Genomic DNA, 65030 nt, shown 5'->3' with positions numbered 1-65030 from the left:
CTGTGTGTTGTTTGCCTTTGAAATTCCTCCCACTGCTTCAGGGACAGAAAGGGTCACTGTCCATACGATAAGGATCCTATTAAATTACAACAGCATGAGCTGGAAAGGATCTGTGGAATTTTAAGTATAAAGGTAGCAAAAKCACTTTGAGCTTGTTGGTGGCTTTAACTCACAAAATCTCCTGGCTTCGCAACTTTAGGATGATTATATGCAAGTGGGCCACATCATGCTTCCCTTAATGCCATGATGCAGGCTATACTTCCAGCTATACCATATATATATATATATATATATACACACACACACACCCCCTATACTATTGACTCCTAAATTACTTCCATCTAAATCTTGTGTGATTTACCCTTAGAAGCTGCCCCATTTTATTTGCTGAATCTAAGTTCCCTACAAACTGAAACCCAGAGACTTGAGCTGCCACTGCTCCTGTGGCAGGAGGGTTACGAACGCTGCTCCATTAAGAGGCCAGTCCGCAGGGCCCGGGATGTCGCCGAGCGCCGGGATGGACCAGGAGCTCAGGACGAGGGAGCTCATCCCGCCTGCCGGGTGCCCCAGAGCTGCACRGACAAGGGCAAAACGGGAATGACACATCCTGCGTGGGGTCACGGGCCGAGCTGGATGCCCGGCACACACACCCGGGGAGTTTCATGACCCCGAGCTGCTGGGAAAGGCTGTTCCTTTAGCAAACATGGACACGGGGCCTGATTAGACAACGATAATTAAGTTTAGATGCATGATACGCCGCTCCTGCACACACAGCCCTGCACCAGCGCYTTCTTCTCCATCCCTCTTCCTTCCCTCTGGATAGAGAGAGCGCTAAGGGCTTGGGAAGTGCAAGGCCCAAGGGAAGAYGTTAAGTTCCTCGCTTCACCAACAGCGATGGCAGGATCCCAAAAGCAGACGCCTGTAACCAATACCGGGGATTCCTTTGTCACCAGATTTACTGGGCTCTCATCCTTCTATTGTAGCTAGTCACTAAACAGCACAAAATGAAATATGGAGACAAAGCAAAGATCCTAAACTAGTGTATTTTCTTGTGGAGAAATTACCATATGGATGGGAGTACCACTATCACAATAGAGTGGTTTCATCTCTAATTTTAGTGGAGCCAAATTCAGAAAAAAAMCAAAATCCTCAACTTGCTATTCTGAAAGGTGCAACTGCTCTATTTAAATGTACAAACGCTTTCTGGAAAGGTGCAGTAAAACACAAATTACACAGCTTTTTGCATAGTGCTTTCTTGATCAGGGAATAAAGTGTTTCACTTTTTAGTTTTTCATGAATAGGTGTCTAATGGTTGCAATTCGTAGAGAGGAAACACAAGAAAAGCATAATAAAATCATTTCCTGAAGTTAAAGCATTTTTCCATATAAACAGCACCACACAAACCCAAGCGATTCTCCTTGTGTTTCAGCAGATTACGTATCTTACATATTTCCTCCCTATTTCCTTGCAAACACMGTTCTGTCCCAGTATCAAGCCCTGCATCCGTACCGCTCATCCTCACCTTCCCCAGCACCCAAGGTTTGGGATTAGACGGCAGCGGCGGCTCTTTCCCGAGTGCTCCGCACGATGCAGGACAAACCTGAACGGGCTGCTCTTCTTTTGTCCCTTCAAGACTCAATGAAAAACTGAATGCTGCTTAAAGCCCTACAAAAGCAATGACTTTGATAGTGAACCCCTGTGCAACACGAAGACGCTGTAAAAAGCCCTTTGCTCCACAGCCACATAAATACTTAATCCAATCCAAGAAGCCCCATACCAGTTTCAGGGCCTTTATGTTTCACTAACCACTTCGGAGTGACTCAGGCTTCTCTGCACAGCTATTTTACCTCTGGGGAGCAAAATTTTCCGTCATTTGCCCACATTAATCACCAACAATCAAGAGCAAAGTTGGAGCTGTTCTCCAATACACATTCTGAAGTCATCTTTCCCAAGAACATTTTTAGAGAAAACAGGAACAACATCTTGCCAAAAAACCTGCATTTTGAAGACAGTTAAAAGATGTTTTTGAGAACCTAGCTTAATAAAGAGTCAGATTTGTCAGTCTTCTGCTTAAAAGTAGTTAATTAAATTCTTGGTTGGGACTGTAATAAGGTAAAATTTACTAGCTGTTCTCTCCCTCATGCCATAAAGGTGGGCAGTTTCTTTCCATCACATAATGAAGAGTGGTTATTTTGCATTGATGAATATCTTACTCTATCAGAAATTGTCAAGTTATTTTTTCTGGGGACACCAAAACAGTTCTAAGGCTCTCTAGAAATATTATGTGGGATGTGATATAATATCTAAAAAACCCTTTGTGGCCTCAGGTTGGTAAATGAGCAGTGGCCAGAACRGGGCACCAGAAGACAAAACAGAAGCCAAACAGGCCAATCCCGACCACAGCTCTTGGGCTCTTGACCTGCTCTCCCCAAGGCCAGACCGCACAGAAAGGCCTCCAAGATTCCTGCTCCTCTCTCCACCTCAAAAGCTRCTGAAGACACGATCAAAATCGCAGCTCAGGAGCAAGGAGCCCAAGCTCGTTCCACTGCAAAGATCCAGCCTGGGAAGCACGACGCCACTGGGGGACTCTATGGAATGAACATGAYGAACAGGAAATGGACATTTGCATGTTGAGGCTTTGTATTTTTCCTCTAAGAAGTTATTTGGAAGGGGAAGCTAACACCAGCATAAGCTTACCCACTCAGCAATAAATGCTGCAAGGCAGGAATAGCTCAGCTTTTATTAAAACAGTGTGCAAATGCACAAGAGTGACATCCATCTCAAAATATAAACTGCAGAGCAAAATAGCACATACAGATACCAGATCATGCTGCAAGAGCCCACAGTGATGTACAGGAAAGCTATTTTCTCCAACAGAAGAAAAAAATCATTAAATTAATTAGACAAACACATAGGTGACTATTTAAGACTCTTGAAKGGGAGGAAAATAATTCAAAATTGTGTAGGGAAATCCAACAGCTACTTTGAAGACTTCTAAAAACATGCCTGTGGTATAAAATAATCATCTGCCTTTTTATATTGAGAAGGTCATTGCACAGATCAGTCTACTACTCCAAATGTCAGCTGCTCGTCAGACAGCTCTTTTTCCAGATAAAATTCATAAAGCAGTTGAAAAATGCCAAAATTGGAAAGCAAAAATAAAGACTTTGGATAGCATCACTAATAAATTATACTGGGTCAGTTTAATAAGCACCAAATTAGGAACAGGCAACAGCTGCAACAGAAATAAAGAGAACTTGTGAGCAGTAAAATCAACCTTTTCATAACTCAGTACCTGAAGATTGTTGCCTTTGGATGGTACTTATTCAATACCTAAACATGAGATCAGGCTTTGGATTTTCTGAGGAGCCTGAAGCAGGCAAAGCTTTGCCGTTGCTAAGTTCCCAAGGCAATTTGGTGCTGCATTCCTTGTAAAACCCGTGATCATATTTGACAACTGCAGCCTCTCTTACCGCATGAGCTAAGGCGCAGCTATTAGCGGCACTGGCTCAGGAGCTGCGCTCCCTTCAAGACAGAAAGCTAAAATTTTCCCCTTGAGCTGGGAGCTTAGGCTGGCAACCAAGCTGAGTTTTGATCCGCGCCTGCAAGTTATCCCAGTGCCTCAGAGCTGCAATCCTGGGCACTCTTTGGGACTATCCCAGCGATGCTCTCAGCTGCAACAGGCTCCCTGGGCAGCGTCCTCTCCAGGAGGATTCCTTCAACCTGGGCAGGAAGGGAAAGGGATCGGAGGAAATGGGCTGAAGTGTTTCAAGAAAATGCTGTGCCTAGAGAGTATTATTCTCAGCCCATGCATGTTCAGGATATTTCAGATTTTAAGGCATTTGGACTTTAAGCAAGTATGTTGTGTAAAAATTACAAAAGAAAACTATAAATTGACTGGTTTCAAAAGTACTTTATAAGCCTTTCTGTTTCCCACTTCTTGCATAAAAAACTGATAAATTTGTTCTGCAAATAACCACCTCTCTTCCATTCAGAGACCACATTTCATGGTGCAAAGAATGAATWTTTGGGTATTTTTGTGTATTTATTGCAGCAAAAGAAACATGCCACCATTATGAATCATTTCAAAATAATATTAAAAACCCATATTACAGTTATAACCTAATAGAGTCAAATCAAAGTCTTGCATAATCAACAAAACGGAGAGAGACCAGAAAGGATGAATGAGCAAAAAACTCCAGGGCAAAGAACCTTGTGAAAGGCAAACCTYGCCGTGTGTGAAAGGCAAGCCTTGCCATGAAATCTCTCTCCGTTTTCTGAGAAAACTGTCGCCRCTTCACAAAGACACTTGTCACAGATCACAAATATTCACTGTGAATACTCCCACTCTGTTAGTCTCACTTAAATACTACGGAATCCACGCAACTTCTATCCGGGGGAATATGGATGAAAGTGACAGCTTCATTAGAAGTAATGAATGGAGAGAAAAGTGAATAAAATAATGAATGATACCAAGAAAAAGTAAATTAAGTATTTTACGGCGGATCAGGAACCAGGAAAGGAAGGATGAAACTACAAGGAAGAACATCTTATAAAAGGATGGACTTTCCATATAGCATAAAGTTAGAGTGAAGAACTAAATCGTAGGCTGAAGTTAAGGCCACAGTGTCAAAAATAAATAAGTAAAAATCAGCAGAGGGCAAGGCATTCTGCTGAAACAAGTATTTCTAGGACGTATTAGCAACATCCAGAAATCTACGACTTAGGCGAGGCTTATGAGAGCTTATAAAATAATAATTTTTAATTATAACTGGTTATGAATAGATCTCCCTAGACGGTTTCAAAATTGCCTTCTCCAACGTTTTTAACACGGCATCATTCCAGTTTACAGCAGTTAATGCTAGCTCGGCTGCACTGAAACGGGGATCACAAACACAGTAATTGCTTACAGCGACTGTCGGATCGGTGCTGGGCGCCCCGAAAGCTGAGCCAGGATTCAGGGAGCCGGCAGTGCAGGTCCGTGGTGGCGGGTTCTGGGCCATGGGGGTGGCAGGACACGGTACCCGTCCTCAGCCGCCCCTCGGCGGGACCCACCGGGACCGGCCACACTTTGCAGGGGGCATCTGCTAGACACGTCAGCTAGAACTGCTTAGCTATCATTTATAGTTACAGCTCGTGGGACACGCTCATGTCAACTGTTAGTAATATTCTCCCAATTYGACCACTTGATTTTTCTCTACTCTTGCAAACAAAACGGGCTATTTTTCCTAAAACAGTTCCAGACGGTTATAGGACAAACTCTGCAGGTTTCACAGTAACTTGCTTGACCCGGAGGTTACCCAATGCCTCATCAGGGCTTTCCTTACTAAAATGACTCTCTTCCTCCCTCACCAATGGAATCTCATCTCATTTTCCATTTTGTTTCCAATTTCCAATATTCCTGCTATAATTGGCACAGTGAATCTGAAAGCTGGAGAGGAACTGTGACATTAGCAAAAGTTCTGCTAAGACTTAATTCGCTCTCACAAATAATTGCTGTGGGAAGATCAGAATCCCTCTACTGCAAATTAATAATTCTTTGCGCTACGATGCAAACTATGATTTTACATTGATACAGATAGTTTTTTCCACCACCCAACTCGCCAAAAGAGAGTACAAGACCCTCTTACAGGGACTGATCACTAAAATGACAACATACACAGGAGCCCTGAGCATTCACACAGCCCTCTCCCCAGTCTGACAGTCATTTTGGATGTTCTCCTTCAGTTTAATTCCTGCTTAACTGAGCCACCTGTCTATAGTTGTGGTCACTTTGCAACTATTTACAAAGCAAGAGTTGCACAAAGAGGCTACTTTAAAGACTGCAGAGTACACCAGTCATTCAACATGTGAAAATAACTTGAAACCTATAAGAGATCCACACGGTCAGCAGGTTGGACCTGGCCACTGCAGTGCACACACAGACACACACACAAAAGAGTGTAAAAGGAAAAGCCAGCACAGACCTAACACTCCGGAGGAACCACTTATTTCTGGAGCAGAGGCACCTCTTCACATCGTATCCCTGGTTTCTAGAGAGTGAGTTTGTGTGACACACAGCAAAGTTTTTCTAAAATAGACTAAAATAAGCTGCACTCAAAATAATTATAGAAGTGTGGATTTGCCTCTTCCTTTCAAGTCTTAGCAAAGAAATTGAATTTCTTACCAGGAAACTGATGTGGCAGCAGATACAGAGACTCCTTGGACCATTTGCATGAACTGGTCCAAGAAAAAAAATAAAATAAAATAAACAATAAAAACTCAGTGGTGTCTTCATTCCATGGAAAAAAGCTTGGAATTATCCTCACAGGCACTGTGATAATCATTGTACCAAATGTGTAAATGAATTGGGGTGAGAATGACCCTGCAGAACTGCACTACCCTTAGTGGTGGCTTCTCACCCTCAAAACTGTTTTCAGAGGAGGAAGAGTGGCCACTCACTGGCACATCAACCTGTGGACAGGCTGAAGAAAGCACAGTCACTTGCCTACAAACAGGAGGCTCCTCAGTGGAGTTAGACCCTGGTCGACCTGCTGCACCAGGTTAAAAGCAGCTCCTCGGGTCGCCTCAGGGGTGAATGTCCCAACAGGGAGGTTCTGCAGATGCTGCTGCACTTCTTCCCTCTGTAGCAGCTAGGAATCCCTCCACACTGCTCCAAGTACTGATAAAGGAGCTGAATTTTTTAGCTGCTAGGAGGCTGAAAAATAGATTTTTCATCTGAAGCCACATAGAATGAGAGGTAAACGTGCCACAAAACACTCATCAACTGTCTCATAGACCACATTGTTTAGATGAGAATCAAAGRAAACAAACAAAAAAGTTATTGAGATTACATTAAAAAAAAACTAGCAAAAGAGATAAGAAATGCTAGTGTGGATTAACACTCTTCTGATAAASAGGAGAAGTTTAAGGCAAGAGAGGAATTTCAATTCAAAGAATAGGGTTCAAAGGCATTTTTTACATTCAGACAAAACAATGGAGATACAGAGAGTCCAAGCCACATCCTAAATAGTTTCAGATAATTATAATGCTGTAACTTCTGCTTATCTGTGTTAGGATGATTTTAATRCACAGTTACCAGGGACTGGTGCTATCTCAATTTTAGCATTGTTCATTGCACGTATGATCAAGCATTCTCTTAATTTCCAAAACAGATGCCCAAATGCCCCAGCTTTCCTTATGTCCAAGAGCAGCTAATGAAGACACRGCTGATGGCTTATGAATGCTGTGCCTGAATTCAAGAGCAACATTTTATAACATGGATTTTCTCAAACTGAGATGATGGACGTTTACACTTACAGCAAAACCTGACTGTGCACACTCAAACAATCCAAATAGTAAAGTATTTTTATTTTTTCCCACTGTGATCAAGTTTAACTTGGACAGTTTTTTCCTCACTGCTGCYTTCATCCCTACTGGTGACACCCTCCTATTAAATATACTAAAAAACAGAGAAGTTTCACAGCATCTGTTCCCTTCTTTCACCTTCAGCAAAAGTGTCTCTCACTTTAACATGGCATGAAATTATGTCWCTTCAAAGTAAATTATACTCAGCAACACCAAGGACAGATGTAGTATTTGTTAGGGTCATCAGTTCAGATTATCAATTCATATTTACCAACATATCCTTTATAAAGAGGATTCCACATAATAAGTTATGAAGAAATAGATGAATAACCTTGGCAATAATTCAATTCTCCTTACTCTTTATGATGGGTTGGTATTGGCTTATGAYCAGGAAGATGCTCACAGCATGCAAAAAATGCTAAAATTAAACCTTGCCTYCCTCTTAATGCATTCACAGAGGCTGATCAAATTGCATAAACCAGGTAACACATGAGATTTAAGTTCCAGAAGACAGACGAAAGCCATGGGAAAAGCAGAGGAATTTTCATCTCCATCGAGCAGGGAGAGCTGTGCCAAAAACTCCTTGGAAAAGTTTCACTACTGATTGAGGTGCAGCATTTTGGGTTGTTYAGCTGGGTTAACTTCATCTCTCACTAAGCACCCAAGAGATCCCGCAAGGAAAGTACTGAAGAAAAAAAGTGATTAACTCTTGTCACAACGAATCAGCAAACGTGCCTTTCATAAAGAGGCATAATTTGGCATTTTGTCTGCGTAAACAGAACATCTGTGTTCTCAAGTTTCTGTCAAGTATGATTGGCTATCGTAGCTAGAAATTGCTGTGTTTCTATCAACATAAGTACACCTTGTCCTATTATTTATTTTACATAGAAAAGCGTGAAGTACCTAATAGTCTGATATTTTAGAAGGACAAAACAAAAAGAAGCTCAGCCACTAGCCAAACGTAGAACAATCTATCAGTGAGGAGAAAAGGAGAAAACATTTCTGCTTTCTTGTTCAGTCTTCAGTAATAGAAATTATATAGTCAATCTCCATTTGAAAAAAAATAAAATTTATTATAACAAGCCAGCAGGATCCACAAATCTCATTAAGTTATGTATTACTTATCTGTATATAGTACCAGACAATATTACCATGCTGATTAAWGTGACTAGAATCAGATCTGATCAGATTCTATAAATACATAATTGAAATAATTTCATCAGTATCTAAGTAATTGTTAGAGTGGAATTACCCCTAACCAAAAAGGCCAACACTAAGTGGAAAGAAACTCAAGTCTGATGCTGTCAGATGTCTCTCTCTAAGCAACTTGAGCCCACAATGTGTAATACTCCATTTCTCCCCCAAGATTTCTTTTCTTCCAGTTGTACAAAAACAGTGGTCAAAAACATCAATTCTGTAATCAGCTACARCCCTCAGATGGAAATTACATATGGGCTGTTTTGAGGTGTAGAGGCAGTGAAGGACACTGTCACAGAGGCACGAGCAGTGAGTGTGTTCAGCACCACATCTAYAGAGGTTTTCATCCGCTTGCAAGAGTCCAGCCTATTCACCTGTGAAGAGACAAGCATGGTCCCACCTGCATTAACTTATTGACAACCAATTCAAAAGAGAACTCAGAGAAAACAGAGCAGGAATTGCTCATTCACAGGCCTGCGAGCAAGGTTTGATTGGTTATATAAGGCATGTTATTCCTTGGGGCCTGCACACAGTACCGGTCAGAAGCTACTCCGAACAAACTACTTATTCTTCTTTCCTTGGGCTCTCATTCTGTTTGAGGCGCGTTGCTCAAGTGAGCTAGACTTAATGCAGCAGGTACAACGCTAAAACTAAAATAATATAAAACTGCAATTTCTCCAGAGTCCTTATTTCTTCACTAACAAGGCAAGAAGTATTGAAGAAAAAGTAACTTGAAAAAAAGCTCTGATGATCCTCAAGTGAAAGTTCTGGCTTTCACTTTGATAAAGATTGATGTCAATCATAAAAAATTACTCTAATCTAATCATAGCTTGCAAGCATCCTCCTGGTCAGAATTTTCCATAAAGAACTTTCTGTGTAAATTGCCAACAATATGCTTAGCCTTTTAAAATTCTCCTGCTCAAAACTGCACAAACGAAGCATTTAGGAAGAAATTATGGCCCTGCCGGCCTTTCAGTACTTATATAACAGAGGCAAAAGTCTGACGTGCTCCTCTTGACAGTGCTGCTGCACATAACGCAGCTGAACAAAAGGTGCAAAGTGAGTGTCCGAGTAATTTGTTGGAAAGGAGCCATTGTTCGTTCTTATCAGCGCATCAGACAGCATAAACATCTCAAATGACCCTTGGAGGTACATAAATATCCACTATTGAAAAGGATCGGAGTAGTAACTCTTTAGAGCCACAGGTTTAAGAAAAGAAAAAAAAAGAAAAAAAACAAACACTTTCTTAAAAAAAAAACAACAACAGTTTCTTGGCCCCCATGAATCATGCTTAAGGAACAGAGCCAGGTTTCTGCCRTTCTTATTCACACTGTAGCCCACAGTTATTCTCAAATCCCTGATCTTCACAAGAACCTGTAACTGAACACGAGTGGTACAGCACGGAAGAACCAAGATTGTGACGAGAGGCGCTCAAGTATCTCCAAYGCTCCTGCGAAGCTGCAGTTCTCCCGAGCGCGTGAGATCCGAGCGCATCCCGGAACTGCCGCCTCGCGTGCCTGACGGCATCTTTACAGACGCAGTCAATGTGACAATACTTGTGACTAAGGAAGCAGAAGTAAATGTCACCCCTGTAACTCGGCGCAGTTCTGTGAAAGGAACAAAGATTTGATGACAGAATTTTTAAAACTGAGCATTAATCGTTATAAAAATTCATGAAGTTCTTCTTGTCTCATTTCAAATTTCACATTCTTTCCTTCCACATCTACTATGTCCATCAGARTCTCCAAGCGGAGCAGGAGCCTGAAGAACATGACACACATGGGCAAGCTGAGAGAACTGGTCTGGTCCAACYTCGAGGAGATCAGGCTAAGGGGAAGCCCCACTGCCTCCTACCAGCAGTCCTGAAGGACAGAAAGGAAGGAGMCAGACTAATCTCAGAGGGGCAGCACTATAAGCGCTACAATGGCATGGAACACAAGTAGAAAGAAGAGAAATTCCGTTTAGTTAACAGCAAAAAAAGAATAAAATAAAAATTAAAAAATTCAAAGGGCAGTCAATCACTGGCACAGGTTGCTCGGTGGCTGAGAAGCCTCCATTCATAGAGGTGTTCAAGGTTCAAATGGACATGGGCCGGAGCTACCTGGTCTCACTTGACCTGCCCGGAGCACAGGGTGGGATTAAGCCTTTAGAGGCTCCTTCTAACCTAAATTAGTCTGACTCTATGAACATAGAATAATATAAGGTTATACATAAAGTTAATGAAAGGAATTGGATTTTCAAACGTGATTGTTAAGTCCCGTAACAACACATTTCTGGAACTCTTGAGAGCAAAGGAAAGGCATTACTTTATTACCTCACTAGACAGAGGACAAGAAAACTCTGTTTTTAATGTTCAACACAAGCACAAAACTGAAAATCAAATTGTTAAAAAAACTCCTAGCATTTACACTTAACTTGTGGTTGTTCCATACAAAGCAGTACAGAAAGGCTAAGACAAAGACATAGTTTGGCAAACTTAGAAATAAGCACCAAAATACTTTTTGAAACTTYTTAGAGAGTTTAAAGTGTGAAAGATTAGCATTTGCTGAGTTTAATTTGGTTGCAGGTTATAGCATGACTAAATTATTTACTTTGCAATACTAAATACAAGATAAAGGAAAAAAATCAGAAAGTTATTTTTATAGAAATACGCAGCTACTGTCATTTCAGACACTTTGTGAATACCTTCCCCATTACAACTTCTAAACAACTGTGGAACTCTGCAGACCAGGTCTGTCACCTGCAAAAATCACAGGTTTGATGACAATCTGATGCACACACACGTGACAGATTGTACATGTCACGACGCATGTACAATATATGATAAAACAACATGCTCATGAGAGTATCACGTTGTATCATGCTCTCATGAGAGTCAAAAACTTAATACCAGAGAACAAAATGCTGGTTTACCCTTCATTAGGGCACAGCAAACTARTTATAGCAGATGTTAAACATAAGGTGTTTTGCAGGGCTTTCTTTGTCATCAAGCTGCAAGTTAAAAATATAACTTTTTTTCCCCCCTCAGTAATATATTCCCCTACTTAACAAGAGTAAAGCAAAACTTACAGGTAAAGCAATCTTTTAGCAAATTCCAGCTGTGACAGTGTTGCACATGGCTTCTCACATTACTTCTTGGGTTCATTTCCTAGAAGAAACAAACAATGACACAGATTATCACAGTTAYATACTGCTGAAATGCACTTGATATTCACGAAGTGTGGTGGCAATCTAAGGCAGCACTCCCAGAGGTTCAGGATCAGCTCCAACGAGGTTTATCAGTTCTTATGCCAAGCTCTGGTTCCCATTCATCTTTCTGTGGCTTCTGCAATGAACATCTGAACTCGAAAGCACAGAGGAGTCCAACCCAAAGAGCAGGAGGCCAAGCAAAGGCGGCAGGAGGCCCACATGGATGGGCAGGGCACTCCTGACAAACCTCACGTGCAGAAGATTAAAGTGGGGACAACTGACCAGGGAAGATCCAGAAACACTGCTCGAGCATGCAGGTGTGGTTCAGGAGAGCCAAAACCTGTCTGCCCTTCAGGCTGGAAAGGGATGCGAGAAGCACCAAGGAGGGTTTCTGCAAGCAAACAAGCAGCACAAGGAAGACTAATGGCTGTGGTGCTGAACGTAGCAGGAGCCCTGGGGACAGGAGACATGGCCCGAGGTACACTCGGTGCTTCCTTCTCCTCTATGCACACGAGCAAGATCAGTCTCCAGCAGTCCCAGCCCCAAGACCTGAAAGAAAGCCTGGATGAGGGCAGATTTAACYCTCACGGAGGAGGATCAGGTCAGGGAACGTTAAACCGGTGGAACGGCCACGGCCCCTTGGGCGCAGCCTGCCAGGAGGACGCGCCAGCGCCGAGGGAGGTGGCCAAGGCGGCCACAGAGACACTCTCGGTCACCTCCAAAAGGCCACAGCAAGTGCCAGGGTTTGCTGGGACCCACAGCAAACATTCCCATCTTCAAGGAGGAGGATCAAGGRAGCTACAGACCAATAAACAAACAGAACAAGTTTGGGGAGTTATTCAATATGATATTTAATGGATTAACAAGAACAAATACAATTTTCCTCTGTAATAAAAAGATACTCTTTAAAACAAGAAATCATTGCTCTGAGCACTCTCAAAAAAATCTTTAGTTCAACGTGCATGCTAGAAATACAAGTCAGCGTAGAGAACTCAGTTACACTAAATGAAAAACAGAGACACAGTTGTCTGGGCATTCGTGGGTTTCTGAGCACATGATCCAAGGAATTGCTCCACTGTATGGGCAGAAATTAGCCCATGGAATAAGTTTCATAACTCATTCAGACCAGAAGCACAGACATGTTGTAGAATACAAGTTAATGAAATTCTTTAGATTCAATATAACTTTTAGGGGAAAAACAGATTCCTTTTGCAGTTGAAAGCATTTATCTTTGAGTGAACAGATTAAGTTTATACTTTTACAGATTTTTATTTTCTTTACAAGTTCACATTTGAGTTCAACTTGTTGAAACCACGACTACAAACATAATTCAAAGGCTCTATAGAGCTATTTCCCTAGGGAAAAAAAAAGAAAGCAGAAGCCCTTCTCTGTTGTCACAGAGAACAAAGAATATATATTAGAAGTGTATTTCTGTGCATACCCTCCCTTGCATACATACGTGGCATGTATACAGCAGCAGGGATGCATGTTGTGTTGCTAAGAAACTAGACACCTCTAGAGCAAAGCAGCCGTAYGAGGGCATTTCAATCCTTCAGCAGGGAGAACGTGGGCACATCTTTTTGCTAATCAAGGTAAAAAGGTAGTTTACAGGAGTCCTTGGTTAATGGTCAACCAAACACTAAAGCTAATAAAATCATAAAATCTGAAATCAGTAGTTTATACATTATAGGGTGCTTAGACATAGCTTCAAACGGCAGCCAACAGGTAAATATTACAGTATGAGGATGGCACTTTCTGCATGTGATGGAAGATGAAACAGAGAAACCCTGACAGGTTTTTGGACTTGTTAAACTCAAAACTTTAGAAGACACAGTTGCTAATTTGATGGCACGACATCAAATACCATGGAAATACTCCACTGCTTTTAAAGGAAGATAAAAAAATTTGCTGTAGAAATTGTTTTTAAAAAGAAAAAAAAAAAAACCCTACTCAATCTATAGGCATACCCGTTAAAGAAAGGCAAATCAGAGGGCCCTTCCTTGGACTCGGGYCCTGTTTTCACCTCGCGGTCCGAGGTTAAAATAGCCTTGTTTTTGGAGAGATTTACATTTAGATCACTCAAGGCAGGAATAGGAGATGCAGGCTGTAAAAAGACTATGAGCCTGTTGGCAGTCTTTACTTGATTAAACAGCTCAGAACAACGGTGTTAACTGTGGCTAAACAAACGGTGCCCGATAGGAAGCCCTGGACAACGTGGCCACGCTGGCCTGGGCAGCAGAAGCCTGGGAACCAAAAGCCCCCAGCGACTGCCTGCTCCAGCACAACCACAACCGCCCGTAACTGCCCATAACCTCACTGCCCCCAACCGCCCGTAACCGCCCATAACCTCACTGCCCCCAACCGCCCACAACCACCTGTAACCTCACTGCCCCCAACCGCCCGTAACCGCCCATAACCTCACTGCCCCCAACCGCCCGTAACCGCCCGTAACCACCCGTAACCTCACTGCCCACAACCGCCTGTAACCTAACTGCCCCCAACCACCTGTAACCTCCCGCCCGCACTGCACCTGCAGCCCAGCCAGTTCTGCCACCACCCTGTCGAGAACCATCAACATAAATGAGTAATCACAAGTGAATAAATCTTCCTCGATCCACCTGCATGCAGGACAGGCGCTAGCAGTACCAGGAAGCACCCAAACCTTTTGATCTATCTACGTTTCTCTTAGTCCAAACTACCAAAACCAGACAGGGACTCAGAGCTTCACCCAAGAATCCTTGTTGAGAACCCATAGCTCCAATTTTAACAAGTACTAGGCAGGTACAACGGTCATTTCTTAGGCTAGCTTCTTCCAAAAAGCTCTCTCAGAGTAAATGCTAAAATAATAATAATAATAATTTCAGACACCCCAATTCTGGGGCTTTCACTTACAACAGAAAAGTGCTGTGGACACGTGGTGCCCCTTGGGGAAGAATCCTCTCCCCTATCCCGGGACCAAGCAGGGCCACCATCCCGGGGCCTCRTATTCCTGTTTTGGGTTCCCAGCTCAGGAACACTTGGAGCTGCCAGGAGCAGGTTATGTGGACACCTAAACACCAACCAGCTACATCTTCTGGGCCGTTTTTACACCACTGCCCCGGAGCTTATAACTTACAGCTACTTTAAAAACATGTGTGCTTATGGAAGCCCAGCAGCACAGTAAAACCCAAGCAGCTGGATACAGACCTCCATATTCTTTCCCTTCATATCTTTCCCTTCATATTTATTTCCTCCAGGCAGGYAGCAGCACTTTGGCAGTCAGTCACTTACATGACGTTAAAAACAGGCCATTTAGTGCTTTAATTGTATGGACCTAGCTACAGATTTTATTATCCTTTCTCACAGGCAATTTATTTCTTAGATTTTACAAAGGAAACAAAGCTAAATGCCACATTTCAGTCAACACTACATTGGAAGCTGAGAAGTGCATTGCTGCAGGTTTTCCATGCCAAACCACAGCTTGGTTTTCCATAGGAGGACTGGATTCCTGGTTTCAGTGCATCCCAACAAACACATCCGCGATGAGCACAAACAGCCAGTTTTGTCACATGCCACAAACACACAGAGCTGGTAACAGCATCCACTCACTCTTCAGCCAGTTTCTTACAAACATTTCTCAAGTTTGCTATTCCAAAAGTAGTGATTTGAATAAAAATAAAACACAAGGTTTTTAGGGTACTAACACCTTACTTATCCTGACAGCGTCTGAAAGGCTTCAAAACCTTTAAATTACCAGCACCTATTCTGGCCCTGGCTAAGCAGCCAGCGCTGATTCATTTATCCTTTGTCCTTTCAAGCTTTCAGGGGGCTGTGTAGCCATAGTAACTATGTCTTTTCTCTCCGAAATCCATTAGCTGGTTTCAATCTAGGACTCTACACCACCATAAAAATCAAAGCCAAAGATTAAAAAAAAARCATGATAAAAAAGATTCTTGGAGACAAGCATTTCTTTAAAAGCAATTTCTGTAGCTTCATGCATTATATATGTAGCAGCAAAAGAAATCAAAAGGTTAAAAGGACAACAAAAGAGAAATTCAAAATAAATTCAGAAACTTGGCTATCATCAGGACCCAGGAACCTCAAACCAGGCGTCACAACCAAGGCAGTTCTCGCTTGCCCCGGGCCAGCCTGGGCTCCCAGCTGGAGGTGGCACCACCCGCYTCGCTCCCGCTCCGAGAGCGGGGAACGGGTAGGATTGGGAAAGGGAGACGCCGGGATCAGCAGACACCGGGATCTTCCTGGCAGTCGGGCGAGCCGGGCGCCGTGGGGCCTGCGCTCCCCTTGCGCGCCCCACAGACACGGCCCTGCGCCCCACAGGAGCCTCCCCGTCGGAAAGAGGGGGACCCTCCACTCTTATCCYCCAAGACAGCTTCAAAAGGAGGGAGGTGCTTCCGAAAGCAGCTCAGGGAAAGCTGCATCCTGTACTTATCCTGTGGATATACTGAGTGCATCATGACAGTCCTGAGCAATTTCCAAGCTGCGGATGCTGTCCCTTCAGTTAAATAACGGAGCAGGGACAGGGCCACTGACACCACCAACGAAACACTGGTGTTTGGCCTCCCCGCATCCCACTCTGCTCCTGCCCTTTTGAGGGCAAGCAAGAACACGAAATGCCAGGCTCACAGTTATCTAGGATAAAGAAAGACTACACGACTATTTTATTTTTAATAGACTCCAAAAACTGCAGGAGGAAAATCACACTCACATTCAAATGAAGGAAAACAAAACAAAGCAAAAAGCCCACACAGGGAAGTGTGCTTTTTCCTGTAATACCTAACTTTAGAAAATCTGGCTTCATGGAGGTTAAGAGCCAACTTGCACAGACTTTGGAGGGCGAGGATTCCCCTGCGTGTCTGCCTGTCCAAGGTGGCACACAAGAGAAGGTGCCGTTCCCTGCCATGCGTGGAGGATGGAGTGACAGCAGCAGAGGCTGTTTCTGCCACTGCTTTTTTGTTACACAAAGAGAAAGTTCTTCCCTCCACCTACCCTTGGGTGCTATCTTCACAGCAAGAAGCAGAGGGAGCATCACCTTTGCTTTAGGCACAGCAAGAAATGGGGATACCCTTAGTGGTTAAAACACTTGACAGGACATGGCACCCAGCTTCAGGTTTACCCTCAGCATTAAGATATTCACCTATGGGTGCTTTTTATGCCCCTACCAACCAGCTTACCAGGAGAGAGGCCAAAGCTGCTGCTGGTGGCCGTGCAGCTCCCCAGGCAGTCCCCAAAGTGCTTCTGGCCACAGGAGGAGCACGGGGATCCCGTTCCCACCCACATTCCTGCTGCTCCGAGGGTGAACCCCACCAGAAATTAACCCAGCCTGGGGAGCTGCTGAACAAAACCCACCAAACACACCCTCGCGCCTGGGCACAGGAAAGGAGAGGTGTGATGCAACGTGAATAGCGGCCAGCGTTCCCCAAGCAGCTCCGAGCGTCGCTCCCGAAGSTGCTGAGGGTTTGTGCACCCCAGCACAGCCCCGATGCCGGGCACACAGCTCTGATCACAACTTGCCTGGAGGCACAAGAGGAGATTTTCTGCTCCTCCCRGTAACATAAGCCAAATACTGCACAGCATCTCCCTCGAGGGCTCTTTATGGAGCTGCAGCATTTACCTATAATTACGCCTTACCTCCATAAACTTTCTATAAGAAAAAACAAGAAACTATGCCCCCCATTTCTCCAGTTTATCTTCCATCGATAAAAGTAAGAATCCCCCAAAGCTGTAGCCACGTATTTTCACAGTGTTGTTTTTGTACTACTTGAAATTTTTCAGGTTTAAATCTTTTAAATCCTAGGAACATTTTAAAAGCTTTCAGCTACAAGGAAACACAAGGTCAACCTCTAGARCCTAGAGCACCAATTAAAATAAACTTGAAAGACAACTAGAAACGGAAATTTCAATTTTCCTTGACGTTAAACCACAGGAGAGCCCCACACGAATGCAACACTCGGGTAATACCTCCTGCTTGCGGAGGCTCCGAGAGGTGCCCGACACAGCTACAGCTACCGCCGCGCACGGCCCATGCGAGCAGTCCCCAAGGGCTCCCTCCGAGCGCACAAAATCTTGCAGAGTCGAGCAGAAATTTTGCCACCTCATCTCATTAAGAGACTAACGGGTGCCAGGGCACATTCACACCAGTGTCTTTCAGCGAGCAGGGGGTTTATTTGCAGTTTTGCCACAGTGAAGGGAGAGGAAYTGTGACATTACTTCACATTATGTGACTTGTTGAAAATTTTATACTGGTGATTTGCAAGGGCAGTTTTAATGATAATCCAAGTGCTCTTAAATAATGACCRTGACCCAACTGCAAGCAAGTTTCTCTTTCCAAACTCCAGTCTGATCACAGGAAGAAAAATCTTAAGCCATTCTGAAGTTGGAACATAGTAAGCAGAATCCCCACATACTTTCAATACAAACTATCAAATGGACAAAAAATTGAATTAGGAGCACACAATGCATAAACTCAAACTGTTCTCCTGAGTTTGAAAAGTGGGCTAAAAAATAATTGAAAAAAGAAAACAGTTAACAGGAACCCTTAGTGCTGACAACCTAAAAGCCAGGTGCTGCACTCATAACAGGCCACTGAATTCTTAACTGCTGCCCTATTATGAACAAAAGCAGAAATACTGGATATTTACAGGAGCCTTGCTCTTAGAGCATAGAAGAACTGTGCTTGCAGAAACTCCAAATTCTCTCCAAAATCTTTTGTGCAACTAATACAAAGAGTAATGGTTCACATTGCACCTGTCCAAGGAGCCAGACTTCCTGAAAGCAGAAAGAAAAATGTGTTCTCCAAATCAAACCCCGGATCGTCAAACCCAGTTTTCCAGCTAGCCAAAAGAAAACCCTTTGGATGAGAGGATTCAATGTGTGCTGTACAGAATCTGCTRCTGCTTTCATATATGTGAGGGCCATTAAAAAAAAGATTCAGCAATTTAAATAATATTTTTCAGTAAATTCAAAATTCTTCTCTAAAACTGCACCCTATTCTGTTTATAGAAGAAGGCAGTTCACATGCCTTACACGCACTCAGTTCTTTTGACTCTTTCATATTRCTTCATTCACAGCAGAACACACCAAGATAGCAGGAGTCCGTCTAGATTGCATTGATATTGCAGTAATAGGCAAAGAGATCTAGTTTTGAAGATCTATCCATCTACCACATCTCAACATACACAGTTTTAAGGTATAATTTTAGTTGTGAGATATCATTAGCTCAACGGTGTTGAGGGTCACAGCATATGGCTATTTTCACAAATATCTTGCAAAATTCTGTGATTGTTCATATACACACACACAGAGCAACATCCTCCTGTTCCTTAGGTCCTAAAAGCAKGTTCTTAAATGAACAAACTTTAAGATTCCAGGTTGGTTTTAACCGCAGAATAACAATGGCAAGAAGCCAGCTGCGGCAGCCCAGCCCTTGGCAATATATTCCTCAGTCTCTTTTCATAGCGCACTGGGAATTCTTCTCACCTGTATGTGGCCTAAAAGATTTTCCAGATGCTCCTCTGATGACTCTGACAGGGCTCTTTTCAACACAGACCGAGGCAGAGCCACCGGAAGGGCTCTTCCCCTTCCAAGCTTTCCCACCCCAGCCTGGCTCACAAGAGCACATGAGACCAGGGGACGGTTCAGCAGCACGTGGGACACACGTAGGTATCTCCGAGGAGCCTGGGCAGTGAGGAAGGCAGGTTGCACATATCTGTGCTCATTTACCTTTCAGAATAAGTCTCAGTCTTTAGCTGTCGTTTTGAAACACAAATCATGAGATAAACATGCACATCTTTAAGAAGAAATAAGGGGGAAAAGGCTGACAGGAAATCCAGTATTTATAATATTCTCATTGCTTTTTAATAAAATGATTTAATAACAGGATTACTTCGATCTTCATACATGGAATTTCTGAAATACCAGCTGCTTTTCCAGTCCTGGCAAATTTGCCACTGATATCTCCCACAATTAAATGCAAAGCAGCCTGATTCACTACCCAAAACAGATTTTGCATCTSTAAATCAGAAAAACACACACACACCCCACACCTTTCCAGCACTTCTAATTTGGGCTCAAGTGAGCTATGCCCCTAATTTTCTGTTTCACAGCTACAAGAACCCTGCTTTACCCTGCTTTTTTTATTGCAACGGTACGTTGTTCATCAATAACCTCCTCCTACGCTCCATTTTGACGGCTTTGAATAGAATACTCATCTAGCATTTAAATCAATMCCTGATCGAAGAAAACTCAGCTGGGCACAGATCATGAATTTACACATGAGCACTCACAAAGGTACCTATCAAGGGGTATCCAGCAAACTGGCACATGGAAGTACTCAAGGACAAAGTACCTAAGGAAAGTACAATGGGATTCCTCCCAAATCTAAACGCAGCTACAATATAAAGGTTGTCTTAGAGTGGAGAAGATAAAGTTGACTTAGTGACTGAGCTGACCTGCATCTGAAAGGGGAAAGGGGCTCACAGCAGGTTGGCAGTGCTGGGCCTCTCTGACTTCCTATTTCCAGTCCCCAGTTCAGCACAGCACATGCCTCTCAAAATACTGATTTCACAAACCCTCTCCTATTCCCTCTGCATTATTATAGTTTTACATCAGTTAAATAAAATCCTCAAACTATGATTCCCCTAGAAAATGTGCACAATGTAATCATTGTGATACTTACRCACAAGCAAGGTGCATCTTTTCCTAGTAAATACTCAAGATATATCAGCTCTTCAGAGCACTGCTACATTGCAGCACATATACTACATCTCAGAAATTCATTCTTTCTCTTCAGCTTTTCTGAAGTCGACTTCTGAAGATGGAGAGGGATTCAGCAGACCTGAAGCAGGGTGATAAAAGTAGCAAAAAGGGGAAAAATGCAAGTTCTTCAATTAAACTAAGGTTGTCACTTGGTCCTTTACACTGAACAAGCAAGCCTACCAGCACTTTTACTGAATTTACCTGCACTACTGCTTCAAAACGAAATCATTCAATATAGCAGAAGGGCTTTTAAACTCAAGTAGCACACTTAACTTGAAAAAGAGCTGGGAGAACACAGTTTTGAAATAAAGAAACTTGGTTGTAAAGAGTAAAAGAAAAAGGAAAATAAATTAAGATTTGCACGCAACTGTCTTTCCCCAGCCCTCATCTTGCACAGCAGCTTCCCTCCTCTTCATCACAGAAGATATCTGAACTTCCAGAAATCCTCTATCAGCAGCTGTCAGTCAATGTCTTTCACTATGGGATCCTTAAGATGCTGTTAGCCAGGATGTAGCGCTTCAGTGAGGCTGAGTCTATTGGACAGAAATTAGCAGCAGAGAACAGATGCTATTTCAGTACCAGGAAGTAATCTCCAAAAAATTGGATGTTTCTTACGAGRATTTAGCCTCGAGCCATTGCAGAATTGCCCACCTACAGCAGGTTATTTACCTTGTCAACGAGGAGCTGCCACGCGTGACGGAGGATTTGCGGTGCTTGCTTGCAAGCCGCAGCTTTGCAGAGCCCCGCGGGGAGAGGCTGAGCAGGACGGGAGGCCTGGGCTGGAGCCCACGAGAAAGGATCGACCTAGAGGCTGCTCCGAGGACCAGCATTACCATCCACACCGTGCCCATGGGCTAAACGCTGCCTGCCCGCTCCRACCGCTCGATATGGAGCTGAAGCAAAAAGGGGAAAAAATGATCAGCTTGGGCCAGGCCCTTGCTGCGAGGTCAAAGCACCACAGGGAAAAAGGCAGAGCCCTGAGCACGCCAAACCCGTGCGCGGACACAGCACGTGTGGGCATGGAGGCTTTCCCCATCCCATCTCCGGCATCCTACGCTCCTTGCGCTGAGCAAATTGACTCAAAGCCTCAGAGTCGCTACCTTCAATTAGAGGGATCTTCACTGCTCTCAGCAAACAGTTTCAAAGATACATGTATTTTAGGTCAGACTTGTTTCCAGTTTCAAAAGCATCTCTAAATATTCATAGGAATTTCTCTGTTTTATTCAAATCCTATTTATATCATAAAGAAAAGGGACGATAACATGTGGCTATTAGACTGTTTCGGATATGTCAGAAGACACACTACCTCCAAAAAGGATGCTCTGACTCGCCAACAGTCCCCCACAAAGTCATTACTAAAAAAAGAAAAAGGAAACCTGAATATGTAAGCAAGGAAAAGTCCTTTTCCTTTAGATGTTCTAAGGGCCTTTTGGCAGCAAAGCTTACCCTTTAAAATTACTTTCTACTGATCCACACCTAAAAGACCTCAATGTTAATGAATTGAGAACTATGCACAGGAAAGATCCATAGCTGGAGTTCTGGCTTCTTACACTCAAGTCAATGMGAGTTTTGCCTCTTGCTCCCTATTTGACACAACATCAAGGGCAAGGCTTCAGGCCATATCTCTAAAAGCAATCAGTGGCCTAGCTTAAATATAGCAATAAAATGAAAATAACCTCTAAAATAAGCAAACCTAAGTCACAGCTCCATTCCAAAAGCAAAGCAGAACTGCCTGCGAGTGGCGAGAGGCAGCTTATCTGTGCTAAAACAGACCTTTCTGCTTGTCACGGGCTTCAGACTTACCTAGAAATCATCATAATCCTTTCTTACAGGCAGCTAGATTAAAAGGTCAAATTCATAATTGGCCATAAGCATAGCGCAAGACCCAAAAAAAGTCATCTTTATCGGAGACAGAAAGAAATCCAGTGCACCAGCAGCTTGCTCCCTCGGGAGGGGCAAAGCAAGGACAGGCAGATGTTAGTCACTTAAGACACCGGCATAAAAACCAGCATACAACAGACAGGCTGCCCAGGCAGTCCAGAGGCTGGTTTTAACGGCACGTACTTGAACTCCTTTTAGCCGTGAACGGATGCTAAATGAACAACTAACACGCTGGAAAACAGTATAGGAAAATAACCCCCCTCGCCTCTCAAAGCATCAGGTTCTGGGTGCAGTTCAGCTAGAAGCCACAGCCAACCRTTTTGCACACAAAGGGCAGTCTATGAGAAACACAGATTACCTTGTCAATAGGTAACACGGCAAACCTCCAATACAAAGTAGAGACAGAAGATGTTCTTAAAAAATGACAACAGACTCATTTGTCATGACAAAAACAAAACATCTCACCTACAACTTAATAAATGCCTAAAAAATGCACACTAGTCTTGTCGACTATTAATGTTTAATCTTAGTCCCCACAGTCCCACAGCCTCTTGTTGCTCTTACGTGTTTAAAGACTTCGTTTTGTGGTGTTTGTATTTCTTCAGGGCATATTTTTTTCCTATTTATTTGGATTCGTGTTTTAATTATCACAGTACCAAGAGCTCCAATATTGCAATTCTAGCTCCTTTGTGAGGTTAAAAAAAATTAAAGATAGTATCTATAATTGTTTTTTACACTGTCTGGCTGATTAGATTCATAAACATATTGTATGGGAGCCAGACTCYCAGAGGACTGTTCTAATTAAGAAGTCAAATTGCTACACTGATTGCAGCCACTCGTCAGGAACTTTAAAATCAATAGTTCTCAGAGCAATATGAAGTCTCATGTATAGTTTCAGGAAACAATTATGGTTCTGGGTTTTATCAGAGTATTACCCATTTTCATGTCACAGAAAGACTAACTGATTTTTTTTTAATTTTTAATAGCCACTATTGCTTTACTCRTGTATTTGCAGGCACATGCAGTCAGTTACTAGCTACAAACARAAAAATGTTTCATTTCTAAGCTGTGAAATATTCTGAGAGTTTCCTAACATACATTCCTACTTGAAATTTAAGAATGAAAGTGCTGAGGTTATATTTAGGATAATTATTTTAATTAAGAGGACAAATAGGTAGGGGAGCAACCTGCTCTGGGAGCTCATTACCCACCTCATTAACCTGCTGAGGGTAGTGCAAGATAAAGGACTAAGGCAGAAAAAAAGGCCATTTTCTTGCAGGAAACTGAACCTTCATGATCCAAAGTTTCTTTAAAAATCAGTTGTTCATTCCAGTGAACAAAGACTGCATTTAATACTGCATCAGGYTTTATCATGAACTATGGGCTCAAAGAGCAGAAACAAGCAGTCTTAACTAGAAGCCTGTCATTCCCCTCTTGATTTTCACAGTCACTTAGAAATACAGATTTTCAGTTACTCACCTGCCTTAAATTCTAGGTTTGTACAAAGCCCATAACCCAGGGAAGACCACAGCTGTTTTCCAAACGAAAAACCTTCCTGTAGAGAGTTGAATTTCAAAAGACATTAAGTTTTGCCTCTTTGCAATCCTTGGCCTTCCAGAGATACCCTGGCACCTGCAATCAATCTAATCGCTGGCATCCGATTAGCACAAGGATTCAAGTGCCAATTCATCAGTAGCCTCAGTCTCCAGCTCAATTCCTTTCCCCAACCAAGTGCTATGGGGGCCACCAGACTCTGCCTCCAGAGCCATCTCTCTTCTGGAGGAGGACACACAAAAAAACGGAGCTTTTTGCAGGGAAAGGGTCAAGGTTATAAAAATGTTTGTATCCATACATAGTGTTACGCATCTAGTTTGGATACAACACTCTGAATTCTTTATGGCTTTCCTCAAGTTTATATTGATTTCCCCTGTTCTATTAACCTGTGGCCTGCAGCTCTGTGGCCTCGTGTGCGGATCTTAGCACAGGAGCAGGGCGCGAGGCGAGTCGTTTCCCACGAGGGAGCTCCCTTCGCGCCGACCAGCAGCAGCACTGCCCGGCTGCTCTCACACAGCTCTGGCCCCTCAACACACTCAGCTGTTCAAGAGGGGTCAGCCAGGCCCACCGTGAAGACCAAGCTCCCCACACGGTCATGGCCCGGTCAGTGCTAAGGTGTCCACTTGAAGATTTTGAAACCTGCTCCAGTTTTGACTCCATTTTCTTTTCTCAGCGCAYTTAGCTATACACAGCAATTACAACAGGACATATTCTTCTGTTTCCTGGCTCAAAAGGGCAGCGAGATGTTAATTAAATACTCAGAAATCCACTGTCATCTGTTCAATGACAYGTGAAAATTGAGTATAGGCAATTCTGCCCATTCCATACGCGTTCAAAAGCGAAATTAACTTCTAATTAAATGCTATCAAAACATTTTGACATGATGATAGTTCCTTCCAGAGGAAGTCCACTCCTTCCACAAGCAAGCCTTTCCCATTTGACAATCTAACATTTCTTGATGCAAGGGATTTGCACTGGGCAGTAAGAAGCTGACAGATTTGACGTGCTCAAGAATGACTCCAACGGCGCTGAGTGTTTCAGCAGTCACTGGAAGGGCACCCATTTGGCTCCATTTCTCCCTACCTTGGTCACAGCTGGCTACAAGGGGTAATTCTCTGTTCTTAAAGGCCCCAGCTTCACACAGCGGTGACTGCAGCTTCTTCCACTCGCAGGAGACACCACCTGCTCATCAYGCTCGCTACTCACGTGCTGCCAGTACTTCACATTCGCTGACGTAGAGCAAATCACTGAGCCTTGTTTCTTGTTTATTAGTAGATTCCTGTTATAAACAGCATAATAATACAAAGTGCCTACATCACATATTAATTTTATAAAAAATTGGTATTTAGTGTCTGATTGCTAAAGTCTAGCTGATCATTTATATTCATTATACTAATTATCAAGTGACATGGCAGGCGAAATATTTACAACAGTTGAAATGCTCTCCTGCCAACTTATCGTTTTTGAATACAGAAAATTTCCTCTCCTGATGGAAGTGATACTCTGATTTACTTTCAGGAAGAAACAATAATTGGTAAGAAACTTAAGTTTTTAGTTATCATTTCAATCCTAAAAAGGCTGTTTTCCCTTAAATTTTAGAAGGCTCCATAAAAGAATAGCTCTGGGTTACTACAAAGTTTAGTCTTAACAGCTGAAGGGAGTAGAAATACCCCAGTTTCTTTCTCTCTGCCATCGGCACTTTGTCCTTGGCCTTCACTCGTTTCCATTCCCTCTTCTCTCCACGTCTCATCTCTGCTATGTTAGYGGTATTTACAAGTTTCTAAGTCACCTCAGCCTCAGGAGCAGATGTTCACTTCACCTAAAATGCAGACTTAAMGCAGGAAACCAAGTCCTGAGTCAAAGTACATACTAAAAAGAGCCAGTCTCCTGATTTTTTTCCTGTGGAGGTAAATTTGACAGGCCACGCTTCAAAGCATAGCAGAGTGGCAACTAAAGCTCATCGTGTAACATGGCCAGATCCCAGAAAGGTGTCACTGAAATTAAGATCTACCAGCTCAACTCACCAGTTGTCAGCAGTCATCGAAATGTACTCAATTGTGAGAGGAAATCCATTTTTCCCATTAGGTATCTAGTCAAAGTTAGTGATTTGTGCTCTCTGGGGGGTGGGTTTCTGTCCACCCAGGAGAGCAGAGGACACCCTGTCGCCTTCACTCCCTCTTTCCTTTCCAGCCATCAGCCCATGCTCAGCATCAGCCTAGGTCAGGCCCAAACGCTGCTGGGCTTACTTTGGGATTTAGAGCATCCTGCAGACATTTCCACATTGCACATGYCAACGTGACTAATGGCATTGCAGCTCTTCTTTCTGCCCAAAATTATAGCTTTCCACTATAATAACAATGCAACTTCCACAGGGAAGAAGAGCAGCAGCGCTGACACACATCTCCGAAAGGGATAGAGTTAAAAGAGATACTCCTATGGGCACACAGGAGCACACAGGACCATCTGTAGAAGGAGCAGGCACCTCGGAACAGCCTCGTTCCCGGCCGGCAAAGTTCCCTACAGACAGCCTGACTGCTCGCAGAGRAAGGGAAGAAAACACACAGCCACCTTTGCAGAGCTCTTGCAGACTCCTAAAAGTTTTGCTAAATTCCAAGTTAAGCATAATTTTCTGTTAAAACTTTTTTTTTCTTTCCCTTCTGTATTACTGTCATCCAAACACAATTCTAGTCAAAATTCTGGTACTTTCAAGGACAACATGCTGTTTTTTCTGGGCAAACTTTGCCATACATCCCCAAAGTTATGAACATAGGTGCTTATACTCCTTAAACTCTACATACTGTTATTTAATAGGTAATTAAGATTTACTTTAAGTGCATTTGTATTCATATACCAAATAATGCTAAAACTTAGCTTTTTAGCCAGTTAGCACAGCAGAAAAAGTTGAGATAGAAACCGAGAGAGCAATATAGCAGGTAGAAAAGGAAAATAAGATGATTATCACAAGAATGATCCATTTTCCTCATAAGCTCAAATAATCTATATATCAAGAATAGGCTTTTATTGAGGACAGTGTCAGGAATAGAAATGATAGCTTAAAGTTAGGAAGAAATGTCATGGAAAAAATGCTATTGATATTCATTAGCTATAAAAGCAACTGTAAAAAAAGAATAACTGAAACAGTCAAGACATTCAAAATGTAGCATCACAAATAAAGCMTGCAATGTATTTTCATGCCATGCTGAGGTAAGTGGAAGTTATGGCTAGAAATTTCTGATGCTTGTAGTTCRTATCACCATTTTCTGCAAAGGAAAATATTTTAAAGAGAAAAAAAAAATTCTTATTCCACAAAGTAATACATCTAAGTCACTCCTAAATATCCAAAGTTATGAATGACACAAATGCAGGAGCATTTCACAATATTCACATTTTACTGCTCTAGTAAAAAGGGACAGGGGAGGAAGCATTTCAAGTATTCTATAATGCTTGAATTCTGTGACATCCTTTTGAAAATAAAAGGATAATTTTGATTTGCGTGGAAGTAACAGGAAAGGTTTTAAGCAACAACAAAAGCAAGTCAGAGCATACTTTAACATTAGTGATGTCTTGGGTCACACACAACACAGAAAACAAAGGAGGATTGGATACAAAACAGACCAGCATATYATATACTGCTGTGTGAGCTTCCCTGCACACATGTTATATGAAATAGCTTTAAAGCACTGGATCTCCAAGCAGGATAACTAGCAAATAAGGCAGGAGATGACAATTAGCTCGGCAAAGAATCTTTGCCAAGCTAATATTGTTCTTTACATAGGAAGCTCTATTTATATACTTAAAAGTGATATCTTACTTAAATGGTTTCATCATTACAACCAATATTATCACTTTAATTTAAAAGGATAAAATGAAAAGGAAGAAAAAAAACCACACACCTATCCAAAAATTCTCAGTCTTTAGAAAGCATTCTATTGCTTCACAGAAATAAGATACATTGAAAATAAGTACCCAGGAGCAATAAAGAAACAAACAACTTCCTAGATTTTTAAAGAGCTACAATGTAGTACATCTAATTTAGGAAAGAGGTGAAGAAAAAAAAAAGAAGTGATTCTTTATTCCCTCAACAACAATCAAACCCAAGAACTCAAAAGTACAGATGAGCATTAAAACACCCATCAATTATTACTGGCTCCATTATGATCTTCTGAACAGACAATACTTTGAACAAATAGACGCAGGATTAACTGCGGCGTGGATGCCAGCAAATAGCYGAATAAAATGATTCTGGGATTACTGCTAATTTGACTTGGAGTTATAATTGGCTCTCATCATTCACATTCTTCAGGAGATATACATACACACACAGGATATATGTATATAATATATATATACACACACACACACACGCCCATCCCATTCTGGTCTTATGGCCAGACCACACAAATGCCATTACAGTCAAGAGCAACAGTGTGGGTGCCCAAAATGCTCATTTCTTTTCCCCCCCTCCTCACAAAGGCGAGAGTTTCAGTTCAGAAGGAAACCCGCTATGAAGTGGGGTGGAACTGTGGCAGACTCCAGCGCTGTGTAATTATGGCCTTGCTCCTGCGAAGTGCCACGGAGCACAAACGATGACGAGGGGCAGGGAAACCCGACACGTTGCTRTTTCACATAAAAGCCAGAGGATATTAAGTTGAGCAGAGTTTCGCGGGCAGATAGCCCCAGCTGCCAAGTGTCCACATTAAGGTTTCAGGCAAGTGCTGGGCCTCTGAGGGAAGCTTGGCAAGAAGGCAGATTTCAGTGAAGCAGTTCAATCACCCAAAAGTGAGTACTCCCAAAAGTGAGAATGTTATCGAGAGCCCTAACAGCAGGACACCCCCGCCTGCCCCATGCTAAGGGAGACCAGACAGGAAATAAGGGAAGGAAATAAAACTCCATGACAGATACCCACAAAGATCAGGCAAATTCTACCTGAACACACAGAGCAGAGAAAAAACCTTAGTGCTACAGGGACCATTTCATGGGGAGCTGATTAGGGAAATCAATAGAAATACAACCCCAGACTCAGTACCGAGGTGTACAGCACCTTCTTCAAAATCCTGCTGTTGAAATGCCGCTCTAATATTAATGTCATCACATTCAACATCCCAATGGGATGTATGAAAGCCACAAAATCCACTACAGTTCTGTGCAACTTAAAGGAAAAGTGACAGAGAAATGAGGCCCTACAGACATCAGGGAAGTGACTAAAAGACATTGTATCAAATATACAGTGCTAGTGCATATCACTTATTAAGAAAGATGGAATAAAAGTTACAGGTCAGCTGGCATGGATAAGCAACAGGCTGCAGGAGCTTTCAGGAACAAGAAAAGAACAAAAGATTCTATTCATTGGAAAGCTTAGGTCATGATCAAAATAACACACAAAGAATCACTCACCAYGGAAAATAAAAGACATAATATGAGGTATATGACAGGAGAGAGTTTAGGGAGWAACTTCCCTATCAATTAAAACTAAATATTTAATTTTCCTTCAATTCCATTCATATTAAGCAGTCTGACAGAAAAGTCTGTAGCATCAATTGATGACCAGGACACATATTGGAGAAAAAGAAATATATATATATACACACACACACAAAAGACCATAACAGTTTAGTGACATTAAAAAAAAAAAAAAAAAAGTTGTTTACACGACATTTTCTATGGAAGGATGAAAAGAAGTGTGATGAAGCAGCCCTGCTTCTCCCTCTGTGCTCAGCAGCAGTGTCACTGATATCTGCAGTGGATATCCCAGTTCTTGCCTCGTTAGGGAACTTCTCCCACTAACTGGCATCTTGGGAGACATAGGCAACTTCCCAAACATACTGGATTTCTTTGGAAGATAGTACTCATCACATCAACTACTTTCTTGTAGTTAAGTCTTTTGTTCTACTGTGCATTTTAGCTCTGCTTAGAGTTAATTTAGCCCTGGGTAATTACTGCTTTAGTTYTATCTAAATCTTTATGAAAGGTAGTCTCGCTCAATCACAAAAATCAAGCAACACTCAGAGAGCCCAGAAATATTTTGCTTCTAACAAATGCCAAGAAAAAAAAAAAATAGTACAAGTCAGGTGAATTATTGACACGTTAACCCAGTTTGCCTTAAAAATAAATCAACAATAAGGAGAAGAACTAAGAATGCAACTTCAACTACCCTGACGGCTACCAGAATCCATCATCTCAACATTACTTCTTTGCCCCTCTTCATTTTCTACTAGTTTCCTACTCTAAAACAGATACATGTAAGTCTATCTTTAAATATGTTTTTCCTATTTTATCAAATTAGTAAAGAGTTTAAGACATGTATTAGCAACTGGTGATTTTACTCTTCAAAATGAAGTTATCAGCCAAAACTAAAAGCTCGCAGTACCTGCTCTGCTGAAGTATTTAACATGGAAACCAAAAGAGAACAGCTGGCAAAGACACAGGTTCAAAAGACTAATGAAAAAGTATGGAATGTTCTAAAAGTGCTTTCCTGCAGAAATCAAACAACAACAGAAAATCTGTCCAGAGGCCACAGAAAAAAAAAAAAAAAAAAGAGGGTCTTTAAGACAAAAACTAACGTAAAATTGCTTACACTTGTGTTCTCCTTCAAAGACTATTCCTGTTGATAAATAGTGTTTGCACTGAGAACATCCTTGTCTGTCTCCTCTGGTTAGCAGCTTTCTGACAGTTTTATCACATCCCTTTATTCTCGTTGTAAGAAATCTAGTAGAATTTGGCATCTAAAAGACAAAAATTAATGAGCTATCTTACCCCTCCAACCCCACGGGTATGTACACCAAATTAACAGCACCTTGTAATCCATTAAGTTGTCTTGCAATCAATTGGTTTGGTTATGCTTTAATTTTTCCTACAGTTACACTTCTCTAATTTTCATTTTTCAATAAAAATCAAGCTGTTAAAGGCTTTCTAAATAACACCATAAGCACACATTGCTCATGCTCATGCTCACACATTGCTCATTTCATGCAAACAGTTCTCTACTTTTTTATGGTGCCTTTTTCACACCTGGATTTCTTCTCTCCTACCAGGACCAAGCAGTATGTTAGCAAGGATAACATCTAAATAAGCTCAGACACAAGATATGACCATGGAAATCCCATCCTTCCTCTCCAAATCTGCACATKTTATTCATTTAAACTACAAATTTTAAGAAAAACTTCATTGCCTGCACCATGGACTGCTCCTGAACAGCATCCTGACCACTCAAAACCTTGAAATTACAGTACAGAAACTAATAACACACACAAAACTGAAGGCAGGTGCTGCCTCCTGGCATGAATTCTTACTGAAGTTTTGTTGAAAAAAAGAATCTTTGCTGAAAAAAACAAGAAATAAAACCACAAAAGCAACAAAGCAGCCCTTCTCTCCAGTGTTAAGAACACTAGCACTCAAGCCAGGGTAAGTAGCACTGAAGGAAAGGTCACAGAACAGACACCATTCCCCCTCTCTCACAAGGAGGGGACACGTGCAGTATCCTCTGTCCCCTCCTCCCTTCCCACAGAAGTTTCGGAGGATCCTTGCACATCCATTGAATCAACTTCTTGAGGCCAGACTCCATAGAAAAATGCGATTGCCGGGGAGGAGGACTTTGAGGGTGACTTTTCTTAGTAAAAGGCTAGAATTATTTTTAAACCTCGAAAGGGCTGTTTCGTTACCAAACCCTACACTCATCTCCCAAATTAACACACAAAATGTGTTTCCAGGTGCATTCATTTTCTTTTGCTCTAAAGACTGCTGATGTCTAAATGCTCCTTAAATGTCTCATATCTTATATTCACTACATGCTTTGTCTACCATGACTTTCGATCACTTTTACAGAGCTTAAGTAGCACAGATGAGGAACACAATATGGAAAGTGATTGCAACTGCTCTTCCTTCCAGCCTCWTTTTCTCCTATAGATTTTATAGGAYGAACTCTTTCTTGAAGGATTGTTRTTATASTCATTAGTTKGGGRAAATAGRGGCTACCTTCTGTATTTTAGGACATGGACACACTGTGAATAGCCACCCAGGTTTCCTTCCACCCTTTGAACCTCTTGCTCCCTGCACAAACACCGCAGCTTTAGAAAAAGATGGCAACCCAGCACATTTTACAGTAAAAGTTCAGTACAAAAACCCAAGTCCCAGCAATAAAGCAACTAAAYTAGATGAACGAGCCTGGGGCATTAGGCTCTCTCCTCAGGGCCACTGGATCTTCTAGGCTCTGCAGTGCACTGAGGCATCTGGTTAAAAGCACCCAGTTAAAAGTACCTTGGTTGCAGCCAGGAGATGGTTGAGCAAATACCTACCAGCCCCTCGGTCTGGGCAGCCATCAGGAGCCAAGGGACACCGCTCAAACGAGCTCGCGAGTGCTGAGAAATCAGCAGGTGGAGGAAAGCCCYGTACTTGAAGCAAACTCATCACCAAGGAGCTCAGGGTTAGGAGCTTCGCTGAACATGCCTTTCTTTGCCTCCCTCCTGCACTAATCCGCATACTACACAGCATGTTCCCATGGGAGGAAAACTACCTTGCTAGCAGCACAAGCTGAGCGGGGCTTCGCAGCGAGGTGAAAACCTGCCAGTGCTCCCCGGGGAACAGGGGGCAGACACCAGCGGCACGCAGCGGCCTCAGGAATCTSTTCATTCACAGCAAACACCGCCACGTCGCTTCCACTTTCACGCCAGGCTTYAAGAGAAAGAAGGTAAGAGGGACAAGCCCTACACGTACTGGTCATTTGCTTTCTCATAAAGTACGTGAAYGCTTTAAATAGAAATGATTTGATTCGTGTAATAGAACAGCAACAGCATCACTCAGTTCTCACATTGAGTATTTGGGGATAAGAAGGAATAGCGAGAAGAGGTTGTTCATCTAGAGGCTGACAACTCACCTAGAGAATCCTACCCTTCAGCAGGGCATTTCTTTGTAACTGAAGGTAAAGAAACACACAAAATRTTTTACTCCTTAAGATACATTATTGCAGCACCAGAGGCAAAAATGAGGACACAGAATCATAATCAGCTGTCTCTCTTTGCTTAAATTGACTATTAAAACAAATTGGTTGATACACTTGTAGCATCCTGGAAAGGGGAGGGGGSAAAGAAGGAGAGAAAGAAAACCCACACACAGGGCAAGGTGAAAGCAGAAGCTGACAAGATTCACATCTCTTAATAGTATTCAGTAACAAAACCTACCGGCTAATGAAAACCTTCTCAGCCAAGAAGTGAAATAAGACATGANAAAAAAAAAAAAAAAAAAAAAAAAAAAAAAAAAAAAAAAAAAAAAAAAAAAAAAAAAAAAAAAAAAAGTCATTTTAAATTCCAATTACTAGGTGTCTGTCAAACTACGTTTCATCCAATTACCTGCACATACCCCAAGGCTCCATCTTCTCATCGCTTGCTGTGGCACTGGAAGGAACGACACTAGCAAAGCAAAGAAGATGTCCGAGAGGGAAGCGCGTTTGCAGGGGAGAAACACGATTCAGAAAGGAGCTTCTAGCACACAAGCCATGCATCCGGTCAGGAGCATAGAGAAAGTTTCAGCATCTTAGTCAAAGCAAAGTACAAATACTTACTAATTTCCAAACAGCTGAGACTACAAAACACTAGGAAATCATTGCTTCAGTTTCTGAGGTCCTAAAGGTTGGGTTTGGGGTTTCTGGGGTCCTGTGGCTATAGATCAGCCTTGGTAGTTTCCACCAGAGTCCCAGTGCATTGAACAGGGAAATACCCTCAGGCCTGACAGGGGGAGGTCTCCTGGCATGAAGGGCACCACATGAGAATACTGGCATGCCAATCACGGCTTCCAGCATGCACCTGGTCGGGAAACRCATTTCTTCCGCAGGGAGCTCCCACATCAAGGACACGCAACAAACAAGAACTTCCATGGATCAAATCCAATGACACATTGGCRACCTAATTGTCCTGCTCTGGAAGATAGAGATAGGAGAAAGAGGCACCCTCTGAAATGGGTTCAAGGATGAAACGGTGCTGGCAAGCTGAAGTGTTCTACAGATAACAACCTATTTCCTTCAGTTTTCATAGATAAACCTATTTCATTCAGTTTTAAAAAAACAAAGCCCGAGGACAAGATCCTTATTTATAATCACAACTGCTGGACTGCTCAGCACCTGAAAGTTTGAGCACCATTGAGTGGAAGAGGACATTAGAACATGATGCTGATGTGAGGATTGATGACCAAGCCTGAACAAGTTTGGCATCTTGCTTCTGAAATAGCATTTTCAACATAATGAATTAATTTCTAACTGCTCTCTTTTCCCAGATTTTAGRGGCTTAGCTCAGCAGTTGCGAGTTCCTTTCTCTGCCCTAGAATCCTTTGTTGAATAGAGATAACTATTCCATTTTTGAGCTACCCTAAGAACAGGGAAGACAGGAGTCTCTCCCCTCAGCTGATGAACTATCTCAGTGAGACAACTTGCCTAGCTTGCTGGAAAAGCAGGTTCASCTCCATCCCAACCCTGAGACCGAGTTCACATCAATCACATCCTTGCAGGCCGTTTTGATCAGGAGGTTTTTGAGGAAGTGCTAATAAGAACTAAAACAAAACATAAATCAACACCCTCCCACCACAGGTGGGACAAGAGACAAGGCAGCTAGAAATTCCAAGCAGCAGTCAGCAGAGCAGGGTGTTTAAGACCAGGMTCTTGATCTTGTTTCCTGCCACAAACACTACTGTCCAAAGCAGACACTAGCTAGTACTCCTTACAGGCTCCGTAGCTGCAGAAGCAGCAACTTCTGCATTCAAGAAACCATCACAGGAAGTCGCAATTCACAGTTACAATTCACTTTAGAGATAGGAAAACGACTGGCTTTCCAGCCTTGAAGCTCTCTCACACTCTTTCCAATGGGAGCACTACAGCAGCCCGGGGCCACATCCCCAGCCAGGCTGAGGCAACATGGCTGCCGCGGCGAGCAGCAGCGCTCGGMACGAGCGAGGCCTCAGCAGCCTCGAGGCCTGGGCCAGCCTCAGGGTGCCCAACACAGAGCACCCCCGGCCCACTCCGAGGAGCAGCCCCCGGAACAAACCCTGGCACCTCGCGTGGGCACCGAGGCCAACAGGAGCCAAGCGGGCACCCACACGGAGAGCGGAGCAAACCAGGCCCTCAGCCCGCCAAGAGCTACAACCTTGAGCACACTAGTTCCCTCAGAATAGATATTTTTTAATCCATTACACTGAAAGACACTGTTAAAAAGCACTGGTTATTACATCTTCTGATTTGGGCAAAATGCCTTCAGCAGGAGAAAGAAAAATAAAAGAAAAAGCATTGAAGGGGATAAATAATTTGCCTTATAAAGAGGCAGAGGATCTGAGAAAACAATCTGTACGGATTTAATTAATTGGAAAGCCAAGACAAGAAATAAAAAGGATTGGCAAAGAAAATTTTAGTTTCCTTTCACTCAAGTAACAGGCTGGGGGATTAGGTTAATTACCGATGAGGAAAACAGCTCCAACTTCTATGACTCAAAGGCTTCATTCCAGCCCGAAAGCCGGCGCTCCAGCRCATCGCATGGCTTGCCTCTATTGCCGGAAAATTAATTGTGGAGATGTGATTAAGGCTCGTACTCCTGGTGGCCATTTGTTTAACAGCTGGGCTGGAACAGCGTTCAGTGGAGGAGCACAACAGAATGAAGCGTTTTTCAGAGAATAAACATTCTTAAAAGCAGACAGAGATTAGTACTGCCAAGTGAGAGGGAAGCTGAAAACCGTACAGAAACATTTGGGGATGATAAATGGGGAGACATAATACCAACCCCCAAGGAAAAGTATTCCGTGCAACAATATTCTGAAAGTAATAAAAGGCGGATTTTGGAACAATTAGGAAAAAGATTAAACCTGAATTAAAGTTTAAATCTTTCGGATGAAGGAAAATAAAAGTCTTCCTGAGAAGCAATTCAGCAGGCGCCTCCCTTTCCCGCTGTGGAGCGTTTCCTGTTGTGCCACACCATGGAAAGCCTTGATGCCCGTTCTCCCGCTGCCAGTGCCACCAGCCTGCCCACCCCGGGCTCGCRCCCTCGCCAGGCGCCTGCCAGCGCGGTGGCTCTCCCAGGGGCACAGCACATCCCTAAGTGTCTCCCGCGCACTATTCCCTACGCTGAAAATAACTCTTCTAAACAAATTAACAGGTCCATGTACTTGTACCGTGAAGCACTTCCTYGGTGCAAACACAGGACACCTTCCGAAAGCATCAGGCCACGTTAAATGACAAGCATGGGAACTCAGCAACCTGCTTAAAGGATCTCCATTTGACTCCTGATAAATACCCTCCCCAATGTGTGTTTGAATATCGTGTCCCTTGCTTACTTGTCTCACAGTTACAAATACATTTCAAAAATTCTTGATAATACCGCTCACAAAAGCCAGACTACTGCATCTCTCCTTCAGATTCTGGAGGAAAAAATAAAAACAACGCGTATGAGTAATATTATCATTTTAGTGCTCCAAAGCAGTTTAAGGAGCAAGTCAAAACATTAGTCTACAATCTGTTGCATAATAAGTGATAAATTACATGCATTACCATAAATCCATAAGCCCATTGCAATTGTATTTTACAATGGAGTCCAATTTTCTCTAAATTGATACACTGTGCTGACTCAATTGAAATTTAACTCAGGTGACAGATGATTTCTGATACAGGCACACTGGAAGGGAAAGTGTGCCACCCACAAGCAGCCTCCGTGTGCGAAGCATAACAAACAGCTTGTGAATATGAATCAAGCTGCATCCTTCAAAAAAATTAGGGAATGTGATTAGGGATGAGAACGCATTGGCATTGCCAGGCAGGGATTGCCACCTTGCAAAAAATGGCAGCCAGGGATAATTCCATGATGCAGAAACATCAGAAAGATTATCAATAGAAGTCAAACTTTAGGAACTTGGACACAATTTGAACAGCCTGCTGGATCTCCTGAGCACTCTTTCTATGGGAAGAGCTACCTTTGCTACCTGTTCTCCCTTTCTCCCTCCTTCCGAAGCCCATTACACTGTCACAAAGCTCTTTGCAAGTCACCAACCACACCAGCTTTTACCCATTTGAAAGCATAGCTGTCTTAATTAAGGACAACCCACAGGAAGTAATGATTACATGCTGATTGCCTTGGTTTTAGAATTACAAAAATAAAAAAATAAAAATAAAAATAAAAATAAAAATAAAAATAAAAATAAAAATAAAAATAAAAATAAAAATAAAAATAAAAATAAAAATAAAAATAAAAANAAATAAAAATAAAAATAAAAATAAAAATAAAAATAAAAATAAAAATAAAAATAAAAATAAAAATAAAAATAAAAATAAAAATAAAAATAAAAATATACTGTAATCCAACCCCTCTGCCTCACTGCTTGCAGGAGAGCAGCTGGGCACTCTCCTGGCAAGGCTGTGGAGGGAGATGGCTACTCCAGCACTTCCCTGGCTCCAGCCTTTCCTTTGCAGGAAAAAGCAGGAGGGAAGTTTCTCCATGGGAAAACACCTGACTTGGGGGGAAGGTGCAAAGAAGATGCAGCAGTGCCCAGCGAGAGGACAGAGGCAACAGGCACAAACCGAAGTGCAGAAGAGTTCCATATAAGAGTAAGAGAAGAGGGGTTCAGGTTTTCTGTTTGAGTTTTACTGTGAGAACAGTCAAACAGAGTTGGACCAGGTTGTCTGGAGAGGTTATGAAGCCTCTGCCATAGGAGGAGAGGCTCTAAAGCCGTGTGGATAGGAACCAGGGCTACATGCTCTAGGTGCCCCTGTTTGATGGTGCGACGGTCTCCAGAGGTCCCTTCCAACCTTAACCATTCTGTGACTGTTTCATAACATCAGCAAACAGCAAGTTAAAAAAACAAAAACAACAACAACAAAAAAAACCCCACACTAAAAGAATTACTTCATTTCATACATCACATAATTAAATCCCACGGAACTTACTCTCATAGGAGAGCACACAGGTCAAATCGAGAAAGAGTTCAAGAAAAGATTAATCATTCATGAAGGATAAACATTTATTAGGCACRAACATTTGGATCCATGCCCCACAAGCTGCATATCAAGCTGTTGTGAAAATTTTTACTGTGAAACTGAAATCTCACGTTTTAACAATGCTCTGCATGTAGGTCAATCACTGCAGAACATGGTCACCTTCCCTATTTTTAAATACCCAACAAGAGCTATGTTTCTGCWATAAATGGGTGTGTTTGTACAGATATATTTGAATGAATTTGGAATGTCTACATTACAATGAATAACCACATTATATTTTTGAAACAAGGTGGTCTATAACTATTCACAGCTATGAGAGTCTTCATCATCTTTTACACTAAGGCTCCAAAGTGCAAAGGGTTATTTTAGTCCTTTGCTGGAGCCCGTTTCGTGCTGCGCAGCCTGGGAACCGCTCAGAGGCACCAAACACACAGCGAGTGGCCAGAAACTCTCCTCCACCACCCCACTGTGATGCTCTATATGTCACTTCTCCTGGGATGGGATAATAAATGTATAAAATAAATGGGAAATGGAAAATAAACGTATAAATGAATAAAATGGGAAATAAATAAATGTGTATTTGATGAGCCTCTTCAGTTAGTTAGCTCAGAGGTATACTTATWATAATAATAGTAATTGTAATAAATATAAATAAAATAATGAAGGCAATATCATCAAGACATACTCCCTGGCAACAGAAATTTAGTGCTCTAGACCTATGGGCTAAAAATATCAGACATTCCCATTTCACGTATTGGAAAACAAGACCGAAAAATTTTAGCACTCATTACTTAGTTACACAAAACAGTTGCACCTCCAGCYATTTTAAATATAAACAGCTCACTAATTCTTACAGCACCTCTGCAGAATTCCTGATCACCGCTACTACACGAGGCTAAACCACTGTTGCCCGTTTCTGTTAAGTCATATAAATTGAATAAAGTTAGTATTGAAAGTGCAAATCAGCTTCAGAGTGGGCAATTAACCTCACCTCTAATCCCATGGGAGCAGATATTCCACAGGTTGGAAGGCGTTCCTAYGCTCAGAATCCCTAAGACATTCGACAGATCACATCAACATAGAGATCCCAAAGCGATGTRTTTCAAACTGAAATTCAGAATCTGTTTAAGGAATCAGTTAAAAAACAAAACGTTGACAGAGCAGTAAAAACAGGTTGATTATCAGTAATACGAGGCACATGTGAAGTCTTCTCTCTTCTGCTTGGTAAGATGCAACATCCATTCACACTCCTTAGTTGGGTACTAAAGCTATGCACATATTGAGAACATGCCACAATTCCACCATTAAAAAAGAACAAATAAAAAAAGCTGTTCTGACAAATTTTTGAAGTATCTCTGTGAACTATCTATTAATGTAGGCTTGCCTATTTCACAGCCATAGGCAGAGCTGGGGGAAATGAAGTTGAGTAACACCTGAAGGAGGCTACTGCAGATGCTAAAATAGATATTCTCTTGAACAGAGTTTTTGATTCATCCTTTCTGTCTTCCCAGTCTCCAGACTAACAACTTGTCAAAACTTTATATYGACTCTACATGGATGAAAAGCCTCCATCCTGACAACTAGATGAAATACTTGACATTTAAAGCTACTCTGTAAAAATTCATCTTTCACTACCTACCCTGTCCCCTATGATGCTTCTCCAATTCATCTCTTTTCTCAAATATCARCTTTTGAGCTCTTACACATCAAAACTGCCCTTAATGCAATTAATCAGRTACGTGATATATCAGTGCCTCAAAACAATCTCTGTCATACCACTGTGTACATCTAGAAATTAAAATACACACCAAGTCACTGTTAYGGCAAACTAAGGTATGGTATTTCAAAGACACCAGATATTTTGCTACTGGTATCCCAGACAGACAGGCTGCATACCTGACTGTAACCTCTATAGCTACTGGCTAAAACACCCAAACGTGCAGTCATCTGGCATTAAAGGCCTCTTCAACACCAAATMTCCAGAAGACACGAGTCAGAAGAACATGTGGGAGTCGAACATTTTGAAATCATCCAAAAATTCATTCACAGCTTGGCAGCTACCCTGCAACCCTGCTGCAAGTCTTCCCTGTTCAGAACCACAAGGTTCCTGGAAGAAATCAGGACCACCCTGTAGCTTGGTGAGATGCTCACTAAAACAAGAAGCTTCTTTTGGCTTGGCTGTGATTTGAACCGGGCCAGCGCAGTAGCGAGCACAGCGCCTTAATCCAGTGCCTGCCTGGATCAAGGCACATTGTAGCTTGTTCTCACTACTGTATTCTTAAAGGAGCTGAATGGACAAACACACTAAACAACAAAAGCACACTGAAAAAGCAGCCAGGATTGCTATATGCTTTCTTTAGCCTACAAGTATGCTAGTCTCGAGACTTAGGCTGATTTTAGGAAAATCACCTAGAAGAGATGCTAACACRCAAGGTCAGCAGCAGAGTATCTGCTGTCATGTGCTTTAGAGCCTGGGAGCTATAGAATATAGATAACATATATAAATACATATATAGGACTTGTACTCAAAGTTTAACTGCTYTGAAAGTTATTCTCCAAATACACTTACAGAACGTGCCTTAAAGTAGCCAACATACCACTTAAACTGTCTTTAAAACTCAKGGCAATTTATAACACAGACATTTAGCATCTTCATGGAACAAGTTCATTTCTTCTGTGTCATCTCTGCACAAACTCTTCCAGTAAATCCTATCAATTCTTTCTTACTTTCTAAATATTCTCCTAAACCATTAATATTCTGAAAGTTTCAAAAACAAGTATTGATCTACCCATTGCCTCGCAAGCTCTTCACGGAACTGAAAGCTGTTTTACAAAGTCCTGAAGGTGCCTAATCTCAATACTTCAAATAAAGTTTTAGAAATCCATCGCTAAGAACCTGTCATCCACAATGCATCTGATAAATATCAAGTCCTCAACACAACTACAGAAAGTAATCATGAAAGTCACATCAACCATTCCCACACCAGAAGAGCTCCGAGCTCCAGTTTGGGCTTCACGTCTGTGGATCTCTTCAGCAGCTTCTATGACTTGAGCTCTTTAGTTCAGTGTTTTTAAGTTGCTTTCTATAACCTGGTATTCAACAGGGAAATCAGCACACTTTTTTACCAATATTGCAGGTCTCCACAGCCAAGCTAATGAAATAAATTAGAAGAGCATAAACTAAAAGTGCACAATATTGGATGTGTTAGATTAGAATTAATCAACACAATGAAATTGTTAAAAGCAAGGYTGGCCCAGGTGTAACACTTAACCTCTTAAAGAGCAACAACTTGGATTAACCATTCAGTGACAACCAACAGGTCACACTGGGAGAATTTTTTTTGACAGATATTGCTAAGCACTGCAGCTTTCTAGCACTAAAGGATATTGTGAATTAAAAGAATAAGCTTTGTTCTCCCTCTTTCCTTTCTTTCTGCAGCCTTAGCTAATCAGACATCTGCTTATGAGCTTAAATTCTCCCACAACTCTAGGCAAACATTTTTATATTAAGCATACTGCCAGTACAGTCTTCCTTTTGTAGATTATATCAAAGAGCAAGAATATTTTATTTCATCTCCTCAGTTTGCTCTACCCACAGAACAGTTTTAACAACTCTGTCTAAACTCTAGGGGAATCAGTGTCTATAACAGAAAACAGAAAATTAGCCTTTGGCAGAAAGCACTGCCTACTTCATCTTCCCCTAGGATAAGCCTCCTTTCCATAACAAAGGAATCAAAGAGATTAGTGAGGGGTTTTTGATTAACTATGACCAAGATTCAGGCAATACGTCTCTGAGAACACATCCTGCAGGACTCCTTCCATATAAGCCTGACGCTTGAAGATACTGAAGCGTGATGTCCAAGCCAGCTGAAACAGACACACCTCACATGGAATATTCAGCAAACATTATGCATATATATATATATGTGTGTGTGTGTGTGTGTGCGCATATATATATAAAATTTGCTATTACTATCAGCAACAGAATTCTCCTCCAACCCCACTTCCCTCCAGCGCATTAAGGTCTGTATCTCTGCAGATTCAAACACAAACAGTGARACTGAAAGGAATGAGGAGGCAGAAGAAAGATAAGAAAAACTTGACATTCTTATGAATTTAATACATTGATTTGTTGCAGCTCCAAAAAAAAAGATTAACAGAGAAGATTTTGGCCTCTTCCTTGGACAACATATAGAAGATCACTGTAACTGAGGGGTATTTTTGATCAGGGTACACTTCACAGAAACTCCAGAACAGATGGCATAGACCTGAAGCACTTTATTACTGATCATGTTCCTTCCAGGCAGACTTAGAGCAATGGCATTTTGTTTCCATAGGGTAAAGAGAATAATCTATTTTCTGGAAAGCTTTACAGAAACAGGTGTGCAAGAGAAATGATCACACAGCCTGGCATAATTGCAAACTTTTTTTTTTTTTTTTTTTTCCACCTCTTTTTAATGCAGCTTTTTAAAATTCTGTCAGCTCCTGGAGAGAGCAGTACTAAGACAAGGCTGGCTGGGGACTCATTTGACTCTTACCATATCACCACTGTCAATTTTCAAACAGCTTAGAGGAACATTAGAGATGACCTTTCAATATTTGTGGAAATAAARGAACAAATTAAACTTGATGAGTTACTTAGAACAGAATCTTTATGGCAAGGGAAGAACTCATTACTTACAAAATGGAAAGACTTTGGCTAAGTTATTTTTCTGTTTTTCACTTTACAAGTATGTATTCCAGACTGACATTTATGACTTTTAACCAAGAACTGATGCCAAAAGCAGTGAGCCCCGGGCCTCTGAGGGGTGGAAGGGCTGCGACACGTCCACAGAAAAGAATCATGAAAGATTTTGCTGAAGACAAGGATTTCACAACAGGCCAAAAAAATATTTACAGTGTGTCATTAGGCAAATGGCCTAAAACCCCTCTGAATCTCTTCAGGTATTCTATTAGTGTCCATTTGCTGGCCTATCTGAGTAAGAGCAGAGCGGCTGCAGTTGGCCAGGTTAATATGCACCCCGAATTTAGAGCGAGCAGCAGCCCGGAATATCTTCCTTCTTTTACCATCTCAAAAACAGACAGCTTCCTTCAGAACCTGCTTTCTCCTCTCTGGCACAGCCATTACGGTTATACGGGTAAGAATTTTCTTCTCAAGCTTGTGGGAAACTCCTCCTTGACAAAGTTTCCTGGTTCTCCTGCCAAACTCCTGCTACAAGCAGACAATCAGAGAACTGCAATGAGTTGTAACACCAGAAAATCCACACTATACCAGAAACAAAGCTGCTGAAAATCAACAACACTGTGGACTTAGGTATGTGACATTACATGCATGCATGGATAGACCGATATTAAAAAGAAATGTCTCTGAATGCCAGAACAGAAACGCTGCAGAGAAAGATTAGCCACGTGCTTGACAGGTCTGTGTATTGATGTTATAATATTCCCAGGAAATTACAGCGGGCATTGGCACAAGTGTTGGGAGAGCTRGAACGTGCAGAGGGAGACATTACAATGTTTCTCAATAGACAAGGACAAACAAGAAAGGTTCTCTTTGCAGAAAATCCCTCCAATGTATTAACAAAAATGAATCTCCACAAAGAAGAAACATTCTGGCAGATTTATGCAACAAAAGGCTGTGATTTAAAATAAGTAAGCCAGGTAACATTAAAAAAAAAAAAAAAAAAAAAAAAGAATATCTACAGAATTAATTCTGAGGGGCAAACACAGAAGAAAAGGAAAATAAATCTAATACTGTTAGTGGAAAGCAGATAAATTGTCATGGAAAGGGGTTAGCAGTGTGGAGAAACAAGCTTGGCTTGTTTTGCTTTACCAACTGCTAGGTACAAAGACAGAAAGGAAAGAAAAAAATAACGTGCAATACCTACATGCACTGTTGAAAACCAAAAAAAGAAGAGAAATAATAATAAAAGAAAGGCCTGGCAGAGTAGGCTAGAGGAAAAGTGAACACCAACTAGACCTGRCAGGCTTGTAGGGGAGAAAGGGAAGAGGAAGAGTTCAGATTTACATTGTATATAATATAGCATCTGCAAAACAACCCAAAAGACACTGTTTCATTCCCACTATTTTTCTCTACGTTAAAAGGCAAAAGTAATCACGATTATCATTCCACATCTGCAATTTTGGACAAGGCTCTAACAATAATTTGGAGCCCCAAACAAACCATTTTTAGGGCCACAGGCTAAAGTGCACCCAAAAAAAAAAAAAAAAAGTGAAATTGTCTGAAAGTATCTTTTTTTTGTAAAAATAGTCTGTGACATCAATACATTCATATTTAAAAGATGATCTAAACTGTATCTTTCAGAGCTGGCTGGTGATTTCCAGTGCTGCGGCCTGCGATCTTTTAAAAGTTACCTGATTTGCAGAAATAATGCAGCTCTGAGCACAGCCTGCATACTCCTCCTAAACTACCAAGCTTGTATCTGGATACTAAGCTAGAAGTGCTAAAGTACTAAGCACATTTTATCTTGCTTAATGTTATCCAGGCCTTTCTAAAAGCAAGCATCTAGGTCCATGTGCAGGAAGAAAAGATATAAAAATGATACAGAAGATTAAAAAAAAAAAAAAAAAAAAAAAAAAAAAGAGGATTTCCAAAATTCCAACCATTGTATTCATTCTGCTTTCAGAATCTCCTGAAATGTTTGGCCATGTTATGCAGCTATAAATTCTATCTGCTCAAGTCTAGGCATTTTAAAGAAAAGCCTCCAGCTGTTCTGAAGTTGGGCAAAATGAATAAAATAAGAGCAACAAACATGAAAGCAGGGTTGCTCCAGATGTTCCATGCCTGGAAACAYGATTTGTTATCCATACAGCCATTTTTCCCAGTGTACTATCCCAGTGTTGCCCATTTTCCACACCCCTTTCTTKTCCTAGCTGGTAGTGAATTGCTAATATTCCATCCCCTCTCCATGCACCGACTCACACACTGGAGGATCTGCAGATGTAAGAAATGCAGAGCAAAGAGACAAGAGGCAATGGACAAGTTGCAATACTAGACATTCAGATGAGGTATAAAGAAAAAATTCTTCATAATAAGGGTCATCAAAACTGGAGCAGGTTGCCCTGATAAGGCATGGGAAAGATTCGTAGGAAAACCTTTGAAAAGATTTAGGACACTAACGGACAAGGCTCTGAGCAACTCCTGCAGCTTCAAAACTGCTCCTGCTCTTACCACTTCTGAAGGTCCCATGGAACCCAAGTTATTCTATGATTCTGTATTTCTTTACACATATTTCTCAATAAATTTCTGAGGCTTCCCATTTCAGAAAAAAAAGCAAGTCATAATGCCATGGGAAAGAAGTTACTCACCACACAGATTTGGACTGTCCCAAACTTTCTGTTTTCTTTCCTTTCTTATTTGAGCRTGGAAAGCATGACAAATTCTATTGGCCAGCATCCCAGGAGGGCTACGGATCAACTATCACAAGCCAAGAATCTATAGATCTACCATCCTACCCCTTCCATCAACATTCCCTGAAAAGCAGAAGATGGAACAATCTCAAAGGAAGTTGGAGAAAACCTGCAGAGAATGATTAGCTGACACACCAGACTTGAAGTTTCTGTGTGGGCTTGTGTGAATTCTGACATATTTTAAAAACTTAAAGCATTTTTACTGCTGTGGGTGTTCACAGATGATGAGCTGAGCAACTGTTGTAATATGACAGCCAAACAAATAAAAGTTGCCAGATGCACTGGATTTCTTCTCCAAAGAAGAAGAAAAAAAAATGATCCAAGATAAATGATTGAAGAATAAACCAAAAAGCCACATTCGGCCTGGAGGCTTAGACCTGGGGTTTGGTACAGCTTTGACCTGGGAGGAAGAAATATCTGGGGCTTCTTACACCGAGTTCAAATAAAGCACTCAAATACAGGTCTGCACACTGAACTCGGTATAAAAATATGCCTGCACTCAGAGAGGTGGCTCAGGGCTTTTTAGCTTTGTTTTAAACTATTGCTCTTTCTGCTACTATCTCTCTTCCTGTACAAAACACTCTTGAAGATCGTGGTGAGTCTCGCCTGCTTGAAGGAGAAGGACAAACCATAAACTAAGCCTAAAAGCCCTCAGYGATGACACCTATTGGGACCCAATGGAAGATGCTGAGCTCTGCGGGGCGAGTCGCACTGCGCTGCACCACACGCTGCTTTCACACCAAGCACTGACCCGCCACACCATCCTATTATTTTTTATGTAGGAAAGTGAAGGGAGGTTATATTCCTAATTAAGAAGTTTAAAATAAGCAAAGGARAGGCCACCTTAGGAGTTAAAATGCTTAAAGAGCAATATAACACATGAAAAGAAAATTAAAGCTCTCCAGACACTACAGTGCCGTGAATCTAYGGTATTTTCTTCTTCAGCATTTCCAAAAGGTTAATTTGAGATTGTATGTTGATCTAGATTGAACTGTCAGACCGATGCAACTAATAACAGTTGATTTAGCCTCCAACACAACATTAAAGACCGTAACTTTTAATAAGCTCTGGGGGGCTGCATTTCTTTTGCTCTTCCTGGAGATAGGAGGAGATAGGAAAAGGACAAACAGAAGTGCCTGTGCTGGAAGGGAGGGCACACACATCACTGTCACGGCAGGAGGAGATCTCTGCTTTGAGACGATTCCCCCTGCACCCGATGGAGCCATGTGGTGGGAACATGAAGCCAGGGTGGGCGTTAATGCACACAGGTCAGGCAAGCGATCCCGGCTTGTTTCCCAAGACTTGGGCCCAGTCCAGAGCCCAAACCCCTCGTCACCACTCCTCCTCCTTGCCTTTCAAATAGAAAATCAAGCTGAACCACTCAGAACCAAAAACATTTTCAAAAGCGTCTACTGCAATCCGGTTAACCAACAGCAGCGAACGGCAACATGACAGAGAAGCAAGGATGCTCTTCCATTTCCACTATCCAAAGTCGTTATAAACACTACACGCCAAGCCTCTCAGAGAGCTGCAGCTCAGCACAGTTGAGCAGAGGCCCCTTCTCYCAACGCAGCCCCTCTCCCCAGCCCTCCAGAGCAACACAGGCTCCTCGCGACAAGGCTCCCCGAGCCGACTGCTCCCGTCATCCAAACGCCAAAGCCCATGGTTCAAAGCCAGGCATTCACAAAGCATTCCCAGGCTCATCACAGAGACCACACACAAAAACTCTCTAGAGAGTCACTGTCGTGTTAACAGGCTGCAGGTCAGAAAGAGAGAAACATAAAAAACAGCAAGAATATGTGCTAACTATTTATGTACTACATCCTCATTCAGGTAGGTGCATGTGGTCACTTCCCATAACCAAACCGAAGCAGCAAAAAACCTATGGTTTTGGCATTAAGCACTTACTAAAAGCCAAGCTTTTTTGCCCCTTACTTTGCTTTTCAAGGAAAACGGAAGAGTAAATAACACAAATACTTCCCACTTTCACTTTTTTTTTTTTTTTAATAAAAAAACAACTTTACTGCATCTCCTGGAAGCTTTGTAACCACCTTTCCAGTCTTTCCAAAGCTAATTCATCTTTCTCTGGATCAGACGCTCACATCACCGCAACTTGAAACAAGATTCACTATGCGAAAGAATTTGCTGGGAGAAGTACATCATTCCTAAATAAGAAGTTTGTTTCTACAGTTTAAGTTTCAAATTAATTTTATGCCAAAATAGGCAGAAAAATCACTTTGCATAAATGATGAAACTTGAAATCAAGGCCACGCGACTGTTCTCGTAGGGAGAGTAGTTTTTCCTAGAGCTCTTAATCTTGCACATCAGTGACAGCCAGCTTRAAGGACACCATAGAGCAACGAAGAGAAAAAAGTTCACTGGATGATCTTATGTGTAGATAAAAGGTCGGTGCCAGTGTTGAACATTACACACATTCACACATATTCACATCACTGCAGCACTTTCTCTTGAAATAAATACACTGTTTGATACTTTCGGAAAGAATTAGGAGAGAATAGGTCTTTTTATGGGCACCTCTACCAATAGCTGCAATAAGCTAAGAATGGAGGCTCTAGTAGTAATGGTAATCGCACAAAGGAATATCCAAGATCATCATCTCTCCAGAAATATGCAAGCTGCCTTTCTCTCAGCACAAAATAACAAGTTTCATGCAACCAGAAAAATGAGCAGAATTGTAAATCTTCATTGGACTCATAATAAAACAGTCACTGGACCCCTAACGAAACAGTCACAACATTCTGCTTCATAGCTYCACGTTCCAACACCCTGAATAACTTAGCTTACACCTTCTACAAGAGCAAGTCACATAAAAATAAACCTTRGAAAGTGTTCCTACTGAAATATAAAGAATGTTACACGCTCCCAATAAAGGGGAAAGAAAATCAGGGAGGTTTTGGGAGCAAGCAAATGCCCAGCAAACAAGGTCCCACTGTGGGTAACACTGCCCTCACTTCCTCAGCTATTTTTATTCTCTCTTCTTGACCAAGGTTTTTRGCCACCATCGTTGAGATGCTGCAAGCACAAGGCAGCAGGGCATAAAATGAAGGGGACAACAATAAAGGGAAAAAAAATTCCACAGATACTCCCTATCTCTGTTGCTAAAAACAAAACATCCTTAGACCATCTGTTTCTCTTTAGGTATAAGAGCTTCTAAAATGGATTAGGATATTAAATAGTCATCATGCAGAAAAGTTTCCTGTTGCTAAGAAACAGGCAGGAAAATCATGGTCAGCTGTTACTGAATTGATCCAAAAGGATCAAAATTGGTTGACCTGATCAGACAWATTTTATAAGGAATCAAACACACCATTTGTACAAGTTGCACCGTTTCTATGGGCCTTATTCTGTTCAGAAGGGTTATATTTACATAGCGACTATGGACAGAAGTGTAGCTGTAAGTTTGCTTAGAAGYGGTAGAAATGCTATTGCTCCCATTGGTCAAATCAACAGGAAACACTGTRCTTTTGAGAAATTCTTCCCAAGGAAAAAAGTAGGAAGAAATTTTATATGACCTTTCATTTCTGACACTTAAAAATGGTAATTAAACAAGACTGAAACCCCTCGCCTATACGATATTTTAAAAAATTACACACAGAGCTCAAGCTACATGCTAAATGCTGTTCTGATCTAGTTTAACAATTTATAAAGCAATCTTATGAAGAGAAAGTAGTTTCTGAGTATAATTCAATAGTCRCAGTGCACAACTCATAGAAAATGTACAGAAACTCTGCTGTCAGAGCCCTCTGACCACACCGCTGAAACGCTGCTCTTAGCCACAGCGAGAGCCACATCTTAGATGCTCTCCTCAATTCTGCATCCAGAGCAGGAGCCTTCAAGCTCCTCCTTGCAATTCCAGGTACAAAGAACACGCGACTTGGGCGGCTCTTTCCTTACACTCTAGGCCTTGGGTCAAGCTCATACCCATAGCTCACACCTTACCAGCCAGCTTGCCCAATCCAGACTCTTTGATTTAGGCCTCYGAGCTACTGGTGGAATTCCTCATTAGGCATGACTATTGGGARTATTATTAGAGAGTAGAATTCCCTGGGGTGTCCAGCTTTGTGTTGACACACAGAAGTGCCTATTAATAATACAAGCTTCCCTGTTCTGTCTCCTTTTTTGTCTTCCCCACTGACCTCTCCCTTATTTATTCTTTGTACCTCAGGGGTCTGGTGTCACACYGGACTTCTGAAGACCGTAAAGTCATTTTAGTCCCTTTGCTCCTGACTCTCCCTAACCCTGCCAATAGCCTTGATCTCAATGCCCAGCCTTACAGCTACCTAAGCCTCAGTGATGAGGGTGATGAGGCTGCAGGCTTTTTGAAGTGCTACAAATATCTTATGCCCACCTTCTGCAGAAMCATCTCATAGCCCTGTGCCAGTCACATGCATCCTTGCATTTTTAGCCTCCCATGTTGAGCTTTTGTAGGGTTAATTCTCATCTATTAGACCTAGATAAATTGCCCATAAATCCTCTTCTGTAGCTAGAACAGCAGCTCCTGAGCAGGCCCAGATATTGCAGAACTGCTTTTCTGGCCCTCTCCAGCACAGTTCTCCTGTTTCAGCCTCCAAATAGGAGTTCTGGAAGTGCGAAAGGATGACTAACACGCTAAATCAAGAAACTTTATTTCCCACAGGAAAAACAGCCCTACAAGAAAAGTGAAAGCTGTGCATCAGCATGGACTATCACGCAGCGCAGATTAAGCATTACTGTGTATGACTAGAACAACAGCTAAGCTTAAAAACTGATTGGGAAAGAGCACAGTGGGGAACAAATAACAGCCACGGTTGTGAACAATCTCTAATGGGAGCCATGAGAGTCCACGTTCCGGCTGGTTATATTAAAACAAGCAACTTAGCAGGTGGAAGTTGCAAGCCACAGACTGAAGCTCTGCGTTTGCTGAAGAGGAGCCTTGGTGAAACGAGAGAGGTATGTGCTACCTGAAACACCATCGGCATCGCCGGCCAAAACTGACATTATTCTGCCTGATTTGAAGAAATTCAAGCCTAATACACTAAACTTAGGGGATCGCTGTAAAATAGAAATAGGAGAGAGTCTAACGAGTCCAAGGAACAGCATGCAGTTTAGGGAACACCAGTACACGGATGCCGAGCTGGGCACCACAACTATGGGACTCCAGCAGGGCGAGAACATTTTCCCAGCCAAGAAGGAAGCTGAAAACCTGAACAGCTGATGAACAGCTGTACCACAACTCGGCTCTTAACTCACCAAAGCAGAGAGACACAAGTTCAAGTCTGAATACACGTACCACACACAGAGCACATTTTGAAATGGTGTGACCGGTATTTAAAAGTAGMGTGCAATGAAAGATGGCAGCCATCAGGATAAAAATAAATAAATAAAAACAGAGGAGTCAACAGCAATTCTGAACACTACATGATATAGCCTGGGAGTCCAAAAGGCCACGTAGTACAAGTGAAGCCACTTGCCATAATAATGCTCCCAYGGACGTATTTATGATAACACAAAGTACATCATCACTAAAGAGAGGAACTTGATAAAAATTGAAATTCCTACTTATGAAAGTAGGAATTTATAAAACTGGGGGAGGATCACCATTCCTTAAGAGAACATAAGTACTTGAATTACAGAATTATGTATAATCTTCTCATCAGGTTTAAAGATATGAAYGTGAAATATGTCGGTAAGGGAAACTGAAAGCTGTTCCCATCTGGTCAGTGGTTTAATTTCAGCACGAAGGCAGTGAGCAYTATGAAAGCCTAGGAAAGCTTAGCAATTCTATGGAGTCCTTAGGAAAGGGGAAGACGACATGCATTTAGCAAGAACCCTGCACAAGGTGATTTGCCCACGTGCCCCGATTCCCTCTCCAGTTTCACCGACTCACGGGCACCCAAGGGCCACGCTGTGCCTGGCCAGGATGGTCACAACGAGCACAAGGGACTCCACGATCACATCCTCACGTGGCCCCGGGGCTGCTCTCACCGGGCAGCAGTCCAGATCCTGGACAGGTCTGTCCTTCCTTCCAGCGGGCCAGCAGGCATTAAGAGGCAGCTCCTTCCTYAAAATCCTACTTACAGCCTTCGCAAAGCCGATGCCGGTGCTTCCCACCCTCCCTTTGCAGAATCTGCGTCTAGAACCTGTTTTCCTGGGGAGCTAAAAGGGAAGGAGCATATGGGATACGCCACCAGAGAAGGCTGCCGCACTCCGTTCTTCCAGCATGTAGGTGTTCTGGTCATAACATAAATAACGGTCCTTGCTTTTACTGCTGGGAACAGTATCCTGGGAGCAGAGCCCCARGAAATTTGGAGAATTTTCCCAAGAAATCTTGGGAAGGTTTTGGCAGAAAAGCTAAAAGCTGGTGACCACGCAAAGCTCATTGCTCATACTGCGTGGTTKGTCTTAGAAAATGAGGTGGCTGCTCTGTTGCGTGAACAAATAAGCAAGTTAGCCCCTAGCTCTACCGGGTCCCTTCCCCAAAGATTAAAATCAGTTCTAAAATTCATACTGTGTTGATCAACTGAGGAAAGGAGACTGTCATGTTTCACAAAAAGTATAAAACGCAAAATCTATTGGAAGCTAGCAAAAGAGTTTAGAAGTCCAATAAAACACTTGCTTTTTCACTAAAAAATAAGAGCAATGTCAGTATTATTTGAAGGAACATTTGATCATTTCACTGTACTGAAGCTATTGCATTCAACAGTTCCGCCTGTTTAGAGATGAAAGATGATCTTCACTTGCTTGCTTCCATGAGGTAATTAAATACCAATGCACAGTAGTTTTGAGAATAACAACTGATTACTTTACATTTTGAGCTCATTTTTTTCCCCTCATACATTTCCTCCTTGGTGTCCTGCTTTACTTTTTACTTTTTCTCCTCAGTCTTGATTTGGGCCACGAGACCAGGAAGAGCTAAGCACATAGGACCTTCCACAGTTCAGACACTGATATATGGGTAGTTGTGTGCTTGGGGGCTGGGGGGGGGGGGACAGGTTTCATTGTTTTTTCTCCACTAAAGCAAAGGCAAAGGTTTTTATTAACATATATTCAATAGCTGCTTATCAACTACACATATTGTAAAACTAGCAGCTTTCATGTGTTACAATTTATTGAGAACTCAAGTTCTCAATAAATACAAAGAYAACAGCAATGACAGACAATATTCTAACGGTACATAATTCAGAGAGACTGGGAAAGAGGACTTACAACTGAAGGAGGGAAGTCCTCATCTTTGGGGTCAAAGTAACTTGAGGAAGATAAGAGATGCAATCAAAGGAGAAGTAGGCAAGTCCCACTGTACAGCAGTTTCATTCACAAATCCTGCAATAAATAAAACAAAATTGACAGTGGGAAAGGTGATCAGACTGACAGTTCTGATTTAACTCTCCRAAAAAGCTTAAGGTGAACTTTTTGTTACTGCACAAGGTATGGTAGCAATCAAATGATTCCCAACCCAAGCATAAAACTATGCAGGGCATTCTTGGTACAGAAAATTCCTGAAYTGGAAGCTAGCAAGGCTTCCTAGCAGGAACTCTCATAACTGTCAAGGGGTTTGCTAGCTAGAAATGCATCGATTTGTTGTTTCAGAGCTCTTGCCGTACCTGTCAATTCTGAAATCCTTACAACGCGAGTTACAGGGCAAAACAGGAAGACTGAGCATCAAAAGCTGRCCGAAACATGAGAAAATGGTTTGATTTCCAACATCTGGAATGCTAGGTCAAAAACAGGCAGCAAGTTAGTACCATCTCAGCTTGGTTGACAACAGGTTTTCCTTGGCACTGTAGTCACAAACACCATGGCAAAATATTCACTTCAGCATCAGGAAGTTCAGGATAGCAAGTGCTCAAGCTGTGCCCTGCAAGCGGTGCCAACCTCAAACCCGACTCACGCTTTGCTCTTYGTCTACTGAGGAACCTGCAATCCCCCATCCAGAGGAGGAGCATCCATCCGTTTCTACCATTAACAGAGACTGGCACGTTCCTGCAGAGTGGGATACATCATCTGCTCACAGGGAGGGCTACCAAATCAGCATCATATTTAACAACAGAGAGGAGAGAGAGGGGRAAAAAAAATAGGGTAAGTTGATCTTTTCCTGTGAAAAATCTCAATTCTTTCAGATCTCTCTGAGAATGATTTCTCTCATTTTACAGGAAAACCCCCTCATTCTTTCAAATTCACAAAACAAATGGCTATAACAGGTAGGATTCAGATCTTACTTCTCAGCTCCTAATCCCCACATCCACCACTTTACAGTCCATTTGTCCAGAGTGTATGTTTGGAAAGGTACTTCTTTGAGTTCTTCCCAACCGGCACACGTTACTAGTGTGACTTTGAAGCTCCTCTAGAGCCTTCTCGCTGCGTGCCCGAGGAGCTGAACTCACAGCACTGGATATATAGAGTGAGAAAGCCATTGAAACAGCATTAGCTTAGAACTAGGCGCATCTCATCTCCTTCCAGGTGTAATTAAGGAGGGTGGCCTATGCCACTGTCACCAGCTGAAAAAAAGATGAGAAGTTTTAAATGCAAGAAAGGAAGTGCAGTAACTGTGTCTAACAGGAAACCTCAACCCTTTCCAGATAATAATGTTGCATTTAATTGCTATCTGATGTTGGACTTGAAAGACACTAAGGTATCTATTTCATTAAGACAGGCCTTACTGGAACTGCTACGTCAGAAGTTATTTTGATATTTCTGAAGCTGGAATAAAATGCCAGCAGTGAAGACAGTGATATTTCTGGCCATAACAGTAATTTTCTTCATGTACTCTTAAGCAGACTGTCAAGATGACCACTTAAYGCCAACAGCCTCCAACTAAAGCACTGTGTTCAGCAATGCTAATTTAGCTACGAGACTTAACAGCGTTGATAGCCTTAAATACTCTCTCAGTCAAGAACATACCCGATTCCAGAGACTGGCAGACCCAGCGACTGACTCAAYGAGACTATTCTACGAGGTCTGTGAAGCAGCAAGACTAAAAGTGCTCTCAGAGTCCAGATGCTGTGGCTGGCAACAGAGGAAAGAAGTACATCTGTAGCAGCAGCCACAAGCACCAAAGAAATCAGCCCTTCTGTTTTATCTGCCCGTGGAMACACGGCAAGTAGATGTGTTAGAGGTGTCCTGGCTAGGAAAAAGGAAGTTGAAACAAAAAGACAACCTTTTCCTGAACCGGGCTCTCTACGGCACATGGACTGCATAAGGATGTTGAATGCGTAACAAAAACAACCTCAAGACTTCACCAGAATCCATCAGGTGGATTAGCTATTTTGCCATCACAGGGAGCTAGAAAGCTTGGAAACACATTAAAAAGTTGCAAACAAGATCGATGGCTACACAAAGCACCTCGAGGAGCCCACCAGAGAAAAGATGCTGGGGCAAGCAATAAAGATATTGAGCCATCGGTGCCGCGGGGGCTTCCTGCAGTGCTCACCTCTCTTGGCTACACGTTATCTCATTCCCAGTTAAAAGGAGCCAGACACATACGTACACCCATACAGTCACTGACAGACAGACATCAGCAAATGGCATTTCTATAAGTCTTTCGCATTGCTTCCTACAGCATGGCATTGAGCGTTTAATACGGGAAAAGGTTTGCTTAATTTTTCCCTAACTTTGCTTGCTCTGGGTCCTAGAGAGAGGGAAAACTGGGGAGAGCTTTCTGCTTAACTCCAAAGACCAAATATTGACACAGTCACTGCTCAGTAAATGCACATGAACCATAAGAGTTTCAGGATGAAACGAGTCCAGGTGCAGTTTAAAACAGTAACCTGCCCCACCTGCTGTTAATAAGCCGAGCGTCTCCAGTGCCTATTAATAGCCCATAACACCAGAACAAGAAAAAGAAAAATATTTGCAGTCTTGCCTGCGGGGAGTTGGGACAGGAAGGCCCCAAGAGCCTCGTGGGCACAAGACGCCCGTGTCCCGAGGGCTGCTCACACTCACAGCACAAATGACTCCCGCTTGTGACATCCGAGAGTCACTCAGCTTAGGAAGGCTGGAAGTAGGGAGGTTTAGGGAATCAGAAAATCACAGAATCATTACGGTTAGAAAAGACCTTCAGGATGATCAAGTCCAACCGTAAGCCTTTCAATATCATGCCTGTTAAACAATGTCTCCAAGTGCCTCACCTAGCTTCAGTCTGAGCATCCACAACACAAGAAAAGGATTTTTTCGAGGTCTRATATTTTCCACAAGGAGATTAATCTTCGGAAGAGGAAGAAGCATTTCTTGCACCCAAAAGAAAAAAAAAGAAAAATCAAGCTCCTGTCATAAAGCATCAGTGCACATCCCCCTCACATTCCATTCTCTAACTTAGCTGAAATGCTCCAAAAATTTCTGCTCAACTGACTGACACAGGAAGTTGAAAGCCTAGTAAAAGGCATGAGCAACAATGACCCGTGCCTTCCACCGGGGCAACTTGAAGAAATTATTAGAGCAAAAGAAAAACATTTATTATTTATTACATCAGTTCCTTCACGACATTTCAATTATCTACTTCTAGCCAAGAGAGCTTCTTTCTAGCATTTTTCACTCAATTTCAAATTKCCCTATATTGAAGTTTCAGCAAAATTCTGTGACTTGTCACTCCACGTGAGGGGGCTTCAGGTCTTTGGGTTGGTTGTGTTTGCAAAACTCCTGCCTGGATCATTGCGGACAGGGAATATCACACGTGCTCTTGGACTTAGTTAGCTCAGAGCCACGTACTGCGCTTGCACCGTCTTGGTGTTGCTGCCTTTGCTTTGTCACTTTTATTTTAGGAAGATACTACAGAAAGGAGCTCTTTTGCCTGAATGAATGTAGCTCCTTGCTCTGGCAGGCCTATCTTTAGGAAACATTTTCATTATTTTTTTYCTACGCTTAGTGCTGTCAGATATGGCTTGATACGCACCACTTTAATTGGAAGGATGTTTTTAAAGCAGATTGTTCTATTGACTAGAAATCCTCTTCTAATTTCTAGACTAAACTTATTCACAGCCAGTTTATGCTCGTTTGCTCTCACATCAGCCTTATATTATTCTAAGTGATTCCCGTCTTGGGTTTAGCTYCACATATTTATACAGCAATCATGCCCCCTCTCAAATTTTATTCTACTGAAGAAGTCAAGTTTCCAGCCAATGACATGATACATGTGGAAAAAAATGTGAAAACCTGTCTAAAAATCTCACTTGATTTTATTTCCAATTTAGCTACACAAACAGCTATGTAAGTAGGGTTGAGGCAAGACGCCTTTGCTCTGGCATGCTTCCTTACCAGCACTATTTCTTTGATAAACCAACACCTTTCAGCGAATTTCTTTTCACTGTTATGTCTGGAACTATCTTGCCCAGGCAAAGCACTCCAAAACCTAAGCAATATCATGGTCAAACACCTAAATGTGCACTAACTTCTTCCCCTTTCTTAAACACATAGACCRTTCTCTTCACTTCTAGTCTAACACCCGCTCTGCTTTCTGCTGGACCTGCACTCGGCTTCCACCCTCATTTCCGTTTCCACATTTTYACACCTTCGGCTATAGCAGACAGCCCTCACCAACATTGCTGAGCCCTCACTGTCTCCCCCATCCCCACTTCACAGCCATAGGACTTTTCCATGGTGTTGGCCGTGTTTTGGAAACACACGGGATGAACTTTGTGCTGATTATCCCAATATCCTTTTGCAAACTCTAAGTCCACTCAACAGTTTCTCTGTGCAGGCTCCTGTGCTTACGAGATGTATTAATTAAGCTAAATAAGAAATYGCTATGTAAAGTGGCATTTCCCAGCCTTTTGGTCCACCCGGCTTTGGTAATCAGTTCAATCTGATGTGCGGAAAATTGTCCTTCAGGAACTAAGAGCTAGCTTTTATTTGTTCTTTTAATTAAGGCTTCATTTATTCCCAGCTCTWAATAATATCTTATTTCTCCTCATTTTGTTTCTGTTTATTTTTCTCCAATCCGCAGTACAAAACCCCATTCCAGTAGTTACAACGTTACCAGCAGTAATCCCAGGGGTCCTGTCAGTTTTTGTTTCTTAACTGCTAGCAGCAACACACTTCCTCGCAGATGGTCAAGTAGCATCCCAAGATACATTGTAGCTTACTGCTATTGCCTAATTGAAAAATAAACCCCTCTGAGGTTTTAAAAYAAGAACCTAACCCGACTAGGCTTAGCAGACCTCATAACTGATTTGGCATTCCATGGAACGAAGGCAGAAGAGAGAGTGGCRGCAGCATTTGCCCTACAGCGATTCAAAATGTCATTCTCCTATACTATTTAACAAAATATTGTCATCASAGGTTTGCTCTTCAAAACAGCCACAGCAAGAGGAACACGAGGACGGCTGCATGCGAGTGAAGACAAGCCCCCCAAGAAGTCGGGCACTGCTCAGCCCAGCAAGGACTCTCTCCTCCCTTTGCACGCACCGGCGTCGTCACCGTTCTCTTCCTATCTTCACTCTATTCCTCTTGCACTCTTTTTCCACTCGGATTATTCCACTCCATACCGATTTATTCCTTATCATAAATATTTCTTCCTCTCCCTTTTTCTTCCACCCTACTGCAATCTCAGCCTTTACTGGTTCATTTTTCTTTACTTTCCTTAGGCCTTTCTCCGTTTTCTATAGTCTTACAAAGACTTTTATGAGCAGGAAGATGAATGCATCATTTTCTCTTTAAACTCACCCTCCCTTTCAGTTGGGATAAAAACTGCCCCTTATACATTCTGACGTCTCTCTCTATTTTTCCCCTGCTTGCCCAAACCCATTCTTTCTAACACTGCCTTTCACTCCTTTTCAGAGAGAAACATGTGCAATTGAGGCACTCTTCCCCTTACTTAAAGGGAGCATGGCTATTTTCAAACACTTACCTACTTACCTGGGTTTGTATTACATTTCTGCTAGGAGCACTGGATAAAAACAGCAAATCATTACTACAGAAGCATTCAAAGGAGCCAAAAAATTCTGAAAAGCGTTTCTCAAGGCATGAGAGAGGTCACCCACCAAAAAACCTYCCAGTTAACTACTACTTTTCCCCTCCACTTCAGCGGGTGACTCGAAGATGGACCATTTCCCGTGAAGATACTTTTCCACTCTAACTGGAATTCCCAGACCGTGTTGCAGGGAGGTGACACACTTTCCTACGAGCTTTAGCCCAGCTACACGTGCCTGGAAAGCTGGAATACGTTACTCACGGCAGCAAGAGTTTATCAAAGAGCTTTTAGCTTTGTTGAAGGATTGCCTCTCAGATTGAGGGCTGCTCTTTTTCTTTCAGCTACAGAGAACACCAGATCCAGCTGAGTGCAAAGACCAGCATTTTTAAGAGGCATTTGGGCCCGGAATTAGTTTGAGGATATTTTTAAGGTAGGAAGGACCCTAAAAATTTCAGTCCACAGGACCAAAAGTATTTATCAGACCTACAGAAAAGCATGCGTTGCCATGAAAACTCTAACCTGCCAGCTGAATGTTAGCGGCTGCTTAGCCGAATGCACAGCCAGCGATGAGGAGGAGAACTTGCTGCAGGTCTCTGAAGGTACCGCACTCTGCCAGGTAGGCAAAACATGCCCTAGAAGTTCACTTCTCCGCTACATAGAGAGTGAGCTTATTCTAGTCCCCACTTTGTTACTACCTGATCTCTCTGCAATGTTTYGTACCCTAGGCCAGGTATCTATTTATCTTGTCTCATATTACATTGACTTTATGTTTAGTCAAATTTATTAATCAATTTTCCCTCTTTGAACCCTTTTTTTCCAGGCTAAAAAAAGTCCCTTCCTTCTCTAACATCCTCAGGAGACTGACCTCTGTGAAAAGCCAAACTTGCATAGTATACACTCACGTAAGCTTTCTGCACCCTTCATTGACTATTTAGTCTCTCTTGGACCATACCAAGCCCGCACTTGGGATGCGATGTGAATCATGTGGCCAGCGATGGCCACGGTGACACAGGGCTCCTCAGGACAACCCACCCCGGCGGCTCCCCGGCACCGTCCCRGGGGCTCCCCACCAAGAGACACGACCGCCCTTCCTCGCGCCACCTCAACGTCCCTTTTCTTTCCTCTGCTCATCAGAAACACGTAAATAAGAGATTAGCTTTAACTGYTACCTCTTCCCTTATCTAGTCGGCTACACAAAATGCTTGGAGGATAATGGAAAATCTCACAGGAGGACTGGCAKTAACAACTACAATCTTCTGTGAAGAACTTAATTCTGTAACCAAAATAAGCAGATGGAAGTGGTATTATTCTAAAACACATATATACCAAGATTCTGCTTTTTAAACTCAAACTGAGCTGCTGAATAGATTAAAAGCACTTAAGCAGCTTAATGTGCAGAATTGTTTCGTAGAGCAAATTCTCAACTGCATATTCTATACAGCCCAGTATTTTAATGCAATCAAATGTTACATATCATTTCTGCAGAAACCATATTTAATACTTAACAAAGTCTCCCTACAGACACATGCAGTGCTTTACTTCACCACAGRGCAGGTGAGAAAGGCAGACACGGATGACTCAATTCTGGAGTATCTCCCCATGAAGAAGTTTGGCAGGAGATAATCCAGGTTATAGGAGAAAATTTGGAAGAGTTAGAATTTTTTACATTAAAGCTACCAATAAATAAATAAGCTTTCCATGTTTTGAATGCCATCCTGCTCACATAAAGAACATTGATTTCTCTAGATTACAAAAATATAGCAACCAGGGCAACAGTTTATTCCATTATCCAGAGCAACAACATCCAAGTTTTTGACAGGCATTACAAATAACCACAGTCAGGGAAAAATTAATCACATTTCCTCTGAAATTTAGTTACACGGATCCCATAKGCACCTAAAACCACAGGACTGAAGCGCCTTGAATACAAGCACCTAGGTGCAGGAAACAAATGCTCACGTGTTGCATAGAAGCTGCTATTGCTCAGCCTAAAGGCGAGCCCGGCTCTGCCTGGGCTGGGCTTGGAAATGGGACAAGTTTCCACATCCAAGCCCGGCTGCCAGTCCCCGTTTCAAGTGCTACTAGCTTGAACCATCCCCACAGCTTAAAACGGCTCTTTCCTCATTTATCACGCTTTCTCCACTTCTTAATCTTTTAAAGCACCCATGGCTAAACGCTGTGCCAAGAGATACGGGCGTGAGGAARACCTTAACCTCTCCCCTTGAAGTTTGTCAGAGCGCTGTGAAATAAAGTATGAGCCGAYCACGGGAGCCCAATGGGCACCGCAGCTCCCTCGGGAATTACCCTTTTCCAAGTGTCTCGAGCGACTAGAGAGAAAAGGGCAGGAGAGTGGCTAGAAATGCAGCGGGGCGCTCCCGGATGGCTGCTGCGCTAGCTGTTCTGTGGAGCAGGCTACTCAAGCAGGGCCCATCCTTTCTGCGGGATAAGGAYGAGGGATGCACCGAGGGAGGACCCCGCGGCGCCGGGAACGGCGGAGGGGCCCTGGGGCGGCGCGGGGGTCCCGGCGGCACCGTCTCCCTCTGCCCGAAACCGCCGCCCGTTCTTGCCGTTGCCGCCGTTTCCCGCCGCCCGCTCCTGCCGTTGCCGCCGTTTCCCGCCGCCCGCTCCTGCCGTTGCCGCCGTTTCCCGCGGGCGCCTCCCGCGCCGCTCCCGGTGACGCCGCCCCCGCCGGCACCGAGGGCCGCCCGCCCGCCGCCCTGCCCGGCGCTCCCTGTTTCCCCCGGGGCACACGCCGCGCACGCACCTGCACCGGCGCCCGCCGCGCCGCCGCGCTAAGGCGTTAGTTCACTTAAAACGCACGCACGGACGGGCGGACATGCGGGAGCTAGGGAGAGCCCGGCAAGGCGGTCCCTGATAAGCKCGGAGCGGCGCGGGCGGCCCGGACCCGGACCCGAACCCGGACCCGAACCCGTGGCGGCCGGTGCCGGTGCCGGCTCCGCGCCCGCACTCACCGGCCCCGCCGCGCGCCGAGGTGGGGGGGCGGGGACGGCTCCCGCCCCGTGACGTCACCGCGCGCCCCTCCCGCGCACCTGTGGGCGGCCCCGCGCGGGGCGGGGGTCGCTCCGCGGCTCTGCCCGGTCCCCGTCAACGCCCCGCCAGGCCCCGCCCCCCGGAACAATGTGGGGAGGGGGCGGCCCCATTGTCTGGGGCGCGCGGGGCCCCTCGCGGGAATTCCAGGGCCGCCCGCGAGGAGCCTCCCCCGGCGCAGCCCCCGCTCCGCGCCCGGCGCTCAGGACAAGGTCCATCCGGCCCCGGCGCGGAGGGAAGGGCAGCCCCGGCCTCCCGCTCCGCCAGGGAAGCCTCTGGAGGCGGCCCGAGCCCTCCCTGTGCCAGCACGGCCAGAGCTTCAGGCAGCGCCTGCAATGCCAGTGTTTTATCCTCCAGTCCTGGGCCCTGATCTAAAGCGAAAACACAGGAGTTTAAGGCCGTACCTGCTCATTCCCTGTTTCTTCTCCATTCCTTGGTAGCGCAGCAATGGGAACAGCCCCAGGGCTCCTCTCGCCACCTCCTGCCCTCCCTCACAGCTTGTTTAATGCCCAACGAGGCGCTTGGGCTCACACACACACACACACACACACACACACACACACACCCCAGTTTGCAGCACGGCGCTTGCACCTGATCGCCGTCGGAACCACAGCTTGCATATTGTGAAAATAAAGGTTAAATCAGAGCTACCGCTGCTCTCCTTCACCACTTGTATGGCTAGGTAGAGCAATATATTTATATTGCTTTTCCAGTTCTCAAGCACATACTCAGGTGTTAATTTTTTTTTCCATTAACTGTGAAAGACTTTTAAAAAGAAGGGGCGAGGTGACATTTGGGTTGTAACATTGACGCTATAAACCGCGGGTTACTCAGGTGCACAAGGACGAGCCAGTTTTGGCATCACGGGGCCATTCCCTCGCGCAGAGGTTTAGGGTACAGCCGCGCGTCAGCCTGCCAGGGAAGGGGCTCGTTACAACCGCTGCGGCTGTAGCAGCTGACGACAGCGTTGCTGCTCGAGCAGGGAGGCTGCGGTTGTTCCTAGCAACAGCTCTTAGGCTCCTGGGCGCGGGGTAGGCGAGCTACAGCCCGAGCGCGGCACAGCAACAGCCCCAGCTTCGCCCCTGCGCGTGCAGGGGACAGCAAAGCCAGGGCCACGGACCCTGCCGCCTGCTGAAGCGGATTCCGAGGGGCAGCAYGGGGGGCTGCTGCATTTAAATGCATGGCTAAGTCTCTGTGAACTAACCTTTCCGAGCATCAAAAGCGAAAACTGCATTTCCAGACCCTTTGTAAGCCTGCGGGTGGCACAGCAGTGAACACTTGTACAGCTCCACGTCACAGGGTCAAGGTGAAAACAGGTCTCATTCTAGCTGTAGAAATAAAAACACATTAAGAGGAGGATACAATGCAAGCAAAAAGGAAAGGAAGATAAAAACATTCTAAAAGAATTGTTTAAGGTAGAATATACAGCAAACAGAGGATTGAGGTAGGAATGCCATAACAAGTACCTRAGGAAAGTTTTTTGCAATGAGATTCGAATTGACTTAAGGGCCTGATGTTAGGTTACTCTAAACTCTGAAGAAACTCAAGCTAGATTTTGCGGTCTTGATCCATCAAACAAAAGACAGCAACAATAGTTATCCCAGAAACAAGTTTTTGGAGGTATTTGTGGGGTGCTTTCCGTTTCTGCTGGGAAGAGCTGCCTGGGTCGCCAGCCCTTCTCTGCGGTGGAAATGCTCAGCAAAGGAGGGACGAAGCTGATGTTTCCTCGGGACTGATCGTGGCTTAGCACTTAGGTCAGCAARGTGGGAAGTGTAACTTTTTAATCCCTCAAGGCAGGAAAGGGAATTGAATCAAAGTCTAACAACGAGGCTGGACAAGCATGTTAATCACAGRGATAATAGATAAAAAGAAAAGTCCTACTGAATCCCTGAAAATTTTGCGTCCTTCAGCTTCCTCATTTCCATTACTTTTCTATTTGTGCCTTTAGAAAAATAAAGTCTCATTTCCATTGTAATTACCTTTGCATTGAGGATTTTCTTCAGTTCAAGATAAAATAAAAGGTRATTCATTTGTTCATGTTTAAATCATCGTTAGGATCTGAATAAAACCCAACCAGGGTGAAACAATGTTGAAAAGACATACATTTCCCACACTGGGCAGACGTCTCCCATTGGAACCAGGCAAACCCGCCGCCCGGCTGCTTCCCTGACGTGTGTCCCAGCCTTGTGCTTGCCTTGCTGCGGGATGCCCAGGGCACGAGCTAGGGATCACATCTCAAAAAGATGGAGCAGAGGGTGGAAAGAAGAAACTCTCCTTGTCCTTCTCCCTCCTTAACTTTCCTTGTTCTTCTCCCTCCCAAGAACAAGCAGCTTGACCTAACTAAAACCCACTCTGTGGCCTGGGCCCTACCACACATTTGGCCGCAGCGTCTCCTGCTTCCAGTTGCCTAAACTCATAAAGCTAAAAACAAATGTCCAATAACCTGGATGAAAACACGAGGGCATAACCCCTGTTTCTCAGGTGGACCTTGAATACTCATCGTTGATGAGATAAATGCATAATCTGTCAAAGCAAAACTAAGTGACCTCCTCACTTGCATGACCACTGCATAGCACGTGGTGTGAGAATGGCTCAYGGTTCACCCTCCTCCTTAGGACAGAAGGATATCACCCCACATGGAAAGATGCAGAAAGAAAAAAGGSGGGGGGAAAAGACACCTAGCGACTGAATCCCTGCTCTGCTGCTGGTTTCTGCATCTCTATAATAGAGTGAATACAAAGTACTAATTTATCATCTTTTCCATAGCTTAAATTTTCAATATCTGTTTATGCACTTCTTCCATTTTATCCCAAAACTCAATTCTCTCATCTTATAACAAAGTCAAGTAAAAGCTTGTGTTGATACCTTGAATACTGATACACTGGGCAGTTGATCAYAGCTGTCTATATTAACTTGGTCTAAACCAGACACTTGTTCTGCCTCTTTCTGCAGTCTGCTACTGTAAGACTTTGACCCATGCTGTTTGTAAAATACAGCACAGCTGAACGGGGGGCCCAAAGGCTGCATGACTTTAAGGAAATATTTGCCATGTGCTGCAAGCTTTGTTCCAAAAAAGGAGGTGAGTGGCTTTCCTTACGCTAATGCCAACCTGTCCTGTTTACTGCTGCAGGTGGAAGCCTTGACCTGCTCAAGTGTCCCTGCTTGTAGTTTGAAAGGCTYTGCAATAACAGGGTACTTGCATATAACCCAAGGATCACTGTACTATCTAAAATYGCACACATCCACAAGCATTTTGTACCAGGAAAACTCACTGTCTGTAAGTCAGAATAAAGAGCAGGAAACCTCCCTCGATCCTTCCTCTTCTTTTATCCTTCTTTGATCTTTATCCCGCCTGCAGCACTCCAGGCTGTCTCTCACGGGGGGTTAATTCAGACCTACATATCTTCAAGCTCAACCCAGACCGTGACAATGCTGCACTGGCTCCCGGTAGCAAGTGTTTTAAATACTTATTGCTTATATTTAAGAGTATGGTACCCCCTCACCCTTCAGGGTGCTGCTGCTACCAGCTCCTTCTCCGCTCTCAGAACAGAATGCACACGGTAAATATTGCACTAAGTGTCATCTTCTCTTTGGAGCTTTACCACTGAATTGAATGTATAAACCAGGGGTTTTAGCAGCCAATACCCTTCTGCAGGGTCATCAGCTTTAGAACAACAGTGCACAAAACAAGCTGACTCACTACCTAAAGTACCAAGGACAGATAAAATCAAAAGCAAGAGATTGAACCTACTATACTATATATATATATATATA

General features: G+C 43.0%; 1 long non-coding RNA gene across 1 annotated transcript; it reads right to left on the bottom strand.

The window, feature by feature from the left end:
* Positions 1 to 11643: 11643 nt before the first annotated feature.
* On the bottom strand, positions 11644 to 55492 carry LOC112949293. Its single transcript, XR_003249798.1, has 3 exons — positions 55432 to 55492; positions 52514 to 52627; positions 11644 to 11692 (listed from the first exon to the last, which is right to left on the bottom strand). It is a non-coding gene; the product is annotated as an uncharacterized LOC112949293 (long non-coding RNA).
* Positions 55493 to 65030: the final 9538 nt, after the last annotated feature.

The sequence above is a fragment of the Nothoprocta perdicaria genome, unplaced genomic scaffold (assembly GCF_003342845.1).
Source record: "Nothoprocta perdicaria isolate Ctin4 unplaced genomic scaffold, notPer1 scaffold_29, whole genome shotgun sequence".
NCBI classification, from domain to species: Eukaryota; Metazoa; Chordata; class Aves; order Tinamiformes; family Tinamidae; genus Nothoprocta; species Nothoprocta perdicaria.
This window is presented reverse-complemented; position numbering and strand designations above follow the sequence as displayed.